Raw genomic sequence first — 72,089 nt, forward strand, 5'->3', positions numbered from 1 at the left:
TCTACAATGAGTGGCATTCCACATTGCCTGTTGTTTACCCGGGAACAAGTTGAAACTCTGAAACTCCACTGTCTTTTCGATGAGACATTAAACTGAGGCAGTTTCTGCCTGGTCAGGTGGCTGTAAAAGATCTCATGGCATAATTCGTATAGGAGCAGGGAGTTCCATTGGAGACCTGATCAACATTCATCCCTTAAGCAACATTATCAAAGCATATTCACTGCTCATTTGTTGCTTGTGTGAATCTACTGTGTGGAATTTGCCAGTTGTTTTTGCCTACATAACAACAGAAGTAACTACACTTCAAAAGTAGCTTTGAAGTGCTTTGGGACAACCTGATGAAGTGAAAAGCATTATGTAAAAGTTAGTTTTTTCTTAGTTGGGAAATTTTAAGTCCATCTAGGATTCTACTGCTGTGCTTCTCAACCTTTTCATTTCAGCCCTTTTAAAGTTTTTCACCTTTTTCGTCTTGAGAATTGTAAACTGCATTTTACGGGAATTATTTCTCTCCCTTTTATCAATTCATACTTCCTTCATTTCAAAAGGCTCCTTGTGAGTGAACCCAGCATGATTTAAAACAGCATCATACTGGAGAGGTGGGACTGATAAAGGTTTGTGACTATAGTCATTTTTCTATTTTGTTTTATCCCACCCAGTGCTTCTCACCATAACTTTGCAGACATCCTAAAGATGGTCTTAATTAAGAAGGGCCAGCTTTAGAAACATAGGCCCCAGACTGAGTCGATAGCAGTCCTTTAGAAGTTTAGTATTAAAAACATAACACTACCATTGGAAACAGAATACTTGCCAATTCATTTTCCTTCTGCTGTAATTGCTTTCATATGTGGTAATTTGTTTTAGAACAAACTGCATGAATATGACCTTAACCTAAAATAACAGGTTGAATAGAAGACCATCTCTGGCACACACTGTTACTTACAATGTAAAGCTGTTGATGATTCAGGGAAAATTTTGTGCCTCACTGACCAATCTGAGAATGAACTTGTTTTGTTCAATTTTCTTTCACAATAGCATCTGTTCCAATAAATTTACTTGACATCTTTATTGACACAAGTTACATAATGAGAAAAATGACTGAGTGCGAACATACACAGTCTCTTACACAGTAACCATGTCCATTTACTGACCTCACAAAGTTATAGCAATTGTGCATGTGTTACATAGCTAGAATACATGGAGAAAATTAAATGTTCTACAACATGGAAATCTAAGGGAAAGGTTCAGATGAAGTTGTGAACTGTTGAAGTTTAAGCAGTTAGTGATCTGAATGCCGATATTGAATTATTGTTTCTGATTCATTCCCAATATTTTCTTTGTATAATATTACATGGATATTTTTATAACTTCTGGGGCTGTTGTTTCTTTTCTGACATTGCCATTGCTCTATGAAAAAACATCAAGTTAACGGGGGAGGGGGGACTCAAAGAAAATCCAAATTTTATGCAAGGGGTTCAGAGAATTCAATTGGGTGAGGGCAGTTTCTAGAATATCAAGTTAGTGAGGAGGGTCCACAGTATGAGATTGACGAGGGAAGCTCATTGAAATTGGTGATGATCAGGTGGTTGATAGTGGTTCATTGGTGGTTCACAGATTATCAATTTGGTAAGGAGATGCTGACAAGATAACAGGTTATGAAGTGGGAGGGGGGCGGAGGTGGTATCTCACTTTGGTCCAGGATGATGAATTACAACAAATTCACTGCCCTCATATAAAACAATGTCATGAAAGGCACTAATAACAGGAAAGACAGAGGAATAAACTTGGTATTGGGATGGCTTAGAACTGCCTCAATTCACACAGTTGAAGTGCCATCAATTTTTGGAAGAAGGAGTAAAATATATGCATTTATGATTTTTTTTAAATAAGTATGTGCTTCACTCCGTTATAAAGTTTCTTTTTATATTAAAGGCTTATGACTACAAATCTTTGCAGATGTGTGTCCAGCCATGTTCATCCTAGCCTATTTTATGGTTAATCTTGGTCATTTATATTAATCACGTGCATTTGAAAATACTATTATATACGCCAATATATCGACTGGACTGTTCCCTTGATGGTACCTAAAGGCACTCAAGTTTTGACAATTTATGTGGAAACCTGCTATTTTTACACTTTATACTGTTATGAAAGTGCTTCCATTTTAAAAATATTTTTTTCAGGACTCGTCTTAGAATTGTGGAAATGGACTCATTTGAAGGACTGAAGAGATTCCTAAGATGTTAGGTTTTGTTTATCTTTAAAAAAAAAGTTTACTGGAAGGACTGTGGGACTTGGTTTAAAAACACACTTACTGGAAATCACATGTCTTCAGCTAAGTAAACAGCAAGAGCCTTGGTGACTAGGGGGAGTTGTTTACAGAGAAATGTCATGTCAATATTTATGGTGGTCAAGACTTGGTTTCGTTTTGGATCTTATTTTGAGTCAGTTGGAGGTCAGCATGTTAATAGAGAAGACACCAGTTCATCCTTTCTCCACCTTTCTGAGAAACCTTGCGAATCCAGTGTAATAGCTGAAACCACTGATGCCGCATTTCTCCTGGAAAGCCCACCAGACTAATCCTTGACATCGCCTGAAGAGAACTGCTCCAAAAAGATCCCAGTGACAGCCGTTTACATGTATTTGGGAAGTCAGAACAAAGGGACGACTGATATCAAGCCATCCATATTAGAATTAGAATTAGAACATTACAGCGCAGTACAGGCCCTTCGGCCCTCGATGTTGCGCCGACCTGTGAAACCATCTGACCTACACTATTCCATTTTCATCCATATGTCTATCCAATGACCATTTAAATGCCCTTAAAGTTGGCGAGTCTACTACTGTTGCAGGCAGGGCGTTCCACGCCCCTACTACTCTGAGTAAAGAAACTACCTCTAACATCTGTCCTATATCTATCACCCCTCAACTTAAAGCTATGTCCCCTCGTGTTTGCCATCACCATCCGAGGAAAAAGACTCTCACTATCCACCCTATCTAACCCTCTGATTATCTTATATGTCTCTATTAAGTCACCTCTCCTCCTCCTTCTCTCTAACGAAAACAACCTCAAGTCCCTCAGCCTTTCCTCGTAAGACCTTCCCTCCATACCAGGCAACATCCTAGTAAATCTCCTCTGCACCCTTTCCAAAGCTTCCACATCCTTTCTATAATGCGGTGACCAGAACTGCACGCAATACTCCAGGTGCGGCCTCACCAGAGTTTTGTACAGCTGCAGCATGACCTCGTGGCTCCGAAACTCGATCCCCCTACTAATAAAAGCTAACACACCATATGCCTTCTTAACAGCCCTATTAACCAGGGTAGCAACTTTCAGGGATTTATGTACCTGGACACCAAGATCTCTCTGTTCATCTACACTACCAAGAATCTTCCCATTAGCCCAGTACTCTGTATTCCTGTTACTCCTTCCAAAGTGAATCACCTCACACCTTTCCGCATTAAACTCCATTTGCATTCTCTCAGCCCAGCTCTGCAATATCTTCTCCTTTTCCTTCAAGAATTAACAGGTATTTGGCCAAAGTAATTTTTTTGTTGTCTTTTTTGTAAAGAGATCTCTGCAGAGAAACCTTCTTTATTTTTCCTTTAACCAGTGTGTGTGCTGGGCTAAGTGAGAAGGGAACTTTCATATTTCAATGTGTGTTAATGCTTTGCATCTTTACTGAATAATTCTTGTTTTCTAATAAAGTGATAATTTTGTTGTTTATAAGAGAAACCTGATTGGTGGATTTTATTCTGAAATAAAAAGAGTACAATTGACCTTGTTGGTAACTGTGTAAACATTTAAATATCTGTTGACCCACGGAGAAGTGGAACTAGAGAAAGACAGTGCACTCCTCCAGCCTCCTCCAATGTTGTAACAACATTGCTTAAATTCGGACATAATCCAAGGTGATTAACATGACTGCAATACTTATTTCTGAAGTCTGATGTCATTATCCAGATACATTAACTGCAACAAGTAAATTCAATGCAGTTTGCTATTATAACAGTTTCTCCTGTAATTTATACAATAGAGCTGATTCATATACTTTGATGAAAACCTTTATTTACATTGTTCCAGGAGATAGCTAGCATGTAATCATTCCAGCTTTAAAACAAAATAGTTTGTTCCGAAGCTAAAAGAAGTTATATATGTTCTGGATTTTTTCATCACGATCTCAGACGAATGTGGAACAATAAAAGCCATAATTTGGAGTTCAATGTGATCGTTGCGTTAAATGGACTGTGTGCTGAAATACCTACTGATATTCAGGGGCGATTAGATTACTGCAGAATAACAGTGGAGTACTTTATCCGAACGCAAAATTAGCACAGGAGTCCTGTCCACTTGTTTAGGTGGAATTGCATCAGAAAACTACAGGCGGGGGAGAAACGCGGGCAACACGTAAAAACAATTCGAAGATTAAAATCCCTGTTACAATCAACCTAACGTTGAAGCAAAAACTGTAAGACTTTCCTGTCTTGAAGCATAAGATCTGCAATTTATAATCGGGGCTCCTAATCTCGTCCGCTGCTTTAAAGTTTAATATTTGAATTGAAAAGACAACGCACTCGACACACTGACACGCGCAAGGAGCAAAACTGTCTCTATAAATTCCTCAGATGCAGCCAGGGAGAAAATTTGTAAGCGTTGAAAAGTAAAGACGAGTGAGTAACAGTCAACATTTGTCCAGAGGCGTTTGGTTTGCAGGAAATAATGACTAATGGTCAGCCCATAGTAAAAGTGACCTGCTTGCCTGAATGCTGGCGGGAGACTGCGCATATTTTGGTTCCAATCCAAGGCGGGATCAGTCGGTGGGCGCGGTTTGAGAGAAAAGTTAGACTTTTGCAATACAAAAAAACTCTTTCACTCACTGGCTGCTGTTAACCCGCCCACCCCGAAGACGCGTCTGTTCCATATACGCCCACCAGGTCCAATTATTTAAGGACCTGTTGGGAAATCGCAGCACACATTCATTGTGAAAAGTGAGGTGCAACCCTGTGCAAGACAGTTCGGGGCTTGTGATTTGAATTTTCCTATCTCGCCCTCTCTTCCTGTCACTATGAGTTTGTTAACTAAGAACGTGTTCGTGACACCCTTCATGTTTGCAATCCTGTGTCATTTCATCGGTGGCAATCCCTCTTATGGTAAGAAACAAGCGTTGTTATTTTAATAATTCATTTGTTTGGGAACACGTTCCACTGCAGGTTGATCATAAACACGTGTTTTCATCCTTAAAATTTAGCGTCTAACTTTCTGAAATAAGCAAAGATTGTTGGGAAAGCAGCATTGTGTTGAATCGGTAGGTGAAGTGGACATTGAGATATTAGATGCAACAACAAAAAAGCAAAAAAAAAAATGAACAAAAGTTCTATAAGGTTGATGGGTTAAAAGAAGTTCACAATGTATTTCAGAGCGTTCAATATTATACATTCACCAACCGCTCCATTTACTGCACGTGGGTGAAAAGTGTAAAAACCTTTTTCACTGAAATGAATAATAAATTGTTACATGGAAGCAGCAAATGCCCAGCCGGAGGCCCAACACCTAATGGGACATTTTTTTTTGACAGATTCTCTCCAGCCCTTCCCAAGGGCTAACCTGTCCTATTTTCAGATGCTGACTGACCTGCTGTGTATTTCCAGAATGATCTGATTTTATTCTTAAAAAAACATCGTATTGGCAGTATTGTTTTGTTTATCCCAATAATATTAATCAGTCAACCGCTAATGCAGAGTTAGAGAACTATTTAAAAGAACGGGGGGGGGGGGGGGGGACTTCTCTGTACATTACCCATTGAGTGATAAGTAATAAAATGATGATTTAGTGGAGGTAGATGAGCGAACTGGCTGGTTTTGTTTTCCTTTTGCTGAGAACAGATGAACGTGCAGGTGAAAACCAGAGTGTAAAAGCGAAAGGGACCAATGAGAGATTTTGCAAGGATAGAAGAAATATTTGATTTTTTTAAAGTGAGTACCTCTGGGCTAAATGAAGCTTTGTGTTACTGAAGTTAGTGAAAGCTGAGGGTTAGATGATAAAAGTGAACGCGATTTTTGTACTGTACATGACAGAAGTGACAGCCTTGCAGTTTTATAACATGCCTTGACATACATGACTTGAAAAACGCAGTAACTGTTTGAAAGGGACCGAATGGAGACTGAATTACTGGAGAAGATGCAGGGTCTGGTATTGGAAGAGATGTTAAAGACTTGTGCCTGTGGTGGGGAGGGCGGTGGTTTGGGACTGGTGACAGTCTGTGGAGGAGTTGGGAGTCCTGGGCACAGTCTAAGCTCAGATACAGTGTTAACAGGACTTGAAAGCTGCCGATCAGACAGGGCGGGTCGGAGCGGGCGTCCAGCCCCGACTGTTGACTCGTTCTCCAGTCGTCTGCGCTCAGGGAGTCTCCGGGACCTCAATAAGTAACTGACGTGTGTCCCGGGCTAAGAAGGCGTTTGAGCTGCAGGAAACAGGAATTAGAAATTCAGGTAGTCCTCTCCCAGGAAGGAGAAATTACTTTAAAGCGGAAAACTGAAGTTTCCCAGTTATTTTAAAGGATACATGTTAGAATTTTTGTTTTACAAAACGAACAGAGAGAGGGAAGTATCTAAGTTGAGTACAAGTTCTCCTGAACAATGCTGTAAAATGACAGGGTTTTGCAGCATGTTTGGACTTGCTGTTGATTTCACTTATGTTTCCGGCAGCGTCAATCATCTTTGATTTCAGCAAAGATGTAAACTATTAACTGGTTTGGGGGACATGCCTGGGACAGAGTATTTTGTGTGTGAATGAGGGGCGAAGACGTGAGAGTGACACCTGATGTGTGCGATCTTGCGGGGTGAAGGGGGTGAACTCCACCCTCACAACATGAATGTTTCCACTACTGGGGATAAAAGCCCTTGAAATGCAAGTTGGCAGCAGCAAACGCAAAGTGAGCATTCCCCGCAATTGCACATTCTTTGATGTGCCACTACCTCCGATATAAAACATTTTGTGGATCATTCTCCCACAGACGGAGCATATAAACATAAATAAATCTTTTGTGCTTTACAGTTCCGTTGGTATGTGGTATGCTATTCAGAAGCACTGACTCTGAATGCTAATACTCTGGGTGATTTCAACTTCAGGAAGGATAAAAACATAATTGTGCTTAAGGAATATGGCCGCCTTACAAGTATATTTACAAGTGTACCTAGAAGGACAAGGGCAGCAGACGCTTTGGACCACCACCACCTGCAAGTGCCCCTCCAAGCCACACACCATCCTGACCTGGAACTATATCGTTGTCCCTTGACTGTCACTGGGTCAAAATCCTGCAACTCTCTCTCTAACAGCACTGTGGGTGTACCTACACCACACGGACTGCATCAATTCACCACCACCTTCTCAAGGGCAATTAGGGATGGGCAGAAATGCTAGCCTAACCGGCAATGTCCACGACTCCCCCTGAAAGAATAAACTAAAGTGTTTTTTTCAGCACTTGCCTTTGGTTTCGTTTAAATAAATTGGTTGAAACTGGGGAAAGCTGAACAAATATAATTGTGGCAATGATTTATTTTTATTCGTTCATGGGATGTAGGTGTCACATTTATTGTCCTTGAGAAGGTGATGGTAAGCCTCCACTTTGAACCGTGTGGTGTAGGTACTCCCACAGTGCTGTTAGATAGGGAGTTCCAAGATTTTGACCCAGCGAAGATGAAGGAACAGCTCTTTATTTCCAAGTTGGCATGATGCCTTAACTGGAGGGGAATTTGCAAGTGGCGATGTTCCCATGCTTCCCTTGTTCTTCTAAAGTGATAGTGGTCATGGGATTGGAAGATGCTGTCCAAGAAGTCCTGGAGAGTTGCTGCAGTGCATCTTGCAGCCATGGTGCACTGCTAATGGTTAGACAAAAATGTCACAGTCAATGAGCAAAATTTGGTGCATATATTTAAATGCTCCTACACAGAACTCAGTTTACCTGACCAGAGAGCAATGTTATTGGAGCAGTATAACTGGTTTCTGGCTCTTCACACTGTTCTAAATGTAAGTATTTAGTGTTACAAATTGAGCACAAGTTCTGTCTTCAACATCTTGAAGTACAAAACTGCACAATCTTAGAAGTTGTAAACAGTTGTTTGAGAATAACGATTGACACCTCTGAAAGGCTGAGAGAGTTTTATTTCTAATCACCTTTGTCGTAGTGATATTTGGTGATGTTGAGCATGCCACATTTACTTCAAATACATTCACATTGAAGGGAAAGTTCTGAAGTTCAACTTGTCTCAGTATCAGCTGAAAGTAATGATATATAGGCTGCAAAAACATCCTCCTCCGCTCATCAGTAAGCAATGTGTAGAAGTATTTAACCAAAATTCGATGAGATAATCAGCATTTTTCTGAAATTAGTTTGTGGTACAGTTATTGGAATTTCAATGAGGTTGAATTTGTAATGTGTCACTTCTCTTAGCCTTTTATAAAAATGAAATAAAAAAAAGTAAAATCTCCTATGTGATTTTCGGATGGTTTTCTTTTTGAATAATAACTATAATAAAACTGTACATTTTAAATGTTTGGTATTTTTCAATACATTCGGTAAAAAAGCCACACCAAAAAAATCTATGAACATAATCAAAGAAAATGCAAGCAATATGAAGCCAACCCTGGTAGCTTTATGAACAGCAATGGTTGGGGAAATTATAGTACTTAATTACGTTACAATGCCATCAGTGCAATTTTCTAAAGAATCTTCAAGTGTTCTTTCAGAGAAGAAGCTCCACTGTATCTCAGTGTCCCCCGTATTCATTTCGTGCCACTTCAAGGCTGCAAGAATAGGTTCTTCTCTTGGTTGGGTCCAGACTTGGGTTTAGAACTCAGACTTTTATCCTTCCAAGTCCTTCCAAGTTGGATAAAATGACTATCAGGTCTTAGAATGTTAGGAGGAAATAGATGACTGCATTGCTTACAGTAACTCCTTGTTGTTCAATAAAAAGGAATTAATGCAGCACCCAATAAATAGTCTGTGTCAATGTGAGACTGTTCTTTGCAGGTGATCTCTCTTCTATCTCATGTTGTAGGATTCTGAGTTCATATTTAAGTCAAGACATTGTCGATAGTCAGGTAGTATTGTAAATCATTATGATCAAAGGTTGCTAAATTAGGGCGGCACAGTGGCACAGTGGTTAGCACCGCAGCCTCACAGCTCCAGGGACCCGGGTTCAATTCTGGGTACTGCCTGTGTGGAGTTTGCAAGTTCTCCCTGTGTCTGTGTGGGTTTTCTCCGGGTGCTCCGGTTTCCTCCCACAAGCCAAAAGACTTGCAGGTTGATAGGTAAATTGGCCATTATAAATTGTCACTAGTATAGGTAGGTGGTAGGGAAATATAGGGACAGGTGGGGATGTTTGGTAGGAATATGGGATTAGTGTAGGATTAGTATAAATGGGTGGTTGATGTTCGGCACAGACTCGGTGGGCCGAAGGGCCTGTTTCAGTGCTGTATCTCTAATCTAATCTAATCTAAATTATCAATTCCACTGTAGATTTCAGGGATTGGGTTGAAGGGGAAAGTATGACTTTCCTTATTCCATTGAAGTACTTGCTCAAATTGTATGCTTTCAGCAGTGTATTTGTCAACTTCTCTGATGTATAATGTGGGAAAATGGAGTATATATGGGAAAATGTGAAGTTATCCACTTTAGCAAGAAGAATAGTGAAGCAGCATATTATTTAAATGGAGAGAGATTGCAGAACTCTGAAGTGCAGAGAGATCTGGGTGTCCTGGTACATGAATCACAAAAGGTTGGTATGCAGATACAGCAAGTAATTAGGAAGGCAAATGTAATGTTATCATTTATTGCAAGGGGAATGCAATATAAAAGTAGGATGTTTTGCTACAGTTGTATAGGGTGTTGGTGAGACCACTTCTGGAGTACTGTGTACAGTTTTGGACTCCTAATTTGAGAAAGGATATAAATGCATTAGAGGCAGTGCACAGAAGTTTCACTTGACTGAGACCTGGGATTGGCGGGGGTGGGGGGGGCGGCGCGGTGGGATTATTTTATGAGGAAATGTTGGACGGGCTAGGTCTGTATCCATTGGAGTTCAGAAGAATGAGAGGTGATCTTATTGAATCATATAAGATCCTGAGGAGACTTGGCGGGGTGGATACTGAAAGGATGTTTCCACTTGTGGGAGAGACTAGAACTAGGGGACACAGTTTAAAAATAAGGGGTTGCCCATTTAAGACGGAGATGAGGACATTTTTTTTTCTCTCAGAGGGTTTTGAGTCTTTGGAACTCTCTTCCCAGAGAGCGGTGGAAGCAGGGTCATTGAATATTTTTAAGGCAACGGTAGATAAATTCTTGACTAAGAAGGTGGGTCAAAGGATTTTGGGGGTAGACGGGAAAGTGGAGTTGAGGCCATAATCAGATCAACCATTATCTTATTAAATGCCAGAGGAGGCACAAAGGGATCGAACAGCCTACTCTTGCTCCTTAATCGTATGTTCATATGTTCATGCATGTGCAGCTGATGAAGGGGATTTCGCTGTGTGTTCTTTCTTCCAACACTTTTTGTCTGTTCCTGGATGGATGACAGTTTTCATAAGCAGACCCTAGTGCACCAACACCTGCATTCTTAACCACAGTGTGTAAGGGCTGGCATGCTCAGTTTTAGCATATAAATCCTAATCATTGTACACCATTGGGAAATACCTGGGATGTCCCCCACATGCTCCCATCCTTTCCAAATGTGAAAAATAATCTATTTCCAGACAAGTGCATATAGACTAAAACTACTTAGTAACATTTATTTAAAGTTGTACTAATACATAGGAGCAGAAAGGTACATGGGCGGCACAGTGGCGCAGTGGTTAGCACTGCAGCCTCACAGTTCCAGTGACCCGGGTTCAATTCTGGGTACTGCCTGTGAGGAGTTTGCAAGTTCTCCCTGTGTCTGCGTGGGTTTTCTCCGGGTGCTCCAGTTTCCTCCCACAGCCAAAAGACTTGCAGGTTGGTAGGTAAATTGGCCATTATAAATTGCCCCTAGTATAGGTAGGTGGTAGGGAAATATAGGGACAGGTGGGGATGTGGTAGGAATATGGGATTAGTGTAGGATTAGTATAAATGGATGGTTGATGGTCGGCACAGACTCTGTGGGCCGAAGGGCCTGTTTCAGTGCTGTATCTCTAAACTAAGCTAAACAGAACAAGATGCAATTACCAAACTTACACAATACATAAACTGTTTCAAAACAAAGTCTGAAATCCTTGTTATTTTTCCAATAACTTTTCAGTAACAGTCTTTGATAGTGGGTTATGTCGGAGACGAATCCTCACAACACCCCTTTAACTCTTTCACTTGTCAAAGTATGGCAAAGAAGGAAATTGATGACTCAGAGACTGCCTGTGTGTCTTAATGCATCTTTTTCTTCAGTGAAAAAGATCTATGACAGCAAATCATTTGTTAATGATCCAGAAAGTTATTAGCCATAGGGCACTCAAGCTTTCCCAGTATAATGGTTCAGGAAGCAAGTGTCATCTCAGTGATATTTGCACCTTCCCAATGCAATAGCTCGATATTCCTGGGAGTATACAGCCATCCCTGTCTCTATCTGTTAATCTACATATGTTAATTGCTCTGATAATGTGTCCCAGCAATTAAAGCTATTTTGACTTCAATGATTTCTGAACCCAGGCATTTGATACTATTCTGGTAGCCACACCACTTCCCACCTTCCATTTTCCATCTTGGTGAGGGACACTTCCTCCATTTTAATTCTAGATACTTAAAAAAAAATCTGAAATAAAGCCACAGCAACCTAAGATATTTTGTTTTGGAAATTGGAACCTATTCAGCCATATAATTTTATTTAGGGAAGATGGATAAAGGAGGAATTTTTAAAGAATAAATTGGTGACATATATAAGAGGAATATTCTCAGATAAAGAGATAATTATCTTTAGTTTTGGAACAAGATTGAATTTCATAGATAAATGTATTAAATATACATTAAAATCTTCACAGTTGGTGTTCGAAAATCAGCTTATCAAACTAATGTTTCCCCGTATCAATCTTTTTTAATGAAATCAAGCTGAGGATTTTTATCAAAAGCTCTCTTACTACAGAGGTATGTAAAATCGGCATCTATCTTCAGAAGATTGTGGTGCGTTCAAGAATTGGACTAATAATGGTTTCACCGTCTGAGAAAATCACAAATTAGGACGATCAGCTATGCTGTATCACTTATTTGCTGTAATTTTTACACATTAAGTGTTGAGTTACACTTCAGCAGCAGGATCAGGTTCTGTCAGGACCATTCAGCTCCAGACCTCATTACAGCCTTGCCCCAAATATGGACAAAAGAGCTGAATTCCAGAGGTGAGGTGAGAGTGACTGCCCTTGACATCAAGGCAGCTTTTGACTGAGAGTGGTATCAAAGAGCCCTAGCAAAATTGAAGTCAATAGGAATCAGGGGCAACACTCTGCACTGGGTTGGATTCATACCTAGCACAAAGGAAGATGGTTGTAATTGTTGGAGGCCAATCATCTCAGCTCCAGGACATCACTGCAGGAGTTCCTCAGAGTAGTGTCCTAGTCCCAACCATCTTCAGCTGCTTCATCAATGACCTGCTCTCCATCAAAATGTCAGAAGTGGGAATGTTCACTAATGTACAGTGTTCAGCACCATTCACAACTCCTCATATACTGAAGCAGTTCACACTCGCATGCAGCAAGACTTGGACAATATCCACCATCTTAAACATTCACTCCCTCTACCACCAGTACACAGTGGCTGCAGCATGTACTATCTACAAGATGCACTGCAGCAATTTGCCAGGGCTCCTTCACCATCATCTTCCAAACTCATGACCTCTACCACCTAGAAGGACAAGGGCAGCAGATGCATGGGAACACCACCACCTGCAAGTTCCCTCCAAGCCACACACCATCCTGACTTGGAAATATATCATCGTTTCTTCACTGTCGCTGTGTCAAAATCTTGGAGCACCCTCCTAAAAGCACTGCGGGTGTACTGATACCTGATGGACTGCAGCAGTTCAAGATAGTTACTCACCACCTTCTCAAGGGCAATTAGGGATGGGCATTAAATGCTGGCCTTGTCAGCGATGCCGACAACCCATGAATGAATAAAAAAATTTCAAAAACTTTGAAGATTGCATAAGATGAATTTTTCTGTCATGATTTATGATATATTCAGTTCACAGCCTCATAACATAGTACCCAACTTCAAATATTACAGACAGAAGAAGGACTGGTAATATCTGTCACTAAAATAATTCTTTACAGAGGCTGCACAGTAGAGCAGCACATTGGTGCTTCAGTGTACTATGTAAAGCAGTTTGTGGTGCAGATTCATAACTGCTGTTCTTGATTTTTTGAATTGTTAATTAAGGAGGGGAGAACATAAATGTAATGATGGAGGCAAGATGCAATTTTACAAATTGTAAATGTAATTATATGTGTAAGAAACATCAGGGAAATCAGATGTTTTCGATGTTGCTCATCCATGTTTTCTGTGTTATGGTTCCTTCAGCTGGGGTATGTTGGCTACAGCAAGGAAGAAGTGGAAAATGCCAGGCTTTATCCATGACTCGGATTGATCGAGAGGAGTGTTGCAGCAGTGGAAGTGCTCAAGCTGCATGGACAAGTCATGATATACCAGAAAGTGACATTTTAAAACTTATAATTCTTGGTGGAATCAATTGCTACCCATGCCACAGTAAGTATAGCAACAATGATAGATCTGGGACAGCTGTAAATGCATGTTGGGGTACAATATTTACAAATATATTGGTATGAAAATCTAATATGACTTTACCAAATCATAATGGCTTTGCACCCCACCCATGCTTTTTGGGATATAGTTGACTACCATGGCCATTTGCCTTGTCCTCGACTTTTCTTTTGCTGTGTCTGGCCTGTTCATTTCAATGTGTGATTCTTTACATTTTTTGCGCGACTGTGCACCCATATCATCTTCAATGGGACAATCACAGAATTGTTACAGTGCAGAAGGAGGCCATTTCGGCCATCACGTCCGCACCTGCTCTCTGAAAGAGAAATTCACTCAGTTTCATTCATCTGCCTTCTCCCCGTAACCCTGCACATGCTTCCTTTTCATATAATAGTCCAATTCCCTTTTGAATGCTTCAATTGAACCTGCCTCCACCACACTCTCAGGCAGTGCATTCTAGACCTTAACCATGAAAAAGTTTTTCCTCATGTCACTTTTGCTTCTTACCAAATATTTAAATCTGCCCTCTTGTTCTTGATCCTTTCACAGGTGGGAACAGTTTCTCTCTATCTACTCTGTCCAGACGCCTCATCTTCATAACTGAAGTTCCTATTCCCTGGAACCATTCTTGTCAATCTTTTCTGTACTCTCTCCAATGCCCTCAAGTCTTTCTTAAAATGCGGTGCCCAGAACTGGATGTAATACTCCAGCTGCGGCCGAACTAGTGTCTTATACTAGTTCAACATAACTTCCTTGCTCTTGTACTCTATGCCCCTATTAATAAAGCCCATGATGCTGTATGCTTTATTAACCACTCTCTCAACCTGTCCTGCCACCTTCAATGACTTATGCACATATACACCCAGGTCCCTCTGCTCCTGCACCCCCTTTAGAATTGTACCCTTTATTCTGTATTGTCTTTCCATGTTCTTCCTACCAAAATGAATCACTTCACATTTCTCAGCATTGAACTTCATCTGTTACCTGTCTGCCCATTCCATCAACTTATCTATGTCCTTTTGGAGTTCTACACGAGCCTCCTCACAGTTCACAATGCTTCCAAGTGTTGTATCATCTTCAAACTTTGAAATTGTGCTCTGAACACCAAAGTCTAGGTCATTAATATATATCAGGAAAAGCAAGGGTCCCAACACTGACTCCTGGGGAACTCCACTACAAACCTTCCTCCAGCCCAAAAAACATCCGTTCATTCTGTATTCGTGTTACTACCATTCCTTTTATTCCATGATCTATAATCTTGCACACAAGTCTGTTGTGTGGCACTGTATCAAACACCTTGTGAGCAGCTTGGATAGTAGCTTCTGGGTTGCTGTGCTGCGTACCTTAGTGGGAACAGTGGAGGTACACCACTGACCATGGCCATCCTTCCTGCCTTGAGGTCATTTATAGGGAGGACCCTTGCTTGGGGTAGTCCCGCTAAATGAGGCTGAAATTTAATGCAGCAAGCCTCAGGGGTTGCAGACAACCTTTTCCTGGAAAATGTCTTTTTGTTCAAATGTTACCTTGTTTTTAGGCTATTCAAGGCTGTGAGTGCCTGCATTAAGAGATGACTGGGTACCTGGGCCTAATTGGTGTTAAAGGGTACAAAAGGTGGAAAATACATTGAAGGACATATTTTCTCAATTAGCTTCACATTTTTATGTTCTCCCCCAAATAAGGGCAGATGGACTTTCCATTAGCCACCATGAAATAGGGGGAACTGCAATGAACCACTAAAAAAAAGTGGTGGGGAGTGGGCAGAAAGTCTAGGCCATTCTACCCATGCCTTGAGAGCTAAACATATTGATAAATATGATTTTACAAACAGAACCAAATTATACTAGTAGATAACTTGATTTTGAAAATGGTTTCCCTCTAATTGACTGTAGAAAATTGTCTCAGAATATCAGGCAGTATAGTTCCAAAGTCTTGCCTCAGCCTGAATCACCATCTTATGAAGAAAAATATACGTAAGAATATATTTCTTGAGTTAGTGGCGTGAGATTCAGGAGAAGTTTTTGAGAATAGCCCAACCATAACAGATGTTTACAATGTTATTGACATTCTATAAATTAGAAAGCTATTTTTCACTCCAATGTATATTTTAAGTAAAAATGGGTGTACTAACATGAGATAAAGTGGCAAGAGTAAGATTTTTTTTTGCCAAAAGTTTTAAAACACATTAGTACATCACGTTTCATGAGAGTAAATTATCTCCTTTCATCTATCCTTTGTTTATGTCTTCTGATGTCTTTTTTGTAATTTTGGCATCATTTTTGTATGGAATATGAGTCACAAAATGCTGCCCTTGGACTCATTCCACTGATCTCATGGTTGAAATTGCTTCATCTTTGTATTGTGCTGCTGGGGCCAGAACCCTCTGAAATCTTGATTGGTCCCTCATTTCTACAATTTTCTCTGTGTAAACTTTATTCTCCTAGAAATTTGGCCTAAAGCTCTGAGGACATATCCCATCCTTTACAAAATTCTTTGCAAATAACTTCATCAGCACAGTGCTTCCCTTGGCACATTGCTGACCATTTATCCTTTTTACCACTTCAAGAACTGCCTGCTGACAAAATGAGACTATCGTTTGTTTTTACAGTGAGGTGTGCAAATGGTTTATTTGCCTCAATTGATTTGTCATCAGGAGTGCTGTTACAATATTTTTACATTAGTGAAGTTATTTTTCTTAAAGCGCAGTGAAGTTGAATAAATATTAGAACCAAGTGCTGCTTGATCAGAGCTACACAGCAAGTTGTTTGATCTAAGCACTGCTTGGAGGCTGCATCTGCAGTGAGTTAAGTTCTGTGCACACTGCTATTGTCATATGGTTCTTGTAAAATATAGTTATAGGGATATTATTGAGAAGATTTTATCCCTGTCAGAGAAGTAAACCCAAGGAGTAGCAGTACCAGCATCAAATCACTAGACCACCAGAGAACTTAGCCACACATTTTTGACGAATAATTTCAAAGGCAAAGTTGACTAAACTTTCAAAGGGCCTAAATAACACTTAATCTGAAGAAGCAGGTATCTACACGATATCATAACATGAGTTATATTGTAGTAACATGAAAGACCCTCACCCACCCCCAGCCAACATCGTACCAGTGATCTGACCTCTGAATACATCCAGCAGGGTACTTGGGTCTGTTGAGAGTGGAGTGACAGCCTCCCCTCCCACTGTGCACCACCCCCAACCACATCAGATCTAGCTGATTCCAACTGGTCACATATAAAGGGGGTCTTCGTTACGTAAGCAACCCAATGCATGATCTGCTGGTTGTAAAAAGCAGTGGAAGAAATGGGTTGCCATTAGTAATGAAAGGAAGAAGAAAAGAAATGAAAGACATTCGAAGCTTCCAGAACCACTGCCTTAATGTAAGACATCGCAACATGGTTTATACAATTACAACCTAATGTCTTTGAAGAAATTATAATACTGTGGGTTCATATTCACTGCAGAAATCTTGACATACGTGACTCATTTATCAGGGATAACTAACCTTTATTGGTTCCTTTGCTGTATTTCAAAAGATGGGAAATGAGATTCTTTGTACCATAATATTGCTGCAAACAGAATAGAATCTGTTACTCCTCAGATAGATTCCAAATATGCACAACAAATTAATTATGCTGGGCGAGTGTTTCACACAGTCTCTATTCTTGGCAAAAAGAACTTCTGTATTGAACATTATGTGGGGCATGCTAATTGCATTCATATCTTTCATTCATTGCTGACAGTCCTCATTTAAAGCTTGCTTACTCTTGCTTAAGTCTTGTATTACTCATGACTCAGCATTTTTAAGATGCTCCATCAAACTTTTCTATCTTGCAAACAAATACAACTCTCTTCAAAGTCGTTCCCCAAAATTTAGATTTCTAACTTCTGGAATTATCCTTGTTACTTTTCTCTGAATCCCGGTCAATGCAACAATGCTCTTTTGAAGGTAGCAGAGCTGAAATTGCAAGGTTCCTTTCCCACCTTGGACCATCACCAGCAGCAAGTGCAGATCAGAGAATCAGAGCCATGGAGTTATAGTCTTCTGTCCCACCTGTGCTCAAGTCTAGTGAAAATTTTCACTGTGAAAAGATGCAATTTTTGCTCTAGATTGACCAAAATGTGGATAGTGCTTGATCTGAAATGCATTAATTTATAGTTTAATGCACTTGGACTACACACCAGCATGATTAATTACCCTGAGAAATAATAGCTTCACGTTGATAGATACTTCCAGTGATTCAGTAATCATTACACCTACATCAGATCCCCATGAAATTTTACCAGTTCATGCCCCATATACAGATCTTTTTCCACGTATCACCACTTGTTTTCTATTGCTGAATCAGCTTCCAGTTCAGCTAATTAATTCTATAAATGTTAATTTTCTTTAAAGCTTCACATTTGGTTATCTATAGGATGTCTTTTGAAATTTTAAGTAAATTATAAACAAAGGATATGTCTCACTATATAGTATAGTTAACTTCCTCAGTAAGTTCATAAAGCATAATCTGCTGTTACTCAATCCATATCGATTGCTTATGAGTTCTTCAGGTGCACATTAATACCAGCCCACGATATCCTTTTGAGGTATGTTTGTTTGGCTAACCATTTATAATGCTCAGGTCTATGTAGAATGGTCACCCATCTGGTTTTGAATAGTCCAGTTCAGGAGATGGATGCCTGGGAATTTTCATGACTGAAACCCTGACAGTAAAAGTTTGTTTTTCAGTTGCTGCATTTTAAAAATGCTGTGCTTGTACATGAGCAGTTCCATTCATGCCTCTATCCATACTTGGCTGCTATCAGGTATAAGCCCCAACCTCCCTCCAGTTTTGGACTGAGCAATAGGTTCATTTCGATTCATTTTTCACTCCTTTGAGTATCAGGACAATATTTAATGTAAAAGAAACGAGACCACAACCACTGTGGTTTCAATAGCAATGCCTTACAAATGTTTTAGCCTGATTATTTAAGGTACAATGATGGTAAATTCCAGGTTCCTGGTGTACATTTTGAAAGAGTTGGATTAATCCAGTCATTTATTATTGATTATATTCATTGATGCAATAATGACTCCCACATGTTTTCCTCATTGCTGAGTACAGTGGCACATTCATTTCTGTCAAATCGCGTTTTGGTAGTGTATTACATTATCATAAACCACAACTACTTGCAATTATATAGCACCCTTAACTTAGGAAAAGCTTTGCAAAGTGCTTCACAGATGCATTATCAAACAAAATTTGGCACAGAGGCACAGGGGAGATATTAGGAAAAATGACCAAAAGATTGGTCAAACAGGTAGATTTTAAGGAGCGAATTAAAAGGTTTAGAAAGGAAATTTCGAGCTAGGGCCCAGGTAGTTGAAGACACGGCTACCAATGGTGGAGCGATGAAAATTGGCGATACTCAAGAAGCCAGAGTTGGAGGAGTGCAGAGATCTTGGGGGCAGTGTAGGGCTGGAGGAGTTTACAAAGATAGGGAGGGGCATGGCCATGGATGGAGTTGAGCACAAGGCTGAGAATTTTAAAATTGAGGTCTCACCAAACCAGGAACCAATGTAGGTCGGCAAGCAGTGGGATGATGGGTGAATGGGATGATGGGTGAATTAGGATACATGCAGCCGAGGTTTGGATGAGCTCAAGTTTACAAAGGGTGGAACGTGGGAGTCTGGCCAGGAGAACATTGGAATAAACATAAAATCCTTTTAGCTAGTACCATATTACAGTTCAGAAAATGAGTGACATTTGTAGCGCTCTCAATTGCCAGGACAAACTGTACAGGAAAATTAGCAATAGTGGGAACAAAGCTATGTCACTATGCTCAGGCTGCCAGTATTGGCGGTAACTTCAAGATAATATTTTGTTTCAGAATTCACAGTTTCAAAGTTCAGTTGTAGCATAAGCACTTTTATTTCAATTTCATTATGATTGCTTCCAAAGGTGCTGCCAGTGTCAGCACAAGTAACTCCAAACAACTGTATGCACTTGTGATGAAGCTATAGCTGCTTCCTTATAAAGGAATGTACAAGTTGAATTATATTAATTTTTCAAGACATCAATTTGTGAGCATATATGAGCAATTGTGTGATGAAGTCTTGCGGTATTAGGATGATATGGCATCAAATAGATTGGGGTAGCATTCATCTTTTGTTAAGTATATATACCACGAGGTACATAATTACATAAGAAAATGGAAGTACCTTCATTCATTTTTGCATTTGTCTGAAATCTGAACAGAAAACAGTGGCAGCAGTAGAGTGTCATTGTGTCCTATGAGATAATTTGTTGAAAACAGGTCTCCGAAAAGTTCAGTTGTACCATACCAATTGTATCATACTGCCCTCAAGCCCAAACTATTGTACAAATGTGCAGGTAATCAGGCAGCCATTCATACATAGACTCTATAACCTGATAAAACTGGCATTGTTTTTAAAATACCATGTGTGCAGATCTAGCAGACACATAGATGCATTAGGAATCTGAAGAATAGTATCATGATTGGTCAGCTTTATGTAACAAAAAAAGATATAATCCACATTTATCAAATCTGGATCTCTGGAAGAAGAAACACTATTTGGCTATTTTTGTTCATGAAATTACAGGCAATTTAAAATGGGCATCGTGTTGCTGTTCAGTTTGAAGTTTTACTGCTGAAATTCTACACCATTGTTAAATCGACACACTTCATTACAGGCCTGGTCCAATCTGCACCTTCTCCTTTGTTATCTCTTGCCCCACCCCCACCTCACTTGTTTATAATCTGTGACTTTTCTAATATTTGTCAGTTCCGAAGAAGGGTCACTGACCCGAAACGTTAACTCTGCTTCTCTTTCCACAGATGCTGCCAGACCTGCTGAGTGATTCCAGCATTTCTTGTTTTTGTTTCAGATTTCCAGCATCCGCAGTATTTTGCTTTTACTTCATTACAGGGTTGCTTTTGTCTGTTACTTTAGAAACTTGCGAGGGTGTGGACTGTGGACCTGGGAAGATTTGCAAAATGAATAAGCATAACAAGCCAACATGCATCTGTGCACCTGACTGTTCAAATGTCACAAAGAGGGTACCTGTGTGTGGGACTGACGGTAAAGTCTACAAGGATGAATGTGGTCTCCTTTTGGCAAAGTGCAGAGGTCTGCCAGAGTTAGAAGTGCAGTATCAAGGAGAATGCAAAAGTATGTTTTTCTTTCATTTTTCCTGCAAATTTTAGTTGTTTTCTCCCACCACTTTAGGCCTCCTACCATTTTACGCCGTTTCCTCCTCTCCCGTCCTGTTTCTTTTGATGGTATTCCCCAATCAACGGATGGCATGGCGTGATCAGGGAAGTGCGCGGGCATTGCCTGTGCATCTTCCACATGGGTTGACTGAGAATCATTGGGCTTAATCTGTATATATATTTGTCTTGAAATGAATTACCTACAGTGCACTGTACAACAACAGATGAATATGTAGAGATCGTATTCAGGTTTTTTAATTGCGCTCTATTTCTCATCCATGTTAAATTTAATATGAACAAAGTAAGAAGAATTTCTCAGTGTAGCATAACAGTAATAAACATGCTTGCAAAAAATGGCAGTACAGTTTTGCATCTAGTATACACAGGAAAGCTTCACCCTATGTTATTTAAGAAAAGAACAGTATAAAATGGCAAGAGGAATATAGTAGTAAATATGAGAAGTGTTTTTTGTGATTTAAGTTTTTGCAATCACTGGGCATAAGACTGGCACACAGAGCCCTTCAATCTTTTTTGTCTGAAGATCGCGACTTATCAAGCAACACAGCAGATCATTTATTGTGTTAATTATTAATATTATGGGCATATATCTACAGATTAAAAACAACTTTTGTCCAAATACCATTCTAATTTTTGGGCTTTTATTCTTTAACTCAACTGTTGACTTTAGGCTCTGGATATTATTTATTAACGGCATTAAAATAATTATCGTTTTAATAGCATGTCATTTACAGTGGTGCCATCCAATGGTCTGTCAAACAGGGACATTTAAAATGCAATGTGGTAAAAATATATAATAGTATAAACTTTAGTTTACAGTTCAATGTAGACGATTCAGCTCAAGAACAATGTGCTTATGTACACAAGTTTTTGTCATAACAGTTGAGGAAAGTAATATTGTTAGAAGCATTAAATTAGCTGTCAAGCTACAACATGCCATCTAATGTGATTTTGTACCCTTGATTACCACCATGCTGCCACCCTTTGCAGATGAGTGATGGAATTATATTTGGTAATTGAAATATAATCTACTCTTAATTGAAAGTCACTTAATTCAGATCATCTGACTCAATATTTTACACCAATTTACAATTTTCCTGTGTTATTTAAGTTACTTCATTTGCTCAACCAAATAATTCTATTCTGTAGTGAAAAAATGACACTGAATTATCAGGCATAGACTGTTTTGTCTAGTTTATGATATAGATTTTTATTTATTTATTTTTTTTTTATTTGTGGTGAAATAGGAAATGAGCCAGTCAAAAACAGAAAACAGCAGTTTTTTTGCTGTAAATCCTAAATGAATATAAATGGCCTTTTAATATGAAGCATTTGCAAATGCAGTGTAATTTATTGACTGAGTTCATTATTGAAGAGTCACATATTTGGATCGGTTTGCCTACAGCAGTGCAAATGAAAGCATGTTTTTGGCTGGTTGTGTTTAATAAAACTGTATTAAGAATGAATAAAATTCAAAATTGTTCACAAAATTATGTCAGCCATTTGAACATCTCTTCCCCAGTTGCTAATTTAATGAAAAGCTGTTGCTGTAAAATGTCTTAATCAATGTTACAAATTCATTGAAGCAAAATCCATCTGTACAAAGTAGAACACTGTTGTAATGCCAATTCTTTTTATTAATAATGCATACATTTTATGATGCTACTGTTAACATAATTGAAAAAATACTTTCAAACATTATCAGCCTTTTATGGCAATATTGATATTCAGTGGGCAATGCAGATTATAATTTACTAAGATACACCTTATTCTGAGCTGCATCCATTATAAGTTCTAATTTATAGAAGCAGATTGTAACTTTTTTTAAATCTTCTGCTGGTGTTACCTACCAATGCATATTACAAATATCTTCCAGAGTCTTGCACACAGGTTTTATGCCCTGGTACTTCCATGTGTGTGATAGATCAAACTCACAGTGCGCACTGCGTGATGTGCAGAGTGATGCCATGTCCGGAACCGTTGTCATCCGAGCAAGCACTTTGTGGGAACAATGGGATTACCTATCATAGTGTGTGCCACTTGAGACGTGCTACTTGCTTACTGGGAAAATCCATTGGTGTAGCCCACTATGGTAGATGCAATTGTAAGTTAAACCTGTTTATATCAACCCTCTCAGCTTAAATGCATAAGTTTGAAAATTGTACTGCAGTTCTGTACATTAAAAATAAACTATAAAATGTATCTGGAGATACCATGGTGTAGCAACTGGTGTGCTTTGTTTGGCATAAAATGAGTGCAAAGCATACTAATTTAGCAGTAGGGCAGCTTCCACCTAATCTATGCAGACATTGCACCCACTCCCAAATTCATCAGGCCTATTTATAGTCATTCCAAGCCCCTTAGACAAAGTGGTCACTTTATGAGAAGGGCAGGCATTGGATATAAAGAACAAAGAACAAAGAAAATTACAGCACAGGAACAGGCCCTTCGGCCCTCCAAGCCTGCGCCGATCCAGATCCTCTATCTAAACCTGTCGCCTATTTTCTAAGGGTCTGTATCTCTTTGCTTCCTGCCCATTCATGTATCTGTCTAGATACATCTTAAAAGACGCTATCGTGCCTGCGTCTACCACCTCCGCTGGCAACGCATTCCAGGCACCCACCACCCTCTGCGTAAATAACTTTCCACGCATATCCCCCCTAAACTTTTCCCCTCTCACTTTGAACTCGTGACCCCTAGTAATTGAATCCCCCACTCTGAGAAAAAGCTTCTTGCTATCCACCCTGTCTATACCTCTCATGATTTTGAACACCTCAATCAGGTCCCCCCTCAATCTCCATCTTTCTAATGAAAATAATCCTAATCTACTCAACCTCTCTTCATAGCTAGCGCCCTCCATACCAGGCAACATCCTGGTGAACCTCCTCTGCACCCTCTCCAAAGCATCTACATCCTTTTGGTAATGTGGCGACCAGAACTGCACGCAGTATTCCAAATGTGGCCGAACCAAAGTCTTATACAACTGTAACATGAGCTGCCAACTCTTGTACTCAATACCCTGTCCGATGAAGGAAAGCATGCCGTATGCCTTCTTGACCACTCTATTGACCTGCGTTGCCACCTTCAGGGAACAATGGACCTGAACACCCAAAACGCCCGGATTGAACTCCATCTGCCGTTTCTCTGCCCAACTCTCCAATCTATCTATATTCTGCTGTATTCTCTGACAGTCCCCTTCACTATCTGCTACTCCACCAATCTTAGTGTCGTCTGCAAACTTGCTAATCAGACCACCTATACTTTCCTCCAAATCATTTATGTATATCACAAACAACAGTGGTCCCAGCATGGATCCCTGTGGAACACCACTGGTCACACGTCTCCATTTTGAGAAACTCCCTTCCACTGCTACTCTCTGTCTCCTGTTGCCCAGCCAGTTCTTTATCCATCTAGCTAGTACACCCCGGACCCCATGCAACTTCACTTTCTCCATCAACCTACCATGGGGCACCTTATCAAACGCCTTACTGAAGTCCATGTATATGACATCTACAGCCCTTCCCTCATCAATCAACTTTGTCACTTCCTCAAAGAATTCTATTAAGTTGGTAAGACATGACCTTCCCTGCACAAAACCATGTTGCCTATCACTGATAAGACCATTTTCTTCCAAATGGGAATAGATCCTATCCCTCAGTATCTTCTCCAGCAGCTTCCCTACCACTGACGTCAGGCTCACCGGTCTATAATTACCTGGATTATCCCTGCTACCCTTCTTAAACAAGGGGACAACATTAGCAATTCTCCAGTCCTCCGGGACCTCACCCGTGTTTAAGGATGCTGCAAAGATATCTGTTAAGGCCCCAGCTATTTCCTCTCTCGCTTCCCTCAGTAACCTGGGATAGATTCCATCCGGACCTGGGGACTAGTCCACCTTAATGCCTTTTAGAATACCCAACACTTCCTCCCTCCTTATGCTGACTTGACCTAGGGTAATCAAACATCTATCCCTAATCTCAACATCCGTCATGTCCCTCTCCTCGGTGAATACCGATGCAAAGTACTCGTTTAGAATCTCACCCATTTTCTCTGACTCCACGCATAATTTTCCTCCTTTGTCCTTGAGTGGGCCAATCCTTTCTCTAGTTACCCTCTTGCTCCTTATATATGAATAAAAGGCTTTGGGATTTTCCTTAACCCTGTTTGCTAAAGATATTTCATGACCCCTTTTAGCCCAGCTAAATCCCCATGGAATTCTTAATTGTTTCTTGGCTGCAAAAGTCTTTAATTCTCCTTTATCATGGACATTAGGAAGGGTTAGAAAATTATTTTTGCAGATACCAATGCAAAACAAAAAACTTTAGCATAGGTATCCCAAAGCCATATTTGACATTTAAGATATTATAGTGCAGCAATCGTTAATGGAAAGGAATAAAAGCAGAAAATGCTGGATATACTCAGCAGGTCTGGCAGCATCTGGGAAGAGAGAAACAGAGTTAACATTTCAGGTCAGTGACCTTTTGTCAGTTCTGACAGCTCTTGTACTAATTGAAAGGAGTTGCTCTGGTTACTATGAATGATAATATTGAAAATGTAAATGATATGCAATGGTTACCGTCCCATTATGTATCTCTCTCAATGTATTGAAGTTGGAAATGAAAATCGAGAGAGTTGTATAAGGACCCCTGACCTGATATTGGCTAATTTACATTATCACACAAAGTCAAAATTACCCCTCCTGCAGTTTACTTCAGCCCGAATACCTACACAGAACTGCATTCCATATTAAGTCACAGCTATAATCTTCTGTGTTATGGAGTCTAAGAAACTTGTACATTTCTTTATGTTCAAATATTTTTACCCATGCAATTCGGCACTGTACTAATTTTATGCTTTTGTTTGCAGCTTCAGAAGAAGGTGCCAAGCAAAAAGGAGACAATGAAGATAATACAGTGTTTTCGAAACTTCTCCTCGGATGGTAGTTTATAATGAATAAAGAACTTATAAGCAGAGAAGTTATAAGCAGAGAAGAAAAAGACATTGGGGCAAAAATTCCTCTGGGCATTAGAGTAGTGCCTTTGCTATGTGAGCGCTAATGCATAGTCTTTGATGCTTTAGTGCTAACAAAATATCCATTCACTTCTTCCCCCTACTCATGCGTCTGATTCGTTCTCACATGTCATTGCGCAAAATTTTTCGCTTCCAAGGGCTCATTGAAGCATAGTTATAGGGGCTTGTGCAAACTTGTTCAGGCTGGACGCTTGTACACATCCCTTTAATTATATTTAGTAAAAACTGCAGAGTACCAGTAGAGTTTCATCAGGTACAGTGCAGGAGATATCACACAGAACTAGTGAAAGAGGAGTGATTCTGAGCACACTGCAACATGGGGTTAGCATTAAGTGTAACATTGATAGATATATTGGAGGAAGAGCAGGAGAGAATGGCCTGGGAGGTCAGTGGGCATGGGATACAGGTCACCATGGCTTTGTATAGCAGGGTCAATACTGCAAACAAGCCAGTAACATGCACCTGTAGAAGATTACTAATGGCTAAGATCAGCAGGCGCACTAGTACTGACCTGTATTATCTCATAGCATTACGCCTGCAATCAAGAAGCAAGATCCACAGTGCAATAGCAATGGAAGTCACACGGCCGTGATCTTCTATGTCACAGATTGTTTTTGCAGTTGGCCACTGGATTAGCCAGTTCACCGTTACATTAAGAAGGTTGCAGGTGACCTGTTTCACCATGCCCATGCATTCATCAAGGTCCTGGATGCGGCACCAGCAGCTGACCCATTCTTACCAAACATCTGGCATCCCCAAGTACAAGGTTCCATTGGCTATACCCATATAGTCAATTGTGCACCTGTATCCAATAATATAGGGTTAATTAGCAGAAAGACGTAAAACTGTGGTCACAAGCAGAGACATGGCAATCTTTCTGGGGAATAATCACGATGACTTCATTTTAAGTCAGTCTTGTCAACCAAAAGTTTTGGCTCCGATCTTTGAAGTGTTTTGTTTTTAACTATATGATGGTGCATATATAAAAGGATGATGTGCCATTTTGCTGCAACTTTGTATTTCATGTGCGCCGTGGTCTGCCTCATGGCCTAATGGAAGTAAGAAAGGATGACTTACTGTGTGGTCTCCTATGGGCAATCTTTTGATACCTCTGTGAAAGTGACCCAAATGCTTCTGCATTTGTTCCAGAAATGTCCTGCTATGTGTTTGCAGGGACTTCTACCACTGTCGAGAGGCACATGATGCAAAGGGATCAACACTAACTTGAAAATCGCTCATCCAAATATGTGTGACTAGGTGGGTATCACTGTTTGGAGACCAGGTCCTCAAGGTAGCAATTGATCTGCATGAGAATAGACCATTGAATTTGTATAAAATCTCTGAATCTCTGTGTGCTGATTGTGGCTGCAACTTTGTGGACGCACACCTCAATAACAGCATTCGTGAGAGATGTTCCTATGTGCTTGAGGGATTCCCTGCAGATGCCATCAATGTTATTAGCTGTCAATAGCAGACTGCACAGTAGACAGTGCAGAATTGGATGGTAGACTTGCCAACTGTACCCGGACCAGCTTCCATTTTGTTTTGCAAGGAGTCAACTGACTTGTACACATATCCCTGCTCGTGCAACATCCCTTAGCACCATGAGCTCAGAATCACCGAGCAACACAGTAGCTCTAATTGCCCTGTTAGACCTCCACCCTATAACCAGCAAGCTTTTTTTGGAGCCATCAAAATACACCTGTCTCAGTCATGACTAACCCTGTTCCTTGTTGAAGTTCGCTGTTTCAAGTCTTGTTGATGATAGAGAATTCAGTGGGGAAGTTTGTGGAGTTTTGTCCTCCATGGATTGTGGTATTTCTGTGTGAAGTCGTGACAGGGTATTTGTACAGTTCCTGAATATCGATTGGGATGCCTCACTTGAAAGGAATGTGCTTCAGAGAAGCAATTTTTCAGCACTAACTTGAACCCTATGTTCTTGATTAGCACCCCACTGAGCATTGGCATGTTTCACAGTGGAGCTTCGACTGTTTTTGACTGCTGAACATCATTACTGGAGTTTAAATGATCAAACGTAATTGTACAGGCTGGAGCTTGGTTGTCTAGTTTGTGCGTTGTCCAGATCCTCAATGGTCTTCTGTGATACCCATGATGGCTTCCTTGAAATGGGGTTTTAGTTGTTTAGCATAACTAATCCATAGGCACTGGTACCAATTGAAGGCTACTTTCTTTTGCAAGGCGAACCACAGTATGTATTGAATGCTAGGTCCTTGTGTAGTTGGAAGGTGCACTATCGCACAGTCAGGATATCACGCATAGCATTGTACAGATTGAGTTACAGTTAGCAAAGATGTAGCTAACTGTATTTGTACTGTCAGTTCTTAACATGCACGAGGGCATTCTTACTTGTGGTTCAGTAGCTAGTGCATTTTGCCTCTGAGTCAGAAGGCTATAGGTTCAAGTCCCACTCCAGAAACTTGAGCATATTATCTAAACTAACACTCCAGTGCACTACTGAGGGAGTGCTGTACTGTTGGAGATACCATCTTTCAGATGAACTATCAAACTAATGTCTGTCCTCTCAGGTGGACATAAAAGATGCCATGGTACTATTTAGAAGAGCAAGGAATTCTCTCCCTGGTGTCCTGGCCAATATTTATCCCTCAACCAATATCACTAAAAACTGATTATTTGGTCATTATCGCATTTCTTTTTTCTACATGCAACTTTGAAAATTTCCTAAATTTTGCCTGTTCTAATACTAGTCTTTGTTAGTTTTCTTTGCATAAATTGATAGATGTAGATTTGCAGTACTGCTTGTAAAACTAATTTAGCAAACAGTTAAATCCATTTATCCGGGTTTGGGTGATTCAGATTCATTGTTGTTGCATACCTTTGTGCATTCTTTAGGTCAGACACCTTGCATACATCCATCCATGTGTGGTGGGTGGGAGGCAATGTAGACACTGTGGGCGGAATTTTCTAAGCCCATCGCCGAAATCGGCGGCAGGCGCAAAAGTTGGCAGCCCGCCGTGCAGGCCGCACACCAAAGATCTGCCCTGATTCCAAGCATGATGGCTCATTTAAATAGCCCGGGCAGGCCAACCCCTCCCCCCCGCCCTCAATTATGTGGAAGGGGCAGGCTGTCTGTCCCTGGCAATGGCGTCAGCTGCCTGTGTGCAGGCGCTGACACCATTTTTGAAGGGCTGTCAGTCCTACTGGGATATTTAAACATTTAAAGGTGAAGTGAGTAAAAATAAATAAATACATTTCTTTTGCCCCTCTCCCATGCCCCCCAATAACAAAATTAATTATTTTCCCTTCCGCCCCCACAAAACACATCTCTTTACCATCTGACCATCCCCCCCACCAAACTGCGCAAACTTTCACCTACATACCTTCCCACCATCCCCTACACCCTTGACACTAATTTGATCCTGTTTTCCCCCCCCTCCCCCGACCCCCACACTGATAAACTTACCTCCCCCCCCCCCCCCCCTCCCGTCCACCACAAGTGTTCTGCCTTATTTCCCCGGCCGGGGATCGGAAGGCACCGCAATGCCGGCCGCTGGGCTGAAGATCACGGCAGGACACCAGGAGGTGATGTGAGATTAATTAATTCACTTTTTAAAATTTATTTAAATATTTAAATTGCAGCCCCTTCGCCAAGCGGTGCGGGGTTGCCATGAGGCCTCACCGCCGCCGGTAATATCGGACCGGGCCTGCCGACATCAAGGTCCGTGGCGAGCCTCATCCGGGGCCATCTTCAGGCCAGCACCCCCGCCACAGATCCCAACGTCGAGGGCTCCTTAAAATCCAGCCCTGTGTGATTGCCTTCCATGCCTACTGTGCTCTGTTTATTTGTAAGTTAGTGTTCTGTCCAGAAGATGGTGCTTTGCTGTGCCCTCGAACAATCTATAATCATCTCCAGGGCAGGGGTCGCCAACCTTTTCTTTAGTGAGAGCTACTTCTAATGAACAAAAAATATCATGAGGCACTTAAACATATATTGAAAAAGATGGATAGATAAATGCAAACTATCTATGTAGCTATGTGGCAATGCAGGTGGATAAGGTAGTCAAGAAGGCATACGGCATGCTTGCCTTCATCGGTCGGGGCATAGAGTTTAAAAATTGGCAAGTCATGTTGCAGCTGTACAGGACCTTAGTTAGGCCACACTTAGAATATTGCGTGCAATTCTGGTCACCACACTACCAGAAGGACGTGGAGGCTTTGGCGAGGGTACAGAGGAGGTTTACCAGGATGTTGCCTGGTCTGGAGGGCATTAGCTATGAGGAGAGGTTGGAAAAACTCAGATTGTTTTCACTGGAACGACGGAGGTGGAGGGGCGACATGATAGAGGTTTACAAAGTTATGAGCGGCATGGACAGAGTGGATAGTCAGAAGCTTTTTCCCAGGGTGGGAGAGTCAGTTACTAGGGGACATAGGTTTAAGGTGCGAGGGGCAAAGTTTAGAGGGGATGTGCGAGGCAAGTTTTTTACACAGAGGGTGGTGAGTGCCTGGAACTTGCTGCCAGGGGAGGTGGTGGAAGCAGATACGATAGCGACGTTTAACAGACATCTTGACAAATACATGAATAGGAAGGGAATAGAGGGATATGGGCCCCGGAAGTGCAGAAGGTGTTAGTTTAGGCAGGCATCAAGATCGGCGCAGGCTTGGAGGGCCGAATGGCCTGTTCCTTTGCTGTACTGTTCTTTGTTCTTGTTCTATTATAATTACATGTAATATATTTGATATGAAAGAAAACGGATCTTAACTTTATTTCAATGTGATAATTGACACTGCATGCTGTCCACCAGTCCTGTGAAATGCGGCTTATAACTGGAGAGGGCAACCCTGATGGAGTCGTTCAGATGCGACTGGAAGAGAAGCTGATCTTGGCCAATTTTTCAAAACCAGTAAACAGTTTTAAATAATTGAACGCAAAGCGCTATGATGAAGGGAAATAAAACGAAAGCAATTTTGAGATTCAAATGCAAGCTGTTCTACATTGATTTTCGCTAATAAATGTTCAGTCCGCATTCTCAGTGCACTAAGAGGAATTTCAACCCTGTTATGTTTATATTGTACATACTCATACCATATATTTATTGTAAGAGAAACAATGAAGAAAATACTCCATTTTATTTATACCTTATCATTGTTTGTAATATCCATCTGATGTAATTATAATTATTTTTCACAAAGTTTGCTACTTTTCAAACACATTTCCAACTGTAAAAATGGATGTATTTCATATCATATATGGCAACGTTGTTAAGCCGTTTCAAAACTACAACTAGCTACATTTGGAATATATTATCAGTCATGTAAGGTGAAAGATGTATATACTAATAAACACTTTGGTGTTGAAATTGCATTGTGTGGTATAGCAACGAATGATTGATGTGAAAATTTGTTTCATAAACTGATCAAGGCCTTCATTAAAATAGTGAGCAGAAGGATTTCACATGAACAGCTTTGTTACTCATAACACACAGTGCTTTATTCACCCACTTTATAGTAGCCATCTCCAAATCAACTTAAATATTTGCAGTTACAATGGATTTTATATTTTAACAGGCTTATGTTATCCTTGTATTGTAAAAGAACAAGTTTTGGTTTGTGAGAACTACTGTTTGAAATTTATTTCTACATGTCAAACATTATTGGAAAGATATCACGCTGTGCACTACCGCGCACTCATAAAATTCCTTTGACCACTAATTTGTCAAATATTATTAATCTGTTCAAAATTCCACAAAAATACTGGAGAGAGATTTTCATGCAAAAATGTAAATGCACTAATATTGTAATGGGAGAGTTGGCCCCTTATAATAGTAATGAAGATCTAAGTACAGAAACTATTTCATTAAATGAAGCATGTTTTCTTACATGAAAATTCTCATGTATGTCTATTAGGATGTAAAGTTTATCACAAAGAAGAGTATAATTTAGATTTTCAATTGTACCTTTTCACCCCTTTGTGGACTTTTAATTCTGAAAAATGAAGATTTATGCTTAAAAAATATTTTTTCAAAAAAACTAATGATGGATATTGTAGGTCATAATGAATGCAAAGTATTATCAAATGAAATAGATCTCTGTTTATGAAACTATCTGAGGAGAATGGATGTTTTCTTTATCTTGTATTACTTTTGGATATCATAAATAAATAAATAATATCTGTACTGCAGTTGTCGTGGTGAAACTCTCTAAACCTTTGGTCCTTCCTGTACCTTGTAAGATACAAACTTTTAAAAGACTTTCCAATTGGATTTCTCTAGAATGAAGCCTAGCCCACTGGGAGCATACAATCACAAATGTACCTTTTTTTAATGGTCTCTATCATGTAGGAGAAAGGGTAGCACCAGTATCCAGCCAGTTTGGTTCACTTCACATGAAATTACTGTGCACTGGTCACAGCAAAGGCTTTAAGCCCTGACAACATCTCCGGTAGTAATCATGAAAGTATGTGCATCAGAGTGAGCTGCCAAGCTAGCCAAGTTGTTTCAATACAACTATGATATGAGCACATCCCTACAATGTGGAAGATTTCCCAGTTACGTTCCATTCACAAAAAAATATATAAATATAAATCTGGCCAATTGCAACCCCATCAGCCTTTTCCCAATCATCAGTAAAGTGATGGAAGAAGTAATTAACTGATAGTTACTAACTAATAATGTGATCACTGATGCTTAATTTTGTTTACGTGAGAACCACTGGACTCCATATTGTGTAACAGCCTTGATCCAGACATGGATACACAAGCTGAGTGTCAAAAGAAAGGTCAGAGCAGATGTCCTCAATATCAAGGCAGCATTTGACAATATGACACCAAAGCATCCTAGCAAAACTGAGCTCAATAGCAAACTGTCCAGACGCTGACTTAAACTGAGATGGTTCTGGATGTTGGAGGGCAGTTATCACACCCCCAGGATATCACTGCTCAAGTTCTTCAGTGAAGTCCCATCTTGAATATATATCACATTTTGACTTGTTTTCCAGGTTTGTTTAATTTACCATATTATTTTTATTTTGAGGGATTATCATGTTAGAAAGATTTGGGGAAATAGGAAATCTTTAAAATCGGTTCTTACCAATTTTTACTGTTAAATTCCTAGACTTTTCTAGCTAAATGAGCAAAGAAATTTATATCTCCCGCTATTTTCTTACCAAAAAGAAAGGTCTGGAAATCCACACAAACTGCATCCATGCAGCCAACCACATGCTGTACATGCAGTGCTGAGATCCCCAATGTGTTGCGTGTGCATTCCTGGATCTCAGCAGGCAAAGAAAAGAAGGTTGTGCGATCTGTATTATGTTTAAAGGGACCTGAATTAATTTTCGTCACTGCTGGGAGGGCTATATTCTTTACCCTACAACACATACCAGTCTTTCCCTCCTAGTTAGGCATGGAACAAGGACATCTGTGAACTAGCATAATTAATGCACTGAATTCCCTGTGCACTATCCCTCTTCATCCTTCTTGGCCTATTTGCAGTCTTTGACACAGCTGATCACAATATCCTTTACTTCCTCTATTGTGCTGCTGGGTGGGACTGCCCCCAACTGGGTCCATTCCTTTTTGCTCAGTTGTAGCCAGAGAATCACCTGCCGAGAATCTCCAAGATCTTTGCGTTCCTCCAATTCTGGCTTTTTGTGCAAGCCCGATTTCCATCACTCCACCATTGCTGCCGTGATTTCAGCTGCCTAGGCCCTAAGTTCTGGAACCTCTCTGCCTCTCCACCTCTCTTCCTTTAAGACACTTTTTAAAACGTACCTCTTTGGCCAAACTTTTGGATCACCTGTCAACTCTTTGTTTGATAACAATCCTCTGAAGCATCTTGGAATGTTTTATGTTAAAGGCCCTATATAAATGCAAATTGTTATTATTTAAGACTGAGAGCATCAACCAAAGTCTGACTTAGATCCTGCATGTGAGAGGCACTCGATCATCCCCACTTGATTGTCCTTTCTGCGTTCCATCCTGGCAATACATGATATCCAGGCAGCAAAGGCAACAATCTACCCATCTGTACTTTTATCAATTGGGGGAATACTCTAATCATACAATTTTTCTGATAGCAAAACAGCATTGTGCTGACATTTCACTATTTGCTGGTGATATCACCCCTTACAGAATGGTTAACAAATTGAAGGGTAGAGTTTAAGAATTTACAGAAAACAGAAAATACTGGAAACACTCTGTAGGTCAGGCAGCATCTGTGGAGAGAGGAAGGTAAGGTTCATGGTTCAGGTCGATGACCTTTCATTGGAACGCATTTTCCCCACAAACGTTGCCTGGTGTGTTGCTTGTTGTTGATACCAATGTGCCAGGTATGCATATTGAGTATTTGGGCAAAGAAGTTAGTCTGCCCTGCAGAACATTTTGTCCACTAAAAATCCAAATTCTTCTTTCTGGCAGGCAAATTTGTAAATTGTACAATGGGACAAGCAAATGTAAAAGACAACCAGCAAAAACTGGCAGCAGATTCTTCTTTGGCCTCCTTGTCTCAGGAGACAATGGGTAAGCGCCTGGAGGTGGTCAGTGGTTTGTGGAGCAGCGCCTGGAGTGGCTATAAAGGTCAATACTAGAGTGACAGACTCTACCACAGGTGCTGCAGAAAAAATTGGTTGTCGGGGCTGTTGCACAGTTGGCTCTCTCCTTGCACTTCTGTCTTTTTTCCTGTCAACTGCTAAGTCTCTTCGACTCGCCACACTTTAGCCCCGCCTTTATGGCTGCCCGCCAGTTCTGGCAATCGCTGGCAACTGACTCCCACGACTTGTTATCAATGTCACAGGACTTCATGTCGCGTTTGCAGATGTCTTTAAAGCGGAGACATGGACGGCCGGTAGGTCTGATACCAGTGGCGAGCTCGCTGTACAATGTGTCCTTGGGGATCCTGCCATCTTCCATGCAGCTCACATGGCCATGCCATCTCAAGCACCGCTGGCTCAGTAGTGTGTATAAGTTGGGGATGTTGGCCGCCTCGAGGACTTCTGTGTTGGAGATGCGGTCCTGCCACCTGATGCCAAGGATTCTCAGGAGGCAGCAAAGATGGAATGAATTGAGACGTCGCTTTTGGCTGACATACGTTGTCCAGGCCTCACTGCCATAGAGCAAGGTACTGAGGACACAGGCTTGATACACTCAGACTTTTGTGTTCCGTGTCAGTGCGCCATTTTCCCACACTCTCTTGGCCAGTCTGGACATAGCAGTGGAAGCCTTTCCCATGCTCTTGTTGATTTCTGCATTGAGAGACAGGTTACTGGTGATAGTTGAGCCTAGGTAGGTGAACTCTTGAACCACTTCCAGAGCGTGGTCGCCGATATTGATGGATGGAGCATTTCTGACATCCTGTCTCATGATGTTCGTTTTCTTGAGGCTGATGGTTAGGCCAAATTCGTTGCAGGCAGCCACAAACCTGTCGATGAGACTCAGTGTGAGATGTTAATGCAGTATCGGCAGCAGATTAATTGTAGTGAAAACCCATCATTTACTCCTTGACTTGGTATTGCCTAAAATCATATAATCTAGTGAACTTAATCAGGTTAGCCTGCTCCATCTGTAGCCCGTCTACAATATTGAATAGTATACCTCATGTTGACCATAGATTATACAGCTGCCACACATACCACAGCAATTGTTAGAACTTGCTTTCCAGCATTTTGTGAGAAATGTCTTATTTTCTTCCCTTCAGGCCATTAGGTTAGTCAACATACAGAATTCAAATAACAGCCCCAAGTTCATATCACCAGCATGATTGTCACACTTATAACTGAAGGCAGATGTCAATTTGAAATGGACTGTTTCACGAATCAACAAGAAACATGAATGTCATAACAGTTATAAGCCAACCAGCAGTACTTAGAAACTACTTCAAAATTCTTGGAAATATTAAAGGAAACAAAGAAGATCTAAGAACTCTGAGCGCGCCCAAACCACAACAAAACTGAAGCATATTTTCACTTAGTAGCACAAACCACTATTTTTCCAAAATAGATTGATAGTCATGGCACCAAAAAGGTCAAGGTTTGAAAACTTATTTTGACTACTTTTCTCATACATTACGGGTGGGATTTTTATTTAAATGAGAGGGCAGGAACGGGGGTGGGTGGTCGCTTAAACTCACCCCTCTGGTCAGTGTGCCTGTTTTCCGATGCAAAACTAACGCACTCAAAGTTTAAAAGGCCGAAAGAGGTAACCTGCCCAGAATGGATAAATGATCAGTTAAAGGTCTTAACGTGCTTGTTGCCAACTCATTAAGGCCAGTTTTGAATTTTCTTTATAATGCATGGGATCCACGCAGTGTTCAACCACGACAGAAAGGAAGAGGCGCAAACACAGTGGGGAATAAGTCAGAACAGCAGCAAGAGATATCATTAAAGAGGGAAGGCCCAGTGAAAGCCCTCATTCATAGGCAGCCAGTTGTACAGATTCAGGAAAGTGATCTGTCATATCTCATCTTTGGATGGGGAGAATAGCTTTGGGGGCGGTGGACTGCTCCTTCTGCTTACGGCCTCATGGGTTTATGGGGGGGGGGGGGGTGGGGGGTTCAGGAAGACTGCAGATTCCAATTGAAAGGAAGGAAGGACATAACAGGAAATGGGATTAAGCCACTCAGAGATAGGATCGACTAGCGATGAGCAGCAGCATTCACAGGAGCAGAGGCAGACCCCTGGGCAACAGGGGCGCAGGGGACAGAAATGAGAGGCAGGAAGGCAACAAAGGAGATACCCTCAGCATAGAGTCTACCACCGAAGGAGAAGCTACCTGGACATGCTGGAGCATCAGTGCTGCAGAAGGCTGTGCCTGTCCAGGCAGATAGTTGCTGAATTGTGTGCCCTCGTTGAGGGTCATCTGAGGGAACTGTCACCATGGCCTTTCTGTGTCTGTAAAAGTCACAGTGCCCTTGTACTTTTTTGCAACCAGCTCCTTCCAAGGAGTAGCAGCAGACACTGGTGGCACTCACAAGCAGCAACATATCTTTGCAGCATGGAGGTAATGCATGCTCTGTTCAAGAGGGCAGGGGATTATATTAAATTCCAGATGGATAGTAGCACTCAAGCTCAAAGGGCAGTGCAATTTGCCTCTGTGGCCGGTTTCCCTCAGGTGCACGGTATCATCAATTGAACCCATGTGGCCATCAAAGCATTGACTGACCAGTCAAGGAGATTCCTCAACAGAAAGGAATTCCACTCCCTAAATGTGCAGCTGGCATGCAACCACAGCAAGCACTTTATGCAGGTGTGTGCACGTTAACCTGGAAACTGCCATGACGCCTTCATCCTCCGGCAATTGCAAATGCCGCAGCTCTTCATGGAGCAATCATAAATCTATGGACGGCTGTTAGCGGATAAGGCTTATCGCGTGAGGAGATGGCTGATGACTCTGGTGCGTAACCCTGCCATGGAGGCTGAGAGGCACTACAACTGTTGCCACTTGGGCACAAGTGTCATCAGTGAGCCCAGTGCCAGGGTTTGGGATATCTACTCAGGGCCAGAGAGGAACTTACAATTGGAGGGGGAGGATTCAGTCGGTGTGGTCCATGACATAGGCAGGACAAGGAAGGAGGGTCTGCATAGTCAGTATGAGGAACTAGGCACCAAATTAAGAAGCAGAACCTGAAAACCATTTGCAAATTGGCATAGGGCAAATAAGATTATAGAAATGAATGCGTGGCTCACAGACTGGTGTGGTAAAAGTGGGTTCCAGTTCATGGAGCACTGGCACCAGTACTGGGGAAAGTGGGACTGTACCAATGGGATGGTCTACACCTGAACCATGCTGGAGCTGGTGTTCTAGCAAGCTGCATAATTGGGGAAATAGAGAAGGTTTTAAACTAACTAGTGGGGGTAAGGGATCAAATTTGGGAAGATGTGGTAAATCAAAGAGTAGAGACAAGACAAGAGAGAAAGGTATTAATATGGGAAAAGATAAACAGACCATGACAGGAAGGGATAGAGAGTACAAATCAAAGAGTAAATCAGAAGTCAAGGCTAGATGTTCCAAAAATAATAAAAGGACAAAACTAAAGGCTTTGTATCTGAATGCACACAGAATTCGAAACAAACAGATGAACTGATAGAAATAGAAATAAATAAACAGGATCTGATAGCCATTACAGACACATGACTGCAGGATGACATAGATTGGGACCTGAATATTGAAGAGTACATGACATTTAGGAAGCTAGGAAAAGGTGGAGGTGTGGCTCTGTTAGAGAGGGAATGATCTAAGTTCAGGAAACCAGGATGTAGAAGTCGTTTGGGTAGAGATGAGAAATGATAAAGGCAAAAGGTCAATCGTGAGAGTGTGTACAGTAAAGGCCTGCTTGGGTATAAAATTAAAACGCGATTCGGGCTCGACCCGACCACAACCAAACCGAACCCGACTGGAGCCCAAGTCCTTTAATTATTTTTCATGCCCGGCCTGACCCGAATATCACTAAAATTTAATAATAATAATTTAATACGCGATAAAAACACACGCGCAGATAGCAACAGAAAAAGTAGAAAGAATAAAGGGGAAAAGTTTGAGGCAATAGCTGGGTGTATTTACAGTCCTTTGAGTTCAATGTGGAGCCTTTGGTTGTCGGTTGTCTTGCTGTTCATTGGGGCACAGTGCAAGCTTTAACTTGTTTCGATGCAGGAGTCTTTTCTCTCTTGAGGTTTAAGCAACTTCAGTGGGTCCGGAGGCTTGTGAAAAAGTGAAAGAGTGCCAACCAGGAGAGAGGCTGTCTTGTTCCAGGTTCAGTTGCAATCTGCAGTCTGTCTTCAAACTGTCCTGTGTCTAGTTCAAAAAGCTTGGGCCAGCAGGTTAGTCATGTGACCAGCTGGTTTAACCACTCCTGCGTTTGTGAATTCTCCATCTTAGCAGACACTGGAATGCGGGCTTCCTTACACCTTCAATGTCTGCTGATCAAAATCCATTTGGATTAATTGGACCAGGGAGTAATTGCTTTGTCTCTCCAAACACCGTCTCTTAGTATGCAAATGTCCTCCAGCCAAATGTCTGGCGATCTCTTTAAACAAGTTATTTCTTCACTCCAGCAATAGTTTAAAATTAATGTTCATATGACAAAATTAATCTGCCTCATTCTTGGCAGGTGATGGTTCTTCATGACAATAAGGAGATGGCAGATGCATTGGACAGGTATTTTGCATCGGTCTGCACTATAGAGAATACAAGTAACATCCCAAAAAGAGCTGCAAATCAGGAAATGGAAGGGAGGGAGGAACTCAAGAATATTACAATCACCAGGCAAGTGTTACTGAGAAAATTATTGCAGCTGTGGGCTGACATGTCCCCAGGTCCTGATGAACTTCATCTTAGGGTCCTAAAAGAAGTAGCTAGTGAGATAATTGATGCGTTGGTTTTAATTTTCCAAAATTCCCTAGATTCGGGGAAGATTCCATTAGATTGGAAAATAGCAAATGTAACTCTTTTATTCAAAAAGGGAGGAAGACAAAAAGCAGGAAACTACAGGCCATTTAGCTTAACATCTATCATAGGAAAAATGTTAGAAGCTATTATTTAAGACATTAAAGGAGGGCACTTAGAAAAATTCAAGGTAATCACGCAAAGTCAACATGGTTTTGTGAAAGGAAAATCATGTTTAACTAATTTATTGGAGTTCTTTGAAGAAGTAACGTGCTGTGAATAAAGGGGAACCGGTGGATGTACTGTACTTAGATTTCCAGAATGCATTTGATAAGGTGACACATCAAAGATTATTGTGGAAAATAAAAGCTCATGTTTTAGGGGTAACATATTGGCATATTTAGAAGATTGGCGAGCTAACAGGAAACAGAGAGTAGGCATAAATGGGTCATTTTCTGGTTGGCAAGATGTAATGAGTGGTGTGCCACAGGGATCTGTGCTGGGGCCTGAACTTTTTACAATTTATATAAATGACTTGGATGAAGGGACCGATGGTTGCTAAATTTGCTGATGACACAAAGATAGGTAAGAAAGTAAGTTGTGAAGAAGACATAATGATGCTACAAAGGGATATAGATAGGTTAAGAGAGTGGACAAAGATCTGGCAAATGGAGTATAATGTGGGAAAATGTGAAATTGTCGTTTTGGCAGGAAGAATAACAAAAAAGCATATTATCTAAATGGTGAGAGATTGCAGAGCTCTGAGATGCAGAAGGATCTGGGTGTCTTAGTGCATGAATTACAAAAGGATAGTATGTAGGTTCGGCAAGTAATTAGGAAAGCTAATAGAATGTTATCATTTATTGCGAGGGGAATTGAATACAAAAGTAGGGAGGTTATGTTTCAGTTATACAGGGCATTGGTGAGACCACATCTGCAGTACTGTGCACAGTATAGGTCTCCTTATTTAAGTAAGGATGTAAATGCCTAGGAAGCAGTTCAGAGAAGGTTTACTAGATTAATACCTGGAAAGGTTGGACAGGATAGGCTTGTATCCGCTGGAGTTTAGAAGAGTAAGAGGTGACTTGATTGAAACATACAAGATTCTGAGGGGTCTTGACATGGTGTATGTGGAAAGGATGTTTCCTCTTGTAGGACAATCTAGACCCAGAGGTCACTGTTTAAAAATAAGGGGTCGTCCATTTAAGACCAAGATGAGGAGAATTTTTTTTTCTCTCAGGGGGTCGTGAATCTTTGGAACTCTCTTCCTCAGAAGGCGATGGAAGCAGAGTCTTTAAATATTTTTAAGGCAGAGGTAGATAGATTCTTGATAATCAAGGGGTGAAAGGTTATCGAGGGTAGGCAGAAATATGGAGTCAAGGTTACAATCAGATCAGCCATGATCTTATTGAATGGTGGAGCAGGCTCAAGGGGCTGAGTAGCCTGCTCCTGATTCATATGTTCGTATGTTCGTATGGAACGGCACAGCTCCTCAGAGGAAGAGAATGAGAAAGAGGAGGAAGAAAATGAGGATGAGAAGGAGTGGAAGGAACACTGGAGAGTGATTCCCCCTGCTTTTCACGGATATCACCGTGGTAGGCTCAGGAGATGGAGCACTTATCAGGATGGCAGGGACACGAGGGCCAATCTGATGCAGATACCTTTCACCTGAGTGATACTCAGCCTGCAGGACATTTGGAGAGGAGATGCTCCATCATCTGAGTGAGAGCAAGCATCCATTAATAACAAAAGTCAGCAATCTTCTAATGGCACAAACACTGAAAGGCTCTAGAGTCTCCATCTGACAGACACTTCCCCAAATGCATTCCTTTGCTTTGCCAACCCTTATTTTCCATTGTCCTGCCTTTTGCCATGATGCAATGGAAACACACGAGTCTGCCTCATGAATGGACTTCTCTATCTTTAGCCCTCAGGTAACTCCGACATGTGGGCACACATCTCACCCGGGTTCGTCAGGTACAGCTGCAGGTCGTGTGGCTCCCGAGGTTCTGCATCCCTGCCCTGCTGGACAGGGCTGTGCCTGTTCTGTATCCTCTGAGGCAGTCGATTCTGCCTCATCCATCTCCTCCTGCTCTGAAGTGATGTATGCTTCACCCTGTGCTCTTGTCTCCAAGGTGCAAGTGTCTGCGATGTTGGAGGGTGCTCAGAAAAGATATGACGGTGCAGGCTCTGAGGTGTCTTCCCCCTCTGACTCCTTCAAAACATGATGGTATTGTTTCAACCCCTCCTCCTATGGAGCCGACCTTGTGGGGGACGTAAGAGAAGGTGGTGATGAGAAATCAACACAATCAACATATGCTTCTGCTGCTTAAAATAATGAGATGACAGCTTATGACGTTGACAGTTTATTGCACAGGAAGGTTTGCCAAACATCCCCTGAGACTGTTTATGTTCGACTCCCATTTCTTCATCACCAACATCCCCGGTGACTTCCCACTCTGGCCAGATCTAGGGCCAGCTCCTCAAAATGCACCAGAGCTGGGGAACCCCATTGTCTAAATGTGCCTTCTGCCCTCCCTGGCATTGTTCTCCCATTTGGCCTGCGAGGCGAAGAAAGATGCCATTAGGACAATGCCTCTCTCCCTCAACACTTGCAGCTTTTCATTCACATACAATGTTGCAGTCTTCACTTCCTCCTTCTCACATCTGCCGCTACTAATTGGGTGATAAATGAGACTCTGGACCAATCAACTGGATTTCCAATTGAAATAACAACTCGTGTGCATTGTCGCCTCGGTGCAGGGTTGGGACCAGAAATGAACCCGATGTCGGGGTCGCAACCCTGGAATTGAAACCCCGTCCTATATGTAGAAAAGGGATAATTAGAAACTTTAATCCTAGAAATAACCACAATTTAGTTCAACACATTTGTATAACATTCCCTTGTCCTTCTTTGTGTATGTTCATCAAGATAAGGGAGGTTAGTGCTGAGGAATGGAATTCTTCACATTTCAGGAGTTTGGGGGAGGATCTTTAGCCCCAATGGGGGCAGGCACGGAGGCGGGGTGTTGACATTCATGCCGCCAACTAGTGTGCCACTTCCGCGGCTCCATCCCAACACCAGCCATTTTCCCAGAGGCCAGATGTGGGACGGTATGGCTACCTGCCGCTTGCAATTAATTAATGACATATTGTCAGAGACTGACTGGAATTTTCTAGTCAGCCTCCTGGTCCCTGGAGGGGTCAGAGAAGAGAGCAGCTGCCTGTCTGCAGCCCCACACCGCCCTGTGAAGGGGCAACCCCTGCCCCCCCTCCCCAAACCCCGTGCCCCCACAACGGTGGCTGGGCTGCTGAGGGCTTAATTTTAAATTAAAGAAGTTGGAGAAAGGCCACCTCCACTTTGGGCATCCTCTCCTTCACTTACCTGCAAAGGCATCCTGTCGCTGCTTCCAAGCTGGAGGACCTCCTATTGGCCCTCCAGCTTTGAGATCCCACCCGCCGTCCTCAATTGGATGACAAGCCCACCCTCTAGCCACCAATTGGCCAATTCAGGGAAAATCACAGATGAGTGACAATACGAAGCGATCTTCTGACCCTCATTTGAGCCTGATGACAGGGTCCTGAAACCCGTGGGGAAAATCCTGCCCTTGGTGTCAACAGTGAGGCACTGCTAGGCCAGGTATGGCACAGCCATATGTAGGGTTAAGCATTGTTTATTCTGCCCAACAGCGCTGGCTTCAGCCCCAATTCAGAACCCACTATTGCACCAGGGTGATTTTCTTTTTCCATTTTGCACCAGTCATCCTGTGCCCACTCTGAGTTACATTGCCAACTGGTCCTGAATTAGAAACAATTTTGTAATGTAGGTTTGGGTCCAATAGGAAGTAAATTGAGACTGCCCAAAATCATTTCTCACAGATGCTCACAGCTAGCAGACAAAAGAGAATTTAATCTGTCTGAAAGGTGTTGACACCTTTCTTAAGTATAGCACACTAATCTATAGCACACTACTAATCTTGAATCATTGCAACGCAGAAATAAATTATCAGCCATGCAAGATGCACATTACAAATACTAAAGGGCCACATGGATAATTACTTGAAGAAGCATGTGAAAAATATTGGGGAAAGCGGGAAAATTGGCTTGTGTTAAATTCTCCCAAGTGTGGAGCCTCAGGCGGGGTTAAAATTTCAGTTTCTGTCTGGAGGAAGAAACTGTTGAATGCAAATTATTGTCAGTCCCAAAGGAAATAAATAATTGCTTGTTAAATATTAGTGCTTTGTCAGCACAAGAAGAGAAAAATCCCACAAAACCAGGTGTGTCTGGAGTTTAGTGTCAGGTAAATCTATGTCTGCACTGCTGGTTCTGCCCTGGGGAAATGTGAATATGCAACAAAAAGCAGACCAACAATAAAAACATGGACACAATCTTGAAGTGCTTGCCGTGAACTTGCTGAAGTTTGCAGACAACCATACTGATCAGACAAGCAGGGAAGACATTCGTGAAATTTTCTCCAACCATGCTGAAATGCAATGGACAGATTTTATAACGGGTGCTAAAGGAGAAAATATCCTTTTCAAAACACATGGAAATGGTGGAAAATTGCAATTGTGGGACAAAGATGAGACTTGTGAAATGGTGGAAGGTGAAGAAAAGAAAGCAGTTTTGAAAAAGATAATAGGCCAGCAGGAGTCTTTGAACAAGTGTAGTGTCAAAATTCAAAAGTGTAAGAGGTAGAGGAAGAGGAGGGTGGGGACAACAAAAAGTACAGTTCCAAGGCAAGACAACAACATTTAAGAGGGAATATGATAATGGTGATGAGGGAATGGAAAAAAACTGAAGAAAATACTGCAACAAGTCCAAAGAAATAAACTCTTGAAGAAACTGGATCTGTAAATTAGCCTGCAGCAAAACAACTGTAAAGGTCAAGAAATGCTGGATATACTCAACAACTGTAAAGGTCAATCTGGTGATCAGTGAGATTCAATTTGTGGTCTGCAAACAGAACAAATGTGGAGCAGGATAAGCATGGGGGAAGGAGTTGTCTAAAAGTTGCAATGCTTTACCATGTGTGAACGTTGATACGACTGGGGCTAATTGCTTCCAGTTCAGACCCCCAACACCACTATCTGTGCAAATGTAAAAGCAAAATGCTGCGGGCGCTGGAAATTTGAAACAAAAACAGAAAATGCTGGAAATACTCAGCAGATCAGGCAGCGTTTGTGGAGAGAAACACAGAGTTAAAGTTTCAGGTCAGTGACCTTTCATCAGAACTGGCAATAGGTTTTGAGCAAGTGAAGGCAATGTAGTGGTAGGGGAAGCTTGAGGAACAGCACCTCATCTTTTGAGTGCGCACTTTACAGCTTCTGGATTCAACTTTGAGTTCAATAATTTTAGATCATAACCTCTGCCCCATATTTTCTTTTTTTAGTGTTTTTTTGCTGTTCCCCCCCCCCCCACCCCCCCTCCCTTTTTTCTTTATCCCTTTACTTTGTGTTCGGACAGCTGCTATCATGCTATTTACAACTCATCCAGACACATCTTTTGCTTCTTTACTTGTCCCATTATCCCTCCCCTTGGCTTTGTACCATGAAACCTTTTGTCATTTAATCTGTTCTGCCCTCCACCCTTTCACAGGCCTTCCCTTCTGTTCTTCTTCCCCCTCCCCCTTTCACTTTCTCAAAACCTTTCTAACTTTTGACAGTTTTGATGAAAGGTCACAGACTTGAAATGTTAAGGCTGTTTTTCTCTGCACAGCTGCTGCCTGCTGTGCAAATGTAAGATGTTTGAGTATTCATGTTCTATAACATTGCTATAACTACTCCTGTACATAATTGAAACTTTTTGGTCTGATAGCGGTACTGAACATCCAAATATGTTCTATGCCAAATGATGAGCAATACTTTATTGCTGATCAATCAGCTCATGCATAACAAATTACATTCATTTATTAGTTGGCAAAATATAATTTTCCATCATTTTATTGTTTAATTATTTTCTATCTTTGTCTTGGTGAATTTTATCTCATATTGTGTAGGGAAAAACATTCAGGAAAACTATAATGGAAGTACAGGAAATAAAGGTAACACACAAGAAGTCATTAAATGGGAGCACTGTAATTACTGAATTATGAGAGTGCTTTTGAGTCACACTTACATCAGAACATAAGAAATAGGAACAGAAGTAGGCCATTTGGCCTTTGAGCCTGCTCTGCCATTCAGTAAGATCATGGATGATCTTCTAACTCAATTCCAGCCATCCATACTATCCCCATATCCTTTGATTCCCTTAGTACCCAAAAAGCTATTGATCTCTGTTTTGAGTATGCTCAATGGCTGAGCATCCACAATTCCTTTCCCAAGAGTCGCAAGCCTTTGAATGAAAGAGCTTCTTATCACCTAAGTCCTAAATGGCCGATCCCTTATTCTGAGACTATGACCCCTAGTTCTAGACTCCTCAGCTAGGGGAAACATCCTTCCAGCATCAACCCTATCTAGGCCCTTGAATGAGATCACCTCTCATTCTTCCAAACTCTAGGGAATATAGTCCTTATCGACTCAATCTTTCCTCATAGGACAGTTCCCTCATATCAGAAATCAGTCCCGTGAACCTTTGTTGCACACCCGCTAAGAAAAAAACTACACAGTGTTCCATGTACAGTCTCACCAATGCCCAATTTGCTGATGCTAAAACACTAGGTGGGAATGTAAGCTGTGAGGAGGACACTCAGGCTCACTGCCAGCAGTTCCCTGTTTTCTCTCTCCCTCCTTTCTTGAATAGCAGCGTTACATTTACTAACTTCCAGTCTGCTGAGACTATTCCAGAATCTAGGGAATTTTGGAAAATCATAGCCAGCGCATCCACTATCTTTCCTCATTATTCCTTTCAAAATGCATCACTACACACTTCTCTGCATTAAATTTCATCTGCCGTGTGTCTGCCTATTTCACCAGTCTGTCCATGTCCTCCTGTAGTAGTCTGCTACTATCTTCCTGTTATGAGTGCTTCTATAATTTTTAAAGTTTTTTTTTGAGGACTCATGTATTTTAGAGTGGGACATTGGTTTATTTTGGGAAAACTTAAAAAAACCCCGCCCATGGAGTTTTTTTTTATCAGGGTCGCTGAGAGGTCTGGCTTTGAAAACAAACAGTTACTGGAAGGCACCTGTTTTCAAATAATTACCCAGCAGGGGTTGTTTATGGCTTGGTGAAGATGTTTACAGAGATGTAACAGGAAATGTGTTATTAACCTAATTTGATGTCGGCACTGAGTCAACTGTAACTCTCTTTGCTCAACAGGAATGGGCAGTTGCAGCCCAAAAATGGCATTGGCCACTTACTGCTTTGTTTAAACTGGCGACCTGACTACTGCCATCTTGAGTGGGGTCTGGAGATGGGCGGCCGGAGCACCTGTTTCAGGTGGGACATAAATAGGATCTAGATTACAATTTTGAGGTACAGTGCATATTTGGCCCATTTATGCTTGGGCTTTGATCAGCCTACCAGCCTACCTTAATGAAAAATTGAAGTTTGCTCAGTAAATACTAGTAAATTCGCGCCATACAAGTGCCATGCAATGTCCATCTCCAACACAAGGGAATCTAACCATCTCCCCTTGACATTCAATGGCATTACGAAAGCTGAATCCCCTACTATCAACACCCTGGGGGTTACCATTGACCAGAAGCTGAATTGGAGTAGCCATATAAATACCATGGCTACAAGAGCAGGTCAGAGGCTAAGAATCCAGCGGCGAGTAACTCACCTGCTGACTCCCCAAAGCCTGTCCAACATCTACAAGACACAAGTCAGGAGTGTGATGGAATATTCTCCACTTGCCTGGATGGATGGAGTTCCAACAACACTCAAGAAGCTTGACACCATCCAGGACAAAGCAGCCCGCTTGATTAGCACCCCATCCACAAACATTCACTCCCTCCACCACTGACGCACAGTGGCAGCAGTGTGTACCATCTACAAGATGCACTGCAGCAATGCACCAAAGCTCCAGAGACAACAACTTCCAAACTCACAACCTCTACCACTTAGAAGGACAAGGGCAGCAGTTGCATGGGAACAAGTTCCCCTCTAAGCCACACATCATCCTGACTTGGAACTATGTCGCCGTTCCTTCACCGTCACTGGGTCAAAATCCTGGAACTCCCTTCCCAACAGCATTGTAGGTGTACCTACCCCACATGGACTGCAGCGGTTCAAGAAGGCAGCTCACCACCACCTTCTCAAGGGCAATTAGGAATGGGCAATAAATGCTGGCCTAGCCAGCAACGCCCACATTACAGGAATGAATAAAAAAAAGCGACAGGTCAAGATTTATAGGGGTCAGGAGGGTTTGACTCATGTGACACTGTTTATGATTTCGCTTTGGACATTGAGTTGGGATATGGGCAATGATTTTAAAAGGACAGTGGGAGAAAGCCTGCCAAGAACAACAAACTACCTCAGTCCATTCCAGCAGTTTAGAAAAAGCCTGCCAGTTTTCCATGTCATGAGGAGCTGAAAAGGAAGCGTAAGAACCAGACTGAAACTGTGACTGCATTCCTCCTGTAAGGCCTGTGTCTGAAACCTCTGTTGCTGCATTTCCTGGAAGCCTACTCAAACTGATCTTCAACGTCACCTGAAAAGATTTATTCTCGGAAGATCCCAGTGACAGCCGTCTATAAGCGTTTGGGACACCAAACCAAAACAAAGAATATATTTTCATATCTTCTCTCTCTTCTTCAAGAATTAGCAAGTATTTAACCAAGTGTTTTTTGGTCTTTTTTTGATAATAGAGTTCTAAAATGCAAATCCCTTAATTTTTTTGGTTAACCAATGTAAGTATGTGTGTGGCTGTGAGGGGCTTAGGTAAAAAGGGAACTTTAATATTTCAGTCTGTGTGTTTATGTTTTACTTCATTACTGAGCACTTGAAATGCCATAGCATACTATGGGCCAAGTGCTGGAGAATGGAATTAGATTGGATGGGTGCTTGATGGTCGGCACAGGCGCTTTGGGCCAAAGGGCCTGTTTCTGTGCTGTAAAACACTATGACTCTATGACTCTAAAGAGGCTTCAAAAAGATATAGACATGTTAAGTGAATGGGCAACAAGGTGGCAGATGAAGTATAATTTGGGAAGTGTAATGTTATTCCCTCAGTAGTAACAATAGAAAAGCAGAATATTTTTAAAAGGCATGAAACTTCTAAATGTTGATGTTCAGAGAGACGTGTGTGTACCGAAAGTTAGCATGCAGGTATGGCAGACAATTAGGAAGGCAAATGGAATTTTGCTTTTTATTCCAAGGGAACTGGAGTACAAGAATAAGGAGTTTTGCTACAATTGTATAAGGCTTTTGTGAGAGGACACTTAAAGTACTGTGTGCAGTTTTGGTCTCCATATCCAAAGAAGGCGATACATGCATTGGATGCGGTACAGAAAATGATCATGATATTGGTTCCTGGGGTGAGAGGGTTGTCCTATGAGGAGATGCTGAGTGAATTGGGCCAATACTCTCTGGAGTTTAGATGAATGAACAGTGATCTTATTGAAATATACAAGATTCTGAAGGAGCTTGGCAGGTAGACACTGGGAGGTTGTTATGAAGTATAGAGAATAAGTGAAATTTTCATTCCTTAGTTAACACATCTCTGGGTTTTGGTTGTTGACAAAAGTCTCCTTTTTGAGAAACATCCTATTTTCAAGGAAAGCAAGATTCTTAATTATCATAGAGTTGTCAAATATCAATTTTTTCAGGATTGAAAAGAATGCAAAGCACCTTAACAATCATGGGATTCAAATGATATAGAGCACCAAAGGTTTTCATAACTTCTACAACTCTTTGTATTTTAGCACTGCAATCTGTGCCTATTAAACCATTCCAAATATTAAATGGAAATACTCTTCAGAAAGATTTTTTTTTCATCAGCAGACAGCAGTTGAAGCATGTAACAAAGCCAGTCTTTTATTATTGCATGGCTTTCTATTTCATATCCAAAGTAATTGCCAACATAGCACATTCAATACATTCCTTGATGAAAGTTTTTTGGAGACCCTCAATTTAAGGTTGCTATGATTTTTGGTTTGATGTGGATAAAATTAGTGGAAAGGAAGAAATTAACACAATACTGCAAAAGTCTGTGATTTTTCATTTATTAAACTTAAAAGGTTGTTTGTTGAAAGATTCCATTTTAAGTGCACTTCTGTTTCAATCTGTAGGATATCTGCAACAATTTAACTTTGTAATGTTGTTGACAGATGCCTCCGATCTAATGTATTTTTAATATCAGAAAGCAACGGGGAGAGTGCAAAATTCATATTACAGAACACCACCAAGATTAAAAAGAATGAAAGAGAAGCCAGGATTAATCAACAAGGTAAAGAAGAGATTAGTGATAGGCAGTGCCAAGCATGGGTTTTCAAAATCTGAAAATTGTAGGAGGAAACTTAATGGAGTCATGTCAGTTCCAGTGTCCTATTCTGTGCAACCAGAGCTCCAAAGCTATGACAGTAATTCTGCCATGCTATCTCCAGCATCTAGAAGAGTGGCTGCAACGTGGCACTCATGCATGTTCAGCACCTTGTCACACATTGCATACAAGTGCACACACACGCACACACACATACCCACACACACACTAAAGCTTTTGAAGGGCAAACTTATGAGTTTGCGCATTGGGAATTCTCGCAAGGAGGTCAATGTGCCCTGCAGGGCATTCCATCCAATAAATCTCACGACAGAAAATCCAATGGGATGTGCTGACCAAATTCCCAAGGCATATATTCATAAAAATTGCCCCATCCAAAAATTTAATGGTGGTGCAACAGATCACCCAAGCTCTTAATCATAAGTTTTAAAAAGCTAACTTGTGACTCTCTCACCAGGTCATGCAAGGTCAGCCAATTTGCAGAATTTTCTGGTGCCCTGGTTGGGTTGCTCAAGACCAGTTGTGTCAGGGGCCAGTAACCAATGATGAGTTGCTGGCGGCCTGGTGTCTGCTGAGTGAGTTTCTGCCAAAAGAGGAAAGGATTTGGGAGACTACAGGCAGGGGAGTAGGAGTGCCAGTGGCATGGATAGCAGAGATCATTTCTTTTATTGAAAATGCAACTTCCCATTCAGCTGCTTTCCATAATAGGCATTCCATGGCTGAAGCACTGCCGAGGGCAGAACAAGTGCCTAATTTACAGGAAAATCAGTGGCCTAATAAGTCCGGAGCACTGCTTATGCACAGACACTATGTGGGAGCTGCCCACAGTGGAGCTTGCACATTTCATGTCCGATGATAAAGGGAACAGGCATTCAATGTGCTTCAGCACTGTTGTATTATTGGCCCCAATGCATTTGAGCAAATAAAGAAAGAAATTACATTTATATAGAACCTTTCACAACTGCATGATATCCTAAAGTGCTTCACAGCCAATTAAATACTTCTGAAATGCAATTGCTATCATAATGTCGGGAATTGCGGTAATCACACACAGACACACACATTCTCTTACACATACAAACACTCTCGCACACGCACACACAAACACTCTCTTATGCACCTACATATTATTACGAATTATTTAAAGTGATGAGGCTTCCAAGCAATGCAATTCTTTAACTGTCAACCTTTTCTGTTAATTTCCATTTACAAATTTTGGGCAGGAATTTGAGCGAAGTCTGGCGAAAAATATGGAGTGCGCGTGCCACCATGCCACCGCGATGTTGCGCGCAGCGACTAATCCAAATACGCTGGTCGGCCCACTCCCCCCCCAAAATCACATGGAGGGGGTGGGCTCTGCAATACCGGCAATGGTGTCAGCTGCCTGTGCGCAGGTGCTGGTGCCATTTTTAAAGGGTAGCCAGCCGTGCTGGCTAATTTACATTTTTAAAGTGAACCACTCCCCCCACCCCCACTGTTCATTTCAAAATTCTATCTCCCCTTTCCAAGTCCCCAAGAACAATAAAATTAAGTATTTGTCCTTTCCTCCCCCACCCCCCCCCCACCCCAAAACACTTATCTTGCAAACATGACCTTCCCCCCACCACAAACTGAACAAAATTCACAAGTCACCCCTTCCCACCATCCCCTAAACTAATGATGAAAATTTGACCCCGTTGCCCACCCCCAACCCTCTACACTAAAAATGTTAAGTTCCCCCTTTCCCCAACATTGTGGCGCCTGCTTTTCCCAGACGGGAAAGTGAAAGTTAGTGAGTGCAGCCGCCGCTTGGAAAATCGCAGCCCAACCATAAGATTGCAGGTGAGTTTATTTAAATGTATGCATTCTGGTCATTTAAATATGGAAAGCTGGGTCCCGTTGCCCAGCAGCGGTGGGGCCACCATGGAGCCTTGCCGCCGCCGGGAAGATCGGGCCAGGCCCTCCCGGCATCGGGCTCCATGGCGGGCCTCTGCCGGAACGACCTTCAGCCCCCCCCTGCCATGGAGCCCGAGGTCGGGAGCTCTGTAAAATCCCAGCTTTTACGTATGAAGAGACCTTTCTATAAATCTCACCAGCCCGTTTACTCCCACTCTTGTTTTGTTAAAAGTAGCAGAGGAAAATATTCTCCTGTATTTTCATGAACAACATAAAATACTATTCCTTTTCACGTCATTTTATTACAATCATAGAATGTTAGAACACAGAAGGAGGTTATTTGGCCCATCTTCCCTGTGCTAGCTTTCTGAAAGAGCCATCCAGTTAGTCTCATTCCCCTGCCCTTGCTCCATACTTTAAAAAAAAATGCCATTTCAAATATTTATGTGGTTCTTTTTAAAAATATTCCATTGTGATTTAATTCTTTTTATCTCTGAAGTTTGTTCTGCATCAATACCTAAAAATAAGGTATTTCTGAATAATTACCTTTAAAAACACGACGCCCACCCCCCTCCCCCCCGCCGCCGTCAAGATCGCCCGCCTCAAATCTAAATCAGGGGACACAATCACTGACCAACGTAAACAAATGGACCGCTGGGTGGAGCGCTACCTAGAACTGTACTCCAGGGCAAATGTTGTCACTGATACCGCCCTCAATGCAGCTCAGTCTCTGCCAGTCATGGATGAACTGGACGTACAGCCAACAAAATCGGAACTCAGTGATGCCATTGATTCTCTAGCCGGCGGAAAAGCCCATGGGAAGGACGGCATTACTCCTGAAATAATCAAAACTGCCAAGTCTGCTATACTTTCAGCACTCTACGAACTGCTTTGCCTGTGCTGGGACGAGGGAGCAGTACCACAGGGCATGCGCGATGCCAATATCATCACCCTCCATAAGAACAAGGGTGACCACGGTGACTGCAACAACTATCGTGGAATTTCCCTGCTCAGCATAGTGGGGAAAGTCTTCGCTCGAGTCACTTTAAACAGGCTCCAGAAGCTGGCTGAGCATGTCTACCCTGAGGCACAGTGTGGCTTTCGAGCACAGAGATCCACCATTGACATGCTGTTCTCCCTTCGACAGCTACAGGAGAAATGCCACGAACAACAGATGCCCCTCTACGTTGCTTTCATTGATCTCACCAAAGCCTTTGACCTCGTCAGCAGACGTGGTCTCGTCAGACTACTAGAAAAGATCAGATGTCCACCAAAGCTACTAAGTATCATCACCTCATTCCATGACAATAGGAAAGGCACAATTCAGCATAGCGGCACCTCATCAGGCCCCTTTCCTACCCTGAGTGGCGTGAAACAGGGCTGTGTTCTCGCACCTACACTGTTAGGGATCTTCTTCTCCCTGCTGCTCTCACATGCATTCAAGTCTTCAGGAGAAGGAATTTTCCTCCACACAAGGTCAGATGGCATGGTTGTTCAACCTTACCTGTCTTAGCGCGAAGACCAAAGTACGGAAAGTCCTCATCAGGGAACTCCTCTTTGCTGACGATGCTGCATCATCTTCCCACACAGAAGAGTGTCTGCAGAAACTCATTGACAGGTTTGCGGCTGCCTGCAACGAATTTGGCCTAACCATCAGCCTCAAGAAAACGAACATCATGAGACAGGACATCAGAAATGCTCCATCCATCAATATCGGCGACCACGCTCTGGAAGTGGTTCAAGAATTCACCTACCTAGGCTCAACGATCACCAGTAACCTGTCTCTCGATGCAGAAATCAACAAGCGCATGGGAAAGGCTTCCACTGCTATGTCCAGACTGGCCAAGAAAGTATGGGAAAATGGCGCACTGACACAGAACACAAAAGTCCAAGTGTATCAAGCCTGTGTCCTCAGCACCTTGCTCTACGGCAACGAGGCCTGGACAACGTATGTCAGCCAAGAGCGACGTCTCAATTCATTCCATCTTCGCTGCCTCCGGATAATCCTTGGCATCAGGTGGCAGGACTGTATCTCTAACACAGAAGTCCTCAAGGCGGCCAACATCCCCAGCATATACACCCATCTGAGCCAGCGGTGCTTGAGATGGCTTGGCCGTGGAGCCTCATGGAAGATGGCAGGATCCCCAAGGACACATTGTACAGCGAGCACGTCACTGGTATTAGACCCACCGGCCGTCCATGTCTCCACTTTAAAGACGTCTGCAAACGCGACATGAAGTCCTGTGACATTGATCACAAGTCGTGGGAGTCAGTTGCCAGTGATCGCCAGAGCTGGCGGGCAGCCATAAAGGCGGGGCTAAAGAGTGGTGAGTCGAAGAGACTTAGCAGTTGGCAGGAAAAAAGACAGAAGTGCAAGGGGAGAGCCAACTATGTAACAGCCCCCACAACCAATTGTATCTGCAGCAGCTGTGGAAGAGTCTGTCACTCTAGCATTGGCCTTTATAGCCACTCCAGGTGCTACTCCACAAACCACTGACCACCTCCAGGCACTTACCCATTGTTTCTCGAGACAAGGAGGCCAAAGAAGAAGAAAGAAGAAGAAGAAGAAGATAGCTAGATAACAGTGAGAAGCCCTGTTACTTCTGACATGACAGGTGCTTTTTTACAACATTTTCAAGATATAAGATTCAGATAAAACATTCTTGGTACTGCACAAAATAATGTTGCAGAGTACTCAAAAACAGCATTGGTGAGAGTTTATTGCTTAATACTTTGGTTATATTTCACCCAAAGTGCAGTTTCTTTTATCTAAATGCTTTAGTACTTCTGAATGATAGAGAGTGACATTATATCTGCATTTTCATTCTTTCGTAATCTACTTTTCTTTTGCTAATTGCCAAAAATCAGAGAAGCCTCTGGTCTTAGCCTAGCAAATAAATCTTTGATTAAGTAAAATTAAGAATAGAAGAAAGAATGAAATTAGAAAATGACAACAAACATGCACATTCTATAGACAATGTTTATTTTTTCGTGGACTCTATTACAACTATTTAATCTGCTGAGGAAAAGCTCTGCATGGATACTCTCATCCCCTCAAAGGTAATAAAGTAAAACTCCAGAATATTCACCAGCCTCTGGACTCCACAAGTTAAGCTTGGTTTGATGACAGACAACATTCTAACTACCACCACCTTCCCCACTCCCAGCACAATTATCTCAAAATATAGGGATGATGCCATGCTCTGGCACTGTCTGTGGCATTACATCTCATGCTTATTCCTATAAACCCAATCCCATTCCCAACTTGACAGATATCCAATTGCTTTTTGATGGGGACAAGTGACACACAGAATTGTTTCTGCTAGGATACTGGTCAGCACCCACCACTCTGTGGGGAAAGAAACATTTGTTATAACTTCCAGCCTCAAGTTATAATCCTGTACCCTTTAGTTATGTTCTCATTAACATACCCAATGTCAGCCACAGAACATGGCAGCCTTGCCAATAACAAATCAGAGTGGGCTTGTGTTGCTATTAGAGATGGTTTAGTGGCACAAATGCCACCTCATTTTGCTGTACTGCCAACTTCAGTTATATCTTTGGGAGCAAGTTCACAAGGTAATATGGAGTGATTGGCACTGACACTAGGTGATACGCAACTAAAAGTTTCCAAATTGACACATCATCAGCTTGAAGAGCAAAAAAAATTCATTGACAAAAATAGAATGCTCCATGTTAGTAATACAGTATAAAAATAGTTCGGACAGTAACTGTGATTTAACATTTTTATTCTACTTGATCAGAGAGGACAGCTGAAAATGAATAACACTTTTCTAAACAGATGTAATGGAAATTCCGAAACTTTAATTGTGTTTACATTTCTCCATATTCCTGAGTGACAAAATGCTGTAAGAATGCTGTAGTCCATTCTGTACTATAATTCTGCATCTGTTCTTCTATTTCTGAATATATATAATTAGCATCTGGCTTTAACTGTGTTTTTTTTTATTGTATGCCAAGTACCTTTTGAGAGTTGATTGGTGCTGCTTTTCAAAAGAAAAATTAAATATGTTCTTAATAGATCTTTCAGAACATATTAGAGCTTTGCAAAGATATTTTATCAATCCATACAAAACAAAAATCCTTTGAATAAAAGCAAAATACTGCAGATGCTGGAAATCTGAAATAAAAACAGAAAGTGCTGGAAATACTCAACAGGTCAGGCAGCATCTGTGGAGAGAGAAACAGAGTTACTGTTTCAGGTCTGTGACCTTTCATCAGAATTGGCAAAGGTTAGAAATGTAATAGGCTTTGAGCAAGTGAAAGGGGAAAGTGGCATTGTGGGGGTGGGGGGGAGAAGAACAAAAGGGAAGGTCTCTGATAGGGCACAGCGTGGGAGAAATTAAATGTCAAAGATATCATGGAATAAGAGGCAAAGGGAGTGATAATACATGTAGTGAAACTACAACTATTATCACTCCCTTTGTCTTTTATTCCATGACACCTTTGTCATTTAATCTCTCCCACATTCCACCCTATCACAGACCTTCCCTTTTGTTCTTCTTTCCTCCCTTTCCCCTTTCCTTTGCCAGTTCTGGTGAAAGGTCACAGACCTGAAACATCAACTCTGTTTCCCTCTCCACAGATGCTGCCAGACCTGCTGAATAAATCCTTTGAATACTGAATCTACTGTTAAGCTGTGCTGTACATGAAAGGGGCACAAGAATCATAGTGCAGAGATGTCAAGTCTCAATTTGCTTCATCTCCCCTGCCTTCACTGAGTTCAAGATAGTCATCTAGCACTGAATTGCATTGTGTTGGCTCCAGGCTAAAATGCACAGCCCATAGAATATGCCAAAAACCAGCACAGTCCACAATGTCACATCATGTTATGTATTAGAGTTGACTGTCTTGTGGACCATAGGCTATGGTGAATACATTGTTGGCTTCCATACTCTTTGACATTCTTTGTGACTATGACTGTGGTAAACTATCCCTTCTCATCCTTCTCAATCTATCTGCAACCTTTGACACAGTTGACCACACAATCCTCCTCCAATACCTCTCCTCTTGTCCAAGTGGATGCAACTGCCCTTTCTTTGTTCCATCCTTATCTATCGAATCACAGCCAGAGAATCACCTGCAATGGCTTCTCATCCAACTCCTGCACCATTACCATTGGAGTCCGCCAAGGGTATCTCCTTGGCTAGCTTCCATTTCCCATCCATATGCCACCCCTTGGCAATATCATGCAAAAACAAAAGATCAGGTTCCACATGTACACTAACAGCACTCAGTTCGATCTCACCAGCACCACTCTGGACCTCTCTACTGTCTCTGATTTGTCACACTGCTTGTCCAACATCCAATATTGGATGAGCAGAAATTTCCTCCAACTAAATATTGGGAAGACTGAAGCCATTGTCTTTGGTACCTGCAACAAAATCCTTTCCCTGGTCATTGTTTCCATTCCTGGCAACTGTCTGAATATCAGCCAAACTGTTCACAATCTTGGTGTTGTGTTTGAGCCCAAGATGAGCATTCGACCACATATCCACTCCACCACTAAGCCCATATCTTTACTCATTCCAAGTCTCGTTCAGCCAACACCCCTGTACTTTCTGACTTATACTGTTTCCAGTCCAACAATGCCTCAATTTTAAAATACTCCTTGTTTCAAGTCCCTCCATGGCCTCTGCCATCCATACCTCTGTAATCTCCTCCAGCCTTACAAGCCTTTGAGATCTCTGTGCTTCTCCAATTCTTGAGAAACCCCAATTTTAATCAGTCCACCATTGGAGGCTGCGCTTTCAGCTGCCTAGGATCTAAACTCTGGAATTCCCTCCCTAAACCCATCCGCCTCTCTGTCCTCCTTTAAGATGCTCCTTACTGATCAAGCTTTTGGCCATCTGGCCTGATCCCTTCTTCTGTGCTTGATGTCAAAAATGTTTTAATGGTATCACATTCTGCTACGTTAAAGGCGCTATATAAGTGCAAGTTATTGTTGCTGTTGTGTCTACTTTGGGAGTAGATTTGGACCCCTCAGGGTAGCTATTGGAGAGCAGATGGGTTGGTGGTCGGTGACTAGATAATGGGATGGCTGAACCGTGCAACCATGCACAGTGCGTACATCCTCCATGCATATGCAATGATTGTTCGGAGTTTCAGAGTACTTAATAATTAGGCCAGAAACCCCATGCCATTTTCAGTGACATTGTTTGAGGCCAGTGACTTTTTTTGGCAGCAAAATGGGGCAATTTCCCATTCCAAAATTAATCTTCCTTGTACTTTTTGGCTCTTGCAGTGATTGACCTGCCAAGTCCCGAGTAAGCTCATTTACACATTATCATGGTGAAGCTCAGTGGTGCTGCTGCTTCAGGTTTCTTGCTTTTACTCTCCCAATACACTCAGCGTAAGGTTGACTGAGAACGATAAGGCACAGCAGGCGCCAAAATCAGCTGACACAGGGGGGAAGGTGGAGTATGTGAGTCTGAAGAGTGTAGAGTTTCAATAGTGATTTCTCCAGCTGAGAATAACTAATGTCACCCATCTGGAGTTGCTTCTGATTGTTTTTGATAGTGAGACCTCAGGGGGTTTTGCGATCTCGTACAGAATACCCCCTCTACTTCCTCAACAGAAGGAGCTTCTGCTCCCTGAATGTACAGATTATGTCTAATAACATGGAAATGTGATAGGCTAGAAGTTGTCATGCTGCATTCACACTTTGGAAATCGGCCCTTCCTGACCTCTTTAGGGAAGAAAATTACGGCCGGAATATTTTGTTGGGCGTGAGGCCCCACTCACCGGCCAAAAAGTTGGTGGCACTCCCGCCTCCGCTGGGCTTAGGGAGCCAGCCTGGGATTTTTTGCTCCCCAGGTCTTTAATTAGTCTTGGACGGGACTTCCACCTCCTTGAGGCAGTAAGTCCCACCTAAAGGAGCAGTCGGCCAATCAGCAGAACGGCAGCTCTTAGTCCCAGCAGTGCCCACCGGGATCGGTGGCCACTGCTGGGACTACACCAAGCTTCAGGAGGAAGAGGAAGGACGACCCGGGAAAGGAGGTAGGTTTTTGGGGCCTCGCCGGGGGTAATCGGTCGGGCCCCGGCAAGGCAAGGGGGTGTCAGATAGGGGAGGCGGGGTAATATTGTGCATTGGGGGCGGTTGGGGCTTCAGTGGTGACCCTCTGTGAGCCCGATTAGGAGGGTACCCCACCAGCCTGCAAGAAGGCTGCCTGGTTTCACCAGGCGGGCTTTTTGAGGCTTCCGCCTTCTGGCTGCCAAGGGTAAAATAATTGGCCACTTAAGGGCGTTGATTGGCCTGGGGCGGGTGGGCGTTTTCTCGCCACCCCCGCCCCGTGTAAAATTGCAGCAAGGTGGGGGGGAGCAGCCCGTCCCGCCTCCCACTCAATCTTACACCCCGCCCGCACCCCGCCACCAGTCTGCTCATTTGTGAGGCATAAATTTCCTGCCAATGTCAACGGATAGATTGTCGGTGACAATGCTTACCACCCCCTCATGAATAATGAACTCTCTAGGTAAGCCTACCACCTCCATTTTAGCTCTATCACCCCATTTCTGCCAGGCAGAGAGAGTTAAAATCTCCATATAGTTTACCGAAATGTTGAGGAATGAAAAAAAACAGGAAGAAAGGTGGGCATAGGCTGAAAAGAGGTAGGAATTTTGTAACCTGGTTTTGTTGCTTAAGCCAAATTAAGCATAGGATCATACGGAGCGATGAGCCAAATAGCCTGCTTCTGTGCTGTGTGATTCTATTCTAAGATTCTTAAGGCTTGTGAACGGCATAAATCGTACAACCAGCACGAGCAACACACTCCATTACACCCAAAGCCCAGTGGCACAATCAATACCCATCTGACAGAGGAGGAAGCAGGGCTAAATTTTGTGCCTGCGGTGGGGGTCCCAACCGGTTGTGAGGGTGGATGCTAGTCTTTCCGAGGGGATGGTCCTTGCCAGAGGGTGCCCAATCAGGAGGCCCCCCCACAAGCCCATAGGAAGGCCGCCAGCTTTTACTGGACAGCCTCCACACATGGCAGAGGGATCAGCACTGCTGGTAAAATACCAAGGTGACAGAAAGAGGCCCTTAATTGGCCACTCAAGGGCCAGAATTGGCCTCGGTGTAGGATGGTCATCCTTGACATTTCTCCTTCCCTGGTAAAATTCCATGGTGTTGGGAACGCGATGGGCACTCTACCTCCGCCTTCCCTCACCAATTTCAACACCTCCCCCCCCCCCCCACTTCCGCCACCTCTTAGCCTGTGCCTCGAGGCCTAGTAAAATCCAGCTCACAATTACAACTGCTATTTTCTGACTGAGTCCCCAGGCTGTCCACAACCCTAGTGATTGAATGAACCTTACAACTGATTACAGCTTAACCCTGGGATGACTTTCTACATTAAAGGCACTACACAAATATTTATTATTGTTGTATTCTATATGCTGTATATTATGAATTTGAGGTGCCTCAATGTGTTATAATCAAAACACAATTGTATATTTAGAAACTCTTTAAAGGAGAAGCTGCATTTAATAATGACCAGAATTCTGCCCAGGAATTAAGGGAAAATGCTATTTTCTGTTCTATTCTTGCTTGGTTCGGGAACAACTATTACTCAGTAGAAGTACCTAATGCAGAACTGTTGCTCAAGAGTAGTACGTAATGAATGTACTGTAATTTATAAATCAGTTACTTCTAAAAGACAGTGGTCAGACTTTGGCATCACTAGGATAAAGGAATTATGCAATAGTTATAAACCAAATGTCTGCTTGTTAAAAATTAGCTTTTTATGCTATTTTGCAACTACTGATGAATGAAATGACTGTTTACTATGAACTTTCGGATGTTATGAACGAAATAGCTTGTTTTTGCAATTTAGAGTAGACGATTCACAGATGTTTTGAAAAAAATGAGTGTGGTAATGCAAGAAACATCAGCTTCCAGGGCCATAGAATATGGTTACAGAGTTGGCAGCAAATTTATATGTTTGTGCATCATTTGCGTCTAATTATTCCCATGACACTATGAGGCAGAAGGGAGACTTTTAACTGCCAGGCGGGAAGTCAGTGGGATGCGTGGGCCACCTCATTAGAAACCCACTGAAAACAGATGTCAAGAGGCAGCTCGCAGGCTTTGCGCATATGACGATTATCCTTGAGGTTAAACGACATACCGCCATACTAAGATGAGACATATCGGTCTCCAGAGGGTGTAAGTGGACCCCACCAGAGATTGTCCAGGCTAAGGAAATGGTTTAGAGCCTTAAAGATGAGGGAAATATTTTTTGAAAACAAAAATGATGTTGGCCCCCTTAGTAAGGGAACTAAATGGAACAAAGTAGATGTCTACCAAAAAGAAGCATGGGCGATCGTTTGACGTCAATTGGGCATCCATGTTTCCAGCAGCAAAAGGCTGGCATGGAGATAAACTTTAGATGCCATTCCATAGACTCCAAGTCATCTGGTAGGGAAATTGGATGGAAAGAATCATACTGATGCATTCTTTAACATGCTCTACACTGCATACGATCATGCTATGGCTTTCTGAGATGGGAGGCACATGTTTTGTTGACTTAAAAGGTAATGGGAAGAACATCAACCGGAACTTCAAGCTTTGAGCAGAGGCTTTGGCCTCAAAACAAAAGTGCCGATGAAAGTATGCAAAGACGCGTGGCATATATTTATAGGTAAGTTCAATCATGTGAAAATTGTAATTTTTAAAATGTTTTCTCATGTTATAAACCTCATTTTGGACATTAGAATTTAAATGACTGAAAAAAGTGGCAGCTACTTGTTCTATTGGTAGATTTTGGTTGCTGCTCATGTTCGACACATTGCTGACTTGCTGACTTTTATATTTATATTCGTTAGCTACACGGTTCTGATTTGTTGCTGCTTTATGAATATGAAATTTATTTGAACTAAAAAGTGTGAAATAGAGGTGTTGCCAATTAAAGTAGTGTGAAGCCAAATTGTAACACAAGAGAAAGCATTATTAGCAGATTGCTTCTGGTGCTGCTCCAGGTGAGTCAGTGGCTAGGCTAAAGTGTGTTTACTGTAATCTGATGATTTAAGTTTAATGATTAAAGTGTTACAGGAGGTAAAAGTGTGTGATATATGCAAGGCTTTTAATATATTTTATATATAATACAGATTTATCTCCTTTCACTATATCATGTAATGTACAACATATTGTCAAGAAAACTTGCTAAGCCAAAGGGGGATTTTTAAGTTCATCAATTGGAAACCTACATTAAACTTTTAATGAAACAGAAAGAGCTGGAATTCTACAGTTAACTATTTTTTTTAAAAAGCTGGCAGCCAAGATGGCCACTGCAATTTGCATTTGAGCACCTTACACATTCCAAGGCCTCAGAAAGGAGACACATGTCTGATGATTGTGTCCCAAGACGATGGCTGGCTATATTGAGTGAACCACAGGAGATTGCATTCATTAGCAGGACAGTCGAAGCCATCGTGGCACATTGACCTTGAAAGGGTCAACTCTTCCAGGTGTAAACATTAACATCCTGAGGACTAAGGGACTGAAATTCCTAAACTTGAATCTCATTAAAAGGGTCCAGACAATATACTGAGGCAGTCATGTGACTGCTTGTCCATCTCTGCGAAAGCTAGCAGTTTTCCCTCGGAGAAAGCCAGTGACTCATTTCTGTGCAGAAGCCAGAATGGGTGTCTCTCTCTCTCGCTAGAAGACCTTGTGCAAAGCCTAGCTGCTGATTGCTGGATCCAAGACAAAGACACCTACAATTCTGTCTACAAGAAAAGCCTGAACCAGGTGGACCAGCGACAAACTGCACATTTACCAGCCAAAGACTTCAGGAACACAACTTCAGCCAGAAGACAACAGAATCATCCAACCCCATAGACAGTGTATCAATTTTATTTCTTCTTGACTCGAATCCAACCACAAATCTACCCCTCATCACTCTGTAATCTATTTGTGTGTGTGTGTAATGCTCTTGTGAATGTGTTGTATAACTTTTTTTAGATGAGGTTTAGATTGTTAAGTATAATAAACTCACGTCTTTCTTTTTAAACTCAAGCAAACCAGTCTGATTGGCTCCTTTACAATCACAACAAAAGTAAAGGTAAAACACTCACTGAAGTGGTAAGCACACCCACTATTTAAAAAAGAAGTAATCCCTGTTACGGTCAAATAAGAGGAAGGACAAGAAGGGAGCCTTGTGACCCCTCCTCACTTGATCGTAAGAATATATTCTGCTGCTAAGGTGAATCCATGTCCTTTTAAGAACATAAGCTATAATTGCTGTTAAGTAAACACAGAGTGAAGTCAATTAGAGCTTAATGGTAGATTGGAAGTTGCGTGTTATTTTCAGGTTTACCATCTGTTGCTGACTTTATTTCTCTTTTCTTCAAAACAACGTTTTACAACCAAATGTGACATTTGGTCTGTGATGGAGTAAAGGAGATCATATATCCTACACGATCTTGATCCCCATTGCGCAATATATCTTTTGATTCTGCTCATAAAGCTTATTTTAAATTCTGCTTATAAGGTTGCTATTAATATTCCTGTTTTCATTATCGTGGAGCAATTTGTGATATTTGAATATGTGATTTTATTTTGTATGTAGCAAACATTTCAGAAAATGTCATTATTTAGACACTCATCTGTCCTAGCCTGTCGGCAAGTTGTAGGCAACTCAGATCAGATTCATACATACAGACATACAAACACACATATATTAACTCATAACAACAACTTGTATTTATAAAGCACCTTAACATAGTAAAATATCCCAAGGTGCTTCGCAGACTTTGATAATAAAATTTGACACTGAGCCTCATAAGGAAATATTAAGATAGGTGACCAAAAGCTTATAAAAACATATGAACATATGAATTAGGAGCAGGAGTAGGCCACTCAGCCCCTCGAGCCTGCTCTGCCATTCGACAGGATCATGGCTGATCTGATTGTAGCCTCAATTCCACATTTCCACCTACCCCCGATAATCTTCCACCCTCTTGCTTATCAAGAATCTATCTACCTCTGCCTTAAAAATATTCAAAGACTCTACTTCCACCGTCTTTTGAGGAAGAGAGTTCTAAAGACTCACGAACCTCTGAGAGAAAAAAATTTCCTCGTCTCTGTCTTAAATGGACGGCCCCTTATTTTTAAACAGTGACCCCTAGTTCTAGATTCTCCCACAAGAGGAAACATTGTTTCCACATCCACCCTGTCAAGACCCCTCAGGATCTTATATGTTTCAATCAAGTCGCCTCTTACTCTTCTAAACTCCAGCAGATACAAGCCTAGTCTGTCCAACCTTTCCTCATAAGACTACCCGCCCATTCCAGGTATTAGTCTAGTAAACCTTCTCTGAACTGTTTCCAACGCACTTACATCCTTCCTTAAATCTTGGTCAAGGAGATGTTGATCAGCCATGATCATAGTGAATGGCGGAGCAGGCTCGAAGAGCCAAATGGCCTACTCCTGCTCCTAGTTTCTATGCTTCTATGTGTTCTAAGGAGCATCTTAAAGGGTGACAGAGAGGTTTAGGGAGGGAATTCCAGAGCTTAGGGCCTAGGAACTAAGTAAGTAGGCTAAATTTCTTGTGTTATATTGTTTGCCTGTTAGACAGCTTTAATACTGTAAGATATGGATAAACAAACATACATACAAACAAAAAAACATCTGACAGGATAAGAAAAGGTCCATCCAGCCTGTACCATAAGTTATAATGCCTTATACGTTACATCAAGAGACTGTGTGCCCCTTAGAGGTGTCATATAGTCTGCTAGGAGAGGTGAAAAACCAGATCAAGAACCCACGGCCGATTAGGAGGAGAATTCTGAAAAATTCCTCTGATAATTATGATTCCAAGGTAAAGACATTACAACAGCAGCTGTCATTAATATTGCAGCTTTAATATATAAAATATTCAGAGTTACTTTGTATAGGGAGACTGTGGAAAAAATAGATAAAAGGAATAAAGGAGAAGGTACCAAGCCACAGTGTGAGATTAAGGAGAGGTAACCAACATTTTGGTCAATAAGATGGATTTTGGGAAGGTGTTTAATGGTGGGGAGAGAACTAGACATATGCAGATGTTTGGGAAGAGAGTTCTAAAGAGTAGGGCCAATGATGGGATGAAAAGCAAAGGAGACACAAAAGGCTAGACTGTTGATGTCAAGGGAAAAGTCACTGTCATCTCACTACTCTGTAACATCAGCCATCTCCAGCAGTGTCTGAGCTCATCTGCTGCCGAAAGCCTCATCCATACCTTTGTTACCTAGAGGCTTGACTATTCTAACGCATTCCTGGCCTCCCACAGTCTATCCTCTGTAAACTTGAGGTCATCCAAAACTCTGCTGCTCGTGTCCTTAATCGCACCAGGTTCCGTTCATCTATCACCCCTGTGCTCACTGAGCTATATTTGCTCCCGGTCAAAGCACTGCCTTGATTTTAAAATTCTCATCCTTGTTTTCAAGTCCCTCCATGGCCTTGTCCCTCCCTATCTCTGTAATCTCCTCCAGCCCCACAACATTCCAAGATATCTGCACTCATCTAATTCTGGCTTCTTGAGCACCCCCGATTTTAATTGCTCCACCATTGGTGGCTGTGCCTTCAGCTGCCTAGGCTCTAAGTTCTGGAATTCCCTCCCCAAACCTCTCCACCTCTCTACCTCTGTTTCCTCCTTTAAGATGCTCCTTAAGACCTCCCTCTTTGACCATCTGCTCTAATGGCGCCCTATGTAGCGCAGTGTTAAATTTTGCTTATAATGCTGCTGCGAAGCACCTTGGGACGTTTTATTACGTTAAAGGAGCTATATAAAATACAAGTTGATGTTGAATATTGAACCCAGATACAGTCCAATAAAAGTCAATGTGGTGATTAATTGCACTTCTAAATTCTTACAATGCAAGCAATTCAGTTTTTCATTAAATTAGGAAATGCCGTGCTTACTTTCCATGACAATATCATTAACGCATTTGTGAAAATTGTCTTTGTTTGGTATTGCTACTAAATCATAAGCAAGTTCTTTCAAAATCTGTTTATAATTTTGCTATGAACACCAAACAGAGGAGACCTTTGCAAATCTGACAATTCCAACATTACTGTACATAGGGACCCACAGGGGCTCTTTGCCCAAAACCTTTGAATAAAATGATCGCGCTTAAATTTGAAATGTCTCTCAGTGCACAGACTATACAGGGCTGACTTCCTGAATGCACCCTACCAGTGTGAGCCTTGCCTGCTTTCACATGCATTTGGAAAATTGGCCCTTACATTCTTAATTCTAGATAGCTCAGACTAAAACATCTAGATAGCCCAAAGTTTCTTTTTTCTTTCCCCATGAGCGAAAAAGTGACCTTTGCTGTTGCAAAGGTTGATCTATTCCAGATGTTTTAATGCCTTATCACGGACGTTATTTGTAAACAGCTGATGCCAATTTCAGATAGTGGATCAAAATGCTCTAAATTCCTGAATCAATCAACCTTCAACAATGTTGAGAATGGGAAGTGTTTTGGGAATACTGCAGGTCAAAAATTCTTCAGTACCACATTGACACGCATATAGGCTGCACCTGCACATTGTCCACACCAGGGGCCTATCTGACTGTTAAGGTGGGTTTAAGAGATCACATGGCACTGTTCGGAGGGAGAACAAGGGAGCTCTTCTAAAGTCCTGACCAACACCATCAAAAGAAGATTAACAGAACATTGCGGTTTGTGGAAATATTGTTGTGTGCAAATTGGCTGCTGCGTTTGTTTACATAACAACAGTGATTACAGCTGAGAAGTATTTTATTGGCTGTGAAACACTTTGAGCCAGAAAGCTGCTATATAAATGAATGTCAGTTCTATCTTCTTTAACTCAAATCGCTATCTTTATGAATGGTATGGCTATGATTCCCTCTGCTATCTGCATTACACTTATCTGGCAATATGAGATTTATCTGGCTGTTGCCTGCAAAGGGAAAAGGATTGGGTGATGCTGTGAGACATCAAGCATGAGTTCTCCATACCTCACACTCTCCCCAAGAACAAATAATAATTCACATATAGACTGCATCCCAACGTTTACTTTTAAAAATGCATCTGAAATGTATGTTCATCTGCCTTTTTTGCATTTCTAACAGCTTTTTGAGGGGGTTATATCCAGTGTTGTTTAGAACTTTGCACATCAGGGCTGTTATCCATTCGGATCTTAGGATCCATGATAAGTTTTTGTCTTGTGAGATTTTTCTTTACCTGTGAAGCTCCACTCTAACCCTAGATTTATCCAATTCAGTGACTTTCTTATTGTCTGGGCATTCTCTGGTTTATGCTTCAGGCTGTTACATTGTTTTATGAGGCTTTTGTTCTAGAAGTCTCACTTCTAAAGAACACCCTTATAATATGCTGAGCATCAAAGTTGAATTCATGAAAATTCCAGCAGGATCTTGTATCATTAGCTTTATTTTGCTAATACTGGTAAGCTTCAGTCTTTCCATGAGGTTGTGCACACATTGCCCAACAGTTTCCACTTTGATCCGAGTGTAAATTCACAGAAACTTACTATGTGTAAAGAGGCCAGTCAGCCCGTTGTGACTGTGCTGACCCTTTGAAAGAGCAGTTGGACTTAGTCCCGCATCCCCGCTTTTCATCTGTAACCCTGTTAGGTTCCTCATCCTAAAGAATCTGACCAACTCCCTTTTAAATTGCTCTCAGAATTGTGATAGTTTTCAGAAGTGCTTTCTTTTGCTCAAATTTCTGGTCAAACTTATTTGCTTATCACCAAACATGAAATCTTCCAGGAGGATGTTCTTTGTTTCAGTTCTCCCTTAAAAACAACCCTCCATTCCCATAATTTTATGCAAGTAACACATTGCTCCAGTTACAGTAGAGTAAAATGTGAACCATTTTAGAAGGTATTTCTTTTTAAAATTTGCATTAAGAATTTTCCTTGATATATTAAAGAGTCGGAACCTGGGGCAGTTTGATTTATACAACTGAAAACAGGTTCATCACAAAAACATAAGCATTTTTAATCAGGGTGTCCAGCCCACCACCTGTGAGTAATCCAATTTTAAATAACTGAAAATGACTTTTTAACACTGCCTTCTTCTTGTTCTTTGGCCTCCTTGTCTCGAGAGACAATGAGTAAGCGCCGAGAGGTGGTCAGTGGTTTGTGGAGCAGCGCCTGGAGTGGCTTAAAGGCCAATTCTAGAGTGACAGACTCTTCCACAGGCGCTGCAGATAAAATTGGTTGTCGGGGCTGTTACGCAGTTGGCTCTCTCCTTGCGCTTCTGTCTTTTTTCCTGCCAACAGCTAAGTCTCTTTGACTCGTCACTCTTTAGCCCCGCCTTTATGGCTGTCCGCCAGCTCTGGTGATCACTGGCAACTGACTCCCACGACTTATGGTCAATGTCACAGGACTTCATGTTGCATTTGCAGACATCTTTAAAGTGGAGACATGGACTACCTACCGGTGGGTCTGATACCTGTGACGAGCTCGCTGTACAATGTGTCCTTGGGGATCTTGCCGTCTTCCATGCAGCTCACATGGCCAAGCCATCTCAAGCGCCGCTGGCTCAGTAGTGTGTATAAGCTGGGGATGTTGGCCGCCTCGAGGACATCTGTGTTGGAGATATGGTCCTGCCACCTGATGCCAAGGATTCTCCGGAGGCAGCGAAGATGGAATGAGTTGAGACATTGCTCTTGGCTGACATACGTTGTCCAGGCCTTGCTGCCGGAGAGCAAGGTACTGAGGATACAGGCTTGAAACACTTGGACTTTTGTGTACCATGTCAGTGTGCCATTTTCCCACATTCTCTTGGCCAGTCTGGACATAGCAACAGATGCCTTTCCCATGTGCTTGTTGATTTCTGCATCGAGAGACAGGTTACTGGTGATAGTTGAACCTAGGTGGGTGAACCCTTGAACCACTTCCAGAGCGTGGTCGCCAATATTGATGGATGGAGCATTTCTAACATCCTATCCCATGATGTTCGTTTTCTTGAGGCTGATGGTTAGGCCAAATTCTTTGCAGGCAGCCGCAAACCTGTCGATGAGTCTCTGTAGACACTCTTCTGTGTGGGATGTTAAAGCAGCATCGTCAGCAAAGAGGAGTTCCCTGATGAGGACTTTCTGTACTTTGCTCTTCTCTCTAAGACGGGCAAGGTTGAACAACCTGCCATCTGATCTTGTGTGGAGGAAAATTCCTTCTTCTGAAGACTTGAACGCATGTGAGAGCAGCAGTGAGAAGAAGATCCCAAACAGTGTAGGTGCGAGAGCACAACCCTGTTTCATGCCACTCAGGATAGGAAAGGTGTCTGATGAGGCACCGCTATGCTGAATTGTGCCTTTCATATTGTCATGAAATGAGGTGATGATAGTTAGTAGCTTTGGTGGACATCTGATCTTTGCTAGTAGTCTGAAGAGACCATGTCTGCTGACAAGGTCAAAGGCTTTGGTGGGATCAATGAAAGCAACGTAGAGGGGCATCTATTGTTCGCGGCATTCCTCCTGTAGCTGGTGAAGGGAGAACATTGTGTCAATGATGGATCTCTCTGCTTGAAAGCTGCACTGTGCCTCAGGGTAGACACGTTCAGCCAGCTTCTGGAGTCTGTTTAAAACGACTCGAGCGAAGACTTTCCCCACTAGGTTGAGCAGGGAGATTCCATGGTAGTTGTTGTAGTCACTGCAGTCACCCTTGTTCTTATGGAGGGTGATGATATTGGCATTGCGCATGTCCCGTGCTACTGCTCCCTCATCCCAGCACAGGCAAGTGGAGTACAGTTCTAGGTAGTGCTCCACCCAGCGATCCATTTGCTTGCGTTGGTCAGTAATCGTCTCCCCTGATTTAGACTTGAGTGGGGCGATCGTCTTGATGGTTGGCCCAAAAGCTCTCTTAATGCCATCATACATTCTTCTGATGTTTCCGGTGTCGGAGGCCAGCTGAATACGACTGCATAGGTGTTGCCAGTAGTCATTTGCACAGTGCCTGGCTGTTATTTGTGCAGCGCTTCTGGCTACTTTACGTGCTACGGATGTTAACTCGCTGGGGGCTTTCTTATAGTTCAACAGTGCAGTGCGCTTAGCAGCTATGACAGATTCCAGCTCTTCAAAGTGAGGTTGAAACCAGTCTGCATTCTGCTTCTCACTTTTGCCAAAGATGGTCATTGCTGAGTCATAGATGGCGTCTCTGATGTGGGCCCACTTGGTCTCTGCATCCCCTGCAGGAGTGTTTTGAAGGGCTTTTTCAAGTGAATTTAGAAACTTATGTAACAGCTGTGGATAAGAAATTCTGTTAGTGTTGATGCGCGGGCAGCCCTTCTGATTGGAGTGATGTAGCTTCTTTGGTTTGAGTCTAACTTTGCTGCACACCAGGGAGTGGTCAGTGTCGCAGTCCGCACTGTGGAAGCTGCGTGTGATATGGACACTGATTATAGAGGCTCGCCTTGTGACAATGAGGTCTAGCTGCTGCCAACAATGTGATCTTGGGTGTCTCCATGAAACAAGGTGACTGGGTTTAGTATGAAAGAACGAGTTGGTGATGCAGAGGTTGTGATAGGTACACAACTCCAGCAGTCTCCGTCCATTCTCATTCATCCTTCCAATGCCATAGCACCCAAGGCAGGAGGGCCATGAGTCATGGTCATGGGCGGCACAGTGGCGCAGTGGTTAGCACCGCAGCCTCACAGCTCCAGCGGCCCGGGTTCAATTCTGGGTACTGCCTGTGTGGAATTTGCAAGTTCTCCCTGTGTCTGCGTGGGTTTCCTCCGGGTGCTCCGGTTTCCTCCCACAAGCCAAAAACTCGCAGGTTGATAGGTAAATTGACCATTATAAATTGCCCCTAGTCTAGGTAGGTGGTAGGGTAATATAGGAACAGGTGAGGATGTGGTAGGAATATGGGATTCGTGTAGGATTAGTATAAATGGGTGCTTAATGGTCGGCACTGACTCGGTGGGCCGAAGGGCCTGTTTCAGTGCTGTATCTCTAAATCTAAAAAAAAAATCTAAAATCAGCCCCAACCCTGGCATTAAAGTCTCCCAGCAGGAACAAATGTTCAGTATTAGAAATGCTACTAATGATATTATGGAGTTCCTCGTAGAACTGGTCTTTAACTTCAGGTGGGGAGCAGAGTGTTGGAGCATAGATGCTGAGTAGGTGTACTGGACCAGAGGTGGTGAGCAGTCGGATGGACAGTATGTGTTCCGAGCCATTTGAAGGTGGCTCTATCTTGCTGAGCAAAGAGTTTCTGATGGCAAAGCCCACTCCATGCTGTCGTGGTTCTTCAGGATCCCTACCCTGCCAGTAGAAGGTGTCGTCTTGCTCTTTTCGAGATCCGCTCGCAGGGAGGCGTGTCTCCTGAAGTGTTGCAATGTCCACATTGAGTCTGTTCACATTAAAACTGTATGGAACCATTTACAAGTTACATTGGTGTACCATAGTCAGTTTCTTAGTTAATTAAATGTAATATTTACAAGCTTTTCATACTTGGCTATTAGTCCTTAGGCTAAAAAAAGTTAATTTTAACAGCCTCCTGAAAGGCTACAATTAGCAGTAACTCACAAAGGTGATTAATTCAATATGGGGGTGTGGCCAGTTTTGTTGGTTTTTAGCACAACATTTGTTAAATTGGCACAAACTTGCTTTGGAAAGAAATAATTTTCATTTGAAAGGCTTTCATCTTTTGCACTGGTTTGGCCAATTTCTGGCGAATTGAATGGAAAAAAGCAACTCAACTCAGCAGAAATGTACAGGCTTCTAATCTCAGTGCTCCAATGATCCAGTCCACGGATTAAACTGATTAAAATAAAATTGATTTTACCCAAGTATCTGATAATTGTTCTTTTCATATATTATGTTAAAATTAAAATGAGATATTTGTCCAAATGATATTAGCACAGTACAGGGTCGGAAATGAGACCTGTATATCTTCCTTCGGTCGTGGGAGTTTATGACCTTCTATGACCCATCCAACATACCCATTGATCCCTGGAGATTTCTGGATTGCTTCTAATTCATGTTTTTAAGAGTATTTCAGTTGAATGTAGACGCATTGTACAGTGTTTCCAAACTGTTCGATGTGCATTGTTTAATTTGTATTAAAGATTGAGAGTCAGATTGTATTTGTCCTTTATGGATTTATGACTTTGTTATGTGTGTTATGACTTTTCGGTATTCTACACACTGTAAGTCTCATGTTACTGACAGTTTTCAAGACTGCAGCCAATCTGCTTTTATCTTAACGCCAGCTTGGATCAAGCTTGTGATATCAGCTAAACCTACTTGATCTCTACTTGACGTATTATATGCTGCTGCCACATTTTTGTATTGACTCAATGTCCTCGTTTTGAGTTCGTCTTGTGATTACCAAAACTCACTAATCAAGGAGTGGCAATCGATACTTACAACCAGATGTAGCTGATTCTGTCAAAAGCCTATTGCCTGTATAGCCTATTACTACTGTGTGATTAACAATATCAGAGCTACACACACTTGAATGCAGTTTTGTTTGTGTTTAAATTAACAG

The 72,089-nt window shown here is 42.0% G+C and overlaps 1 protein-coding gene across 1 annotated transcript; it reads left to right on the forward strand.

The window, feature by feature from the left end:
• Window positions 1-4,961: 4,961 nt before the first annotated feature.
• On the forward strand, window positions 4,962-32,153 carry fstl3 (follistatin-like 3 (secreted glycoprotein)). Its single transcript, XM_068016233.1, has 5 exons — window positions 4,962-5,148; window positions 13,530-13,715; window positions 20,693-20,911; window positions 22,847-23,074; window positions 25,837-32,153. Exons 1-5 carry the CDS (start codon window positions 5,064-5,066, stop codon window positions 25,911-25,913), a joined length of 795 nt encoding a protein of 264 aa, XP_067872334.1. The 5' UTR covers window positions 4,962-5,063; the 3' UTR covers window positions 25,914-32,153.
• Window positions 32,154-72,089: the final 39,936 nt, after the last annotated feature.

Source organism: Heterodontus francisci, chromosome 36, assembly GCF_036365525.1.
Source record: "Heterodontus francisci isolate sHetFra1 chromosome 36, sHetFra1.hap1, whole genome shotgun sequence".
Lineage (NCBI taxonomy): Eukaryota > Metazoa > Chordata > Chondrichthyes > Heterodontiformes > Heterodontidae > Heterodontus > Heterodontus francisci.

Coding starts and splice junctions, on each gene's coding strand:
- fstl3 (XM_068016233.1), top strand. CDS start 5,064: ATGAGTTTGTTAACTAAGAACGTGTTCGTGACACCCTTCATGTTTGCA. Junction 13,716..20,692: donor CAATTGCTACCCATGCCACA/GTAAGTATAGCA, acceptor CTGTTACTTTAG/AAACTTGCGAGGGTGTGGAC. Junction 20,912..22,846: donor GTATCAAGGAGAATGCAAAA/GTATGTTTTTCT, acceptor AATATCTTCCAG/AGTCTTGCACACAGGTTTTA.